The 72089-nt window shown below is 38.7% G+C and overlaps 1 protein-coding gene across 2 annotated transcripts; it reads right to left on the reverse strand.

Annotated features, from left to right (window-relative positions):
• Positions 1-6413: 6413 nt before the first annotated feature.
• pax2b (paired box 2b) lies at positions 6414-39752 on the reverse strand. 2 transcript variants are annotated; one of them, XM_061708454.1, is made up of 10 exons: positions 39227-39752; positions 37370-37535; positions 36773-36970; positions 33675-33754; positions 33442-33561; positions 22449-22624; positions 19230-19344; positions 11981-12082; positions 9682-9768; positions 6414-8268 (listed from the first exon to the last, which is right to left on the reverse strand). In XM_061708454.1, exons 1-10 carry the CDS (start codon positions 39267-39269, stop codon positions 8147-8149), a joined length of 1209 nt encoding a protein of 402 aa, XP_061564438.1. In that variant the 5' UTR covers positions 39270-39752; the 3' UTR covers positions 6414-8146. The 2 variants fall into 2 exon arrangements, with proteins under 2 accessions (XP_061564438.1, XP_061564439.1); XM_061708455.1 differs by having other exon boundaries at positions 6414-8287.
• Between the last annotated feature and the right edge of the window lie 32337 nt (positions 39753-72089).

A 72089-nucleotide genomic window follows, 5' to 3' on the forward strand; every position in this document is an offset into this window, starting at 1 on the left:
CCTAACCAGCTAACAAACACAAACTTTGCTTAACATAACTCCTCAATCAAATAACTTCCCAGAACTTCCTTTTTGTACCGTTTTTTAAATTGATTTATATTTGTACATTGCTTCAACCCATCACCTAACCCATTCCATAGATCCACTCCAACAACTGAGATACACATGCTTTTCCTTTTAGAATGAACACATTGTTTTTTGAAATTCAATTTTCCTCTTAAATTATAACCCCCCTCCCTGTCACAAAACATTTTCTGTAAATTGCCTGGAAGTGAATCAGTTCTCGCTTTGAATATGATTTGTAGAGTTTTTAGTTTGACAATGTCCTAGAATTTCAACACATGCGACTTTAAAAACCTATTATCCTATTAATTTAAGATTTTTTCTCGTGTCCTTCATAAATTGTCTGCACATTTTCTGTCAGACTGACTGACTAGTGTGATTGTTTTGATAATACTATAACAAGTCCTCAAACATAAACTTTTCTCTTATACTTTCTGACACCAGTGTTTTAGAAGAGGGCAGTATGATGAGAGCACAGAGATGATGCTGGTAAAACTTGTAGAGCTGATTTTGTCTTCGGACTTGATTAGATTTCGATAAGGGCTGGAAAAAAGACAAGGGTTCAAAATTTTAACCTTCACACTACTTAACCCATGATGGAAAATTCTGTACTTTAGGTTCATCAGTCCATCAGATTTTGCAGATACTTATTCAATACTAGATGTTTTAATTACACAAACAGATCTTATTCCACAGAGATGTCTCTGTAATTTCTTTTTACCATCAATCATAATAGTCGACCTGTAACAAGCAGAACCAAAGCTTGCTCTCTGACTTAAATGGTCATTTATGTTTTGACTGGTTTATACGTTGAGATGTTGTGAGAGTGAGATGTCGAGGCCAGGAGAGGCCTTTTTTTTCCTCTCTTCCACATTTTCCAAAAGGTATCACACTTCTGAACGACTCGGAATCAACTGAGTGTTTATTTGAATGCAACAGCTGTTGAATCACAAATATTTATCTGCCGTGTGAATAATTAACATTTTCGCCTACTTTGATTGTTTCTAAAAGGAACTGTTTATGGTAAGGAAGTGACAAGAAGTCAAGCTGACAGGCCTGGAGTGAGACAGTTAAATGCCCCTTGCTGCTCTGGATAATTAATAAATAAAGTACCAGGGGAGTCCTGTCATGGCTTCCTCTATGACAGGGGCTGTCTCCAGTGCGCTAAAGCATTAAATGACCAATTCCTGTCAGGCTAACTTCCACTGCACTCCCCTGGCACCCTCTCCCTCATTCTCCCCTTCTCTCTCCTCCTCACGCACACACTGTCTTTCTTTCTTCAGAGGAGAGCTACTTTGCTCTCTTTGCTCCGAGTTTTTCAGCGACTGATGGCTCTAGTTCATTTCTGCTGAATTAATTGGTCCCTGAATGAATTCTGTTGACAGGGCAATTCATCATGTGTTTGGCCTGACAGTGACTGGGGTGTTGGGAGTGGGGTGGTGGTGGTGGTGGTGGAGGTGGAGGGGGGGGATGGGAGGGTGCGAGGGTGAGGGGAGCTGCAGGAGAAGCTGGGGTTACAGGGGGGAAAGGATGGGGGTTGATGACTCTGCCCTCTACTCTACCCGCTTCCATTATCCCCTCTCCTGCTAACACGAAAAGCATGCATCAAATTCGGGCCTCCCCTCCTTACTTTTCTTCTGAATATTTCCCAACTGCACCCACCCCCCACCTGGTTGCAAACAAACACGCCTGCCTGACAGATCCAGCTGATTAGGGAGCTCTTCTGTCTGCTTTTGGAGGCTATCCCCCATTACTGGCCAGTCAGGTAGATCCGTTAGTCCAGGACCACCAGTGCCTGCTACGGTGCCTGACAGGATCACTGAGCAAGGTGCATTGTATTAGGCTTTAATTGCATCATGTATCACACAATAGCCATTAGGGTAATTATTTACTGGTGAAGGGTAAATGAGGTTTGGCATTGGGATTAAGCCAGCCCAGTTTTGGCAGAGGTGTGGCGCTCACCTATACAGATCTAATAGCTGGGGATTTGCTTCACTTGGAAATATGCTGTCATCTGAACCTCAACCCCTTTTTTCACTTTCCCACGTTCACTTTTAGTCATGCAAGGCACTTATTATGTCCAGTCAATCAATGCTCACTCATTAGAACCTCCCCTCAAGTATCCTCTGGATGGCCTCACGCAGCAAGAGTCAAAAAATTACCTCATAATTGCTGCTCGGGCATCATAACAAGCTAGGCTGCCCCTCTGACACGACCATACAAACAGGTCTAACACAGGAATTGATGGATACTGGAGAATCATATTATATATTGCCATATCCAATTAGATACAGCACATAAAGCAGCAGATCCATTCATACCAACCCTCAGATATGAAGACGTGAAATGCATTTTCATATTTTCCACCACAGCCCCCCCCCCCCCTCCCTGCTGTGTTCTTCGGGTGTCACCGCAAATGATAACATCCTGAGGATTTATTGTACATTTGACACACCAGTAACCAAATTATAATTCAGTTGCTGGGGCATATTCATAGACCCGCTGTACAAATCGCACAGAAAGATTGTTCGGTCTGCATGCATTAGTGTGTCGTGGCTCAAAAGGTCAGCAGTTAGATCAAACCCTCTGGTTTGAAGTTCTGCATGATCAGCTTCACTGTTATGAGACCTGAAGGGTTTGTAATTGCTGGCAAAACTATATTTTAACTCACACTACATGTAGAGCTTAATCTGCTTCTTCTCTGTCCGTTTTTTGAACTATTAACTATGAACCAAGTGAGACACGTCCAGGTGAACAGGTCAATCTTTTTAAAAATCTTACTGTACAATCAATTTCCACTTTATTGTACATTTCTTACTTTTTGATAAAATAGGCAACTTTGGTAAGACTTAGGAAGTAAAAGTGCAACTTTTACAATAATGTCCAGATCAGAAAGCCAGACATTCGCTACAGCTTTCTTATTGATTCCTGTATAATTTATCTGACATTTAAATGAAAAAAAAAGAAAGAAAATCCTCTTAAAATGCCAGGAAATGTTAAAAGGATTTCTGAAGTCTTTATCAGAAAATACCATCAGAAGCAAATGTTTTTTCAGGAATATTATGCATAACCATATATAGTCGATAAAGAATAAACCCTCTTCAAAAATAACCAGAATTAAAAATGCTACTGTTTTTTTAAGTGAATTACATTAAGATGTATTACTCTGTATGAGTGAAAAAGAGTTCTAAAAGGTGTTTTTTTTGTCAAATTACATACATTTTCAATTTTTAAAGTAAAACACGATGGTAAAATGTGTAACTAACAGACATCACTGTGAAACCTTACATACTTATTAATTAGATTGATGTATATAGTTATTGCATTACAAGATTTCACAAGATAATCTGATATCAGATCCTTAATTCTTTGATAATTCTGTCACATCAGCTCAAAATAATAATCATCATCACCTTGTATTGTTGTTGTAAAATCCACACAAACTGTACAGTAAACGAATAGCCACAAAAAAAAGTTAAAAATGATATTGCTTTAAATTCAAAGATAAATATTTAAACTTTTAGTCATGATTTGATTTCCTTGTGTTCAAACTGTGGATAGGAGTTTATAAATTACAGTAAAGACTGCTCGTCAAATAACATTATTAATGTCAAAGATAGATAGAGTGAGAGAAAAAAGTTGAGAATAAAAAAATGGTCTTTCTCTTAATGAAATTACATTTTTTTTTGTCCAAATTGAATAATAAAATCAAGATTTCTGCACCTGTGCATTATGCTGATTGCTGGTCTAGTTTTGATCTTAACAAATATCTGACTTTTACATTTTTAAAATTGATTTTAAAGATCAATCCATAGTTTGATGTGTTGCCTTAAACTTGAATTTATTCACATAGAAACAAGTCCTTCCTTTTTCTTTCACAAACGAAATGTTTGATGAGCAAAACCATAGCAGGTGCTGATTACAGCCAATCAGATCACAGCAACATTTTTTTTTTATATACAGCAAGATATATATTTATATATTTATATTCCAAAGGATGCTGTTGTCATCTGGCACGCTGCCATCAATTTGAGCTTGATTGACAGATACATCCAGGTTCACAGTTTATTGCTTTCAGAAGAGAGAGGCAGATATGCCAATTTAGACAGGAAAGTGACAAAAAGTTTCCATCTAAATAGAATTATTCCGCTTCTGGGAATTCTGTGCTGCAAAGAGGAGAGAGTTGAGCCCCCCCTTACCCCCACCCCCCTCAGAAAAGGCCTGTGAATGACAAACATATACGACAGATAGGGACTGACAGAACATCAGCTTTTGACGCTTCACAGGGGAGCTATGAAATAAACAGTAGGCAGAGAAACTGTACGTCAAAAAAACAAAGAGGAAATACAAATGTTTGAGCTACTATATGCAGACCCATCCTAGCTGACTTCTAGCCTCTAATTTCAAATGAACATGCTGCCTTATCACGAACCCGCGCTGACCAAATCCTTTGTAAATCGCACAGCTCCAATCAGGACAGTGTCCACTTTCTTTAAATCAATAATGATATAACTAAGTCATACAAGGCAGCAGTGGCGGAGGGATTATAGAGCGAAGAAAGAAGTCGCAGAAGCTCTAAGAGGGATTTTATGCATAAAGCTCTCACTGCAACTTAGCACAAATTGAATTCAGGCACACGGCTGGAAAAATTAATTCAGCTTTACAAAGCGAGGAGAGGTTAAACACTTTATGTGCTGCTCAGTGATCCAAATCATGAAGAAAACATTCAGAGGCATTCTCACTGTAGTCTCTCTCGTACGTGATTTATACCTGAAAAGTAAATATGTATACATCATAATAGTCTTGTTAGGTATCTTACTTTATTGCAGCATACTGCTTTGTTTTTCTTTAAACTAACAGAAAAAGTAATTTTTCAGCTAAAGCCAAATTAGCACATGCCTTATTTCATCATAACATTTTATGTAGCTTGTACAAACAGTGTATAAACTCTAACTGAGTGATTTATGCACTGTGACGTAGGTTTAAACAATGAAATCATGTTCTGAGGTGCCTTGAGCTGATCAGTGAGGTACTGTATGTGTTTTGTGAAGTGACAGTGGGATCTTTATCACACTGCACTGTATATATACAAACATATTTCCATTAGTGACATCATAAAGGGTTGAATTTCTGCCATGAATCATTTAGTTTAGTTATATGAAAAGTCTTATTCCCAGTGATTTGTATTGGAACGAATGATTAAATAATTTTTTTAAGCCGTGGGAAACAACAAAATGTCTGAATCAACACGTGTAATTACTGCAGAGGATGTCCTTTTTGACCTTTAAAATAATAAAGTTCCTGTTTTTTAATGTGATTTCTTTCACTTTCTTTCTTGGTCTGTTTTTTTTTGTGTATTTTTACCCATTTATTTTACACTATGTATTACACTATTGCCAATTCATGTAAACACGGAAGAAGGTTTAGCTGATTTATTCCCCCAAAACAATTTGACAAAAACAGTTGCTTATATTAAGAATGTTTAGCATTCATACTGAATTGTTGCTTCTTGAACTACAGACGATTTCTTTATTTATTAGGGATAATCTTTTATTACAGTAACATAGTTCATATGCTGTCTGTCAGATGTTGATTATGTCTATGAATAAACGGTTTCTGCCCAGATTAATTGATGTTTATATGCGAGGAGTAAATACATGTTAATTTAAGAAATTATAACCAATGCATTTTTAATAATGTAGTATTAAAATGTTATAATTATTTACTGTTAATTTGAAATCACTACATGCAGTGGGACAGTTGAATCATTTAATTAACTGAACATCCTGTTATGTCCAGTAAAGCTGAAATACTTCAGGGAATCATATGTAAATAACATATATAGAACGGTTTATCCTGGGGACATGAACAAAGCATTATCATTATTTTATATTCATGTATGGGCAGACAAATAGAGCTTGTTTTTTCTGCAATTCATAAGTCAAACATCAAACTTTGACTTTAAAAGACTAAATCATCACTTCATAGGTGCATATTACATAAAAAAGTCCCAGATGTCTCAACATTAAGGTTTATTCAAATATCTCCACTATTTAAAATAACTCTTACATGTATCAGAGTTAAAATGAAATGTCTTTTACACAGAAAATGTGCAGGTTGAGAACTTCCAATCTTCTAATCCTAAAATATTAAGTTACAGTGATATAAAACAGAGTAAAACAGCGAATCTGCATTTCTTTATTTGTAACTTGCGTTTAACAACCCATCATAAATCTTGACGACTTGTTTTCTTCTAATGAGCTAAATGCTTCAGTCAAACACACCAAACAGGCAATGTTGCGTAAAAGATTTCAGACACTTTTATTATTGTACAAGTTATACCAGCATAATGAAAGTGATAATACCCATGAACATTTTTTCCTTATTGTATTTACAGAGAAGTGTCTTCACATCACACACAAAAATGCCTCTACAAAATGAACAATTTGCAAATAACATAACATAACATAACATAACATAACATTAAATAAACTCCACCTACCTTTAGGTTTGCAGCTGAATATGCATATGATGACCATCTCTGCACTGCATAGAATTCAAACATATAGTTTTCCTTGTGAACAATGTGGGCTTTTCCTAATAATAATACTGCTCTGATGACGCATATCAGCAGCCTGTAAATAAACATTAACAAGAACTAAGTCTTTGGCAAATATAAATACATTCACTTGACAGATGAAGAAACCATTATTCCAACTTGATTCAAAGAAAGAATTGGCCCAGAACATGTGAGGGAGCTAAAGTCAGGAGGAGTCATGTTTAAGGCATTTAGCTGAAATTATCGCCCTGCTTTTTGAAATCATCGTAGTCATCAGAATCATCATATCAGAGTGAATCTGGATGCTTAAAAATCAGACAAATGATGACAGAAGTTCGAATTGGAGATGGCTCTTATATCCTTTTCTGTGGATGAATGCCAAAGACTTAATCAACTTAAATCAAAGTATAAGCTGTGGGATCATTCAGTAGTATAGTGCACGTCAAGTCAGTGACATGATGGGCCTTGGATTACAAGATTAACCGCAAAACTGTAAGTGCCTTTTCAGATTGAGACTAATTAGACTTACAGTGAGTTTTTGTGAGACAAAGCATATATGCAAATCCTTTTTTTCTGCATAATAATGCTCCAGTGATGCAAACCACCAAAATAGTGCAAAATTAACAAAGACAAAAAAACAACATAGAAAGGTTTCGTCTGATGAAATCTGGAATCCTGACAAAGAAGAAATAGTAAAACATTAGCCAAGCAGTCTGCAGTTTAGTCATTACGAATTATAAAAATGAAATAAAAAAATTATTTTAAGAATATATTTACTAGTTTATTGAAACCTTGCAAATAGTAGGCCATGGTGCTATACAGTCACGGCTCCCTCTATTCTCAAACTGATGTTTCTTTATTTACTTCATTTTCATTTTTACATCTTGATTGTGTATCACAGGGAATATGTCCTAATCTTCTCATGGCATCAAAAGAGAACATTTTATTCATGCTGGATGTTTGGTCGAGGACTGTTCAAATGGGTAAAAACAGCTGTCACAGCCTGCACGTGTTGCTGCTAATCTCCCGTGATCTCTCTGCGTTGCCGTTTGAATCAAGTGGGAAACAAATCGAAAAAAAAGGAGAAAAAAAAGAAGGAAAAAAGGGCTGTTGCTACATTTCAAGCTTGGGACAATGTCCCTGCTGAGAGCCATCAAAGAAAGGAATGTGAAGTATTGATCCACGATGGGTTAACAGTGTAGCACAGCAGGAGGAGAAAAAAAAAATCCAGATACTTTTGTCTCGGCTCTTTTTTTTCATACTTTTTTTAAACCTGCAAAATTAGCCACAACTTTCAAAATGAGTGTGAAATGTCTTTCAGTGTCAGTGATGATGTCTTGCGGATTTTTTATTTATTTAATTTCATTTTATCTTGGCATTGTGTGTCCAAAAAAGAAGAAGAAAAAAAAAAGCTGCAATGAGATAGGACAACAGTCGCCTTGAATCCCCCCAAAAAAAGTTTCTTTTTGTATGAGCCGGGAACATATTATGTGCAGCTGCTCAGTGTCCAATGGACCGTGCTGTTCACACCGGGGCAATGTGGAGGCTGAGGCCATGGTCCTGCAGGTTGATTTGGTTTCCATGGTAACTAGTGACGGTCATAGGCAGTGGCAGCAGTGGGAGGGGCGGAGCCTCTCGATGCGGCACTATAATAATAAGGGGAACCTGAAAGTTAACAGAAGAATGAACCATTTGAAACAACAAAATTACAGCTTTTACTGCAGTTTACAAAAAATGCTACGTCATTATTGTGAGATGATGTTTTGATCAGTGCTTAACAACACTTCTGATCATTTGTTTGACAGTCTGTCCCATCCCTCTTTGTGAATGTTCCTCCCTCTCAATGTATGGTGGTCCCAGTGGCGTCAATTCAGTGGAAGTTAAGGTATGGCAAGGTTACAAGTCACAGAACTTAACTAGAGTATCAATCAACACGTCCAGCAAATACTCATCACAGAAATCTATGTAGCTTATCTGTGTGGTCAAGAAAATTGAAACTTTTTCAAATGCAGTCTCACTCACTGCAAAAACTCAACATCTTATCAGGAATATTTGTCTTATTTCTAGTTAAAATGTCTCATGTTTTGTCATTTTTAGTCTCATTACACTTAAAACAAGAGTCATCGCCAGAAAAATAACTTATTTGACCATTTTCACCTGTTTCAAGTAAATTTTCAATTGAAATAAGTAGAAAAATCTGCCAGTGGGACAAGATTTATCTTCTCATTACAAGCAAAAAAAATGTTCTTCTTATTTTAAGTGAAAATCTACTCGAAACAGGTGAAAATTGTTGTTTTTTGAGTTTTTGAGTCTTTTCTTAAATGTAATGAGATTTTTTTTACTAAAAATTTGACATTTTACTAGAAATAAGACAAATATTCTTGTTAAGATTTTGAGTTTTTGCAGTGTAATACCTTGTGAAATCGATCATGTTGTTCTGATTTGCATTTGTAGTTATTTTATATGTATTAAATAATAGAATAATCAATACAAATAGACAGAGTAATTCCATAAATGTATTTAAAAAACAAACATTTACATTTTCCCTTGAAGCCAAGGTGTGGCGGCTGCCATACCTTGCCATACCCAATTGACGCCCCTGGGTGGTCCATAGTTTACCATTACAGTTTTTTTCTGATTCAGTCACAAAAAAACAAAAAAAAACTAACATATTACTTGTGTGTGACTGAAAGCTGTCTAAAGCTATAGTATTTGTTAAACAGAGACTTTTACCTATAATCTTTACTGTTGTATTTTAGGTGTTGACGTCATGTACAAGAAATGCTTAAAGTATGAGTAATTGACCGGCAACAGGAGCTGTACACATTCGTGAAGCCACTATTTTAAATTTAGGACAGCATCTTAAAGTCAACAGTGTTGTCAAACGACCCTAAAGGAGAAACTTGTGGTGAAAGTATATTGGAACAGCTAATTATAAACCTGACATGTCTGGTGCAGGTGGCATGACTGCAGCTGGAAAAATTCTTTTTCTGTGAGGGATTTTTTTTTAGATGTCAACTCATTGTTCACATCAGGTTTCTAAATATACATCTACTCACTTAGTAATGCTGGGTTGCTGAATCGCCAGGCTTCATTGTAGGTTGTGTACTGTGGATGACTATAGGGGTTCCCCGAAAACTCACTCCCTGCAAACAAAACAACAAATCAATTAGCATTTCAATGCATCAAGCCATTACCGCTTCACATGCAGTCATCTCTCGTCATTCAAAACAGGATGCAATTTGAAGCTGGAAAAGATAATCATCGATGTGCGTCCAGTCAAGCAAGTAATTTATTTCTTTTTCATTTCACTTAAGTTATGCAACACTGAACAATACAGGATGTGACACTGAAGGCGGCTTTCCCTGTCCCATTTATGGATATCTACCCCTTCTTCTTCCTCCACCACATTCCAAGCCAGCCCAATAAATACGGAGTGGTAATAAACGGTTTCATGCATGCATTTTTCGATTTGCTGCTATAAATCCTGCAACCTTTCTTAGGGGACATTTTAGCATCAATTTGAAACCCCTCTCGTCTGAACTGTTGCACTTTTTTCTTTGCAACTGAATTTCATTGCAGGGGAAGTAACTTGGAGCATGTCAGTGAGCACTGCTGTTGGTTCAACATGTTTCTTCCTTTTTTACGAGACAATAAAGGCTGGATTTTATACGAGGCTGGTGAGAAACGACTTTGCTTTAACAGTGTTTTGTTCCTGTCACTAAATCTTAGAGGTTGTGTGTAGAATGGTTCTCACCTTTTGCTTTGTGCTGCATAACAACACATGGGAAATAAAATACATGTTTGACTTTTTTCCCTTTTCTATGCATGTGGTTTTATTCCCAATGATCTAAATGAAAGTGCAGACTGCACCTCCACTGGGTGCTCCCATGTCTCCCACTGTAAGATGTTAAATTAATTCACCTGTTTTCAGAAATGTGTAAGAAAATACAAAGGAAATCTTAATGCATTCAAAGGAGTAAAACTAATATATGGTTGTAATTTTAGCAGTTAACCTGTGTTTGCTTTACAATAAACACAGTTTGAACCGGAGTCAAGACAGTACAGCACCTGATGAGAACGTTTAAATTACCGTATTTTCTGGACTATAAGCCGCTACTTTTTTCATAGGTTTTCAACCATGCGGCTTATACAAAGGTTATTCTATTCTGTGGATTTTTCTTCCACCACTCGGCGTGCTCTAACCGGAATTAGAATCTAAACTAAGACAAAATAAATGCAAATAAGAATACGCTACTTCTTCTTTAGCAGATAGAAGTAGAAGCAGATTTCAAACAGATAAACAGATAAATAAATACCGGTTATTTTCTCTTGGTTCTGTCCTGTTTTAATCAGCAAAGTTGCTGCCGTGTTAAAAGACACTGTTAGGAAAGATCTATTTAGGTACAAACATGTACATCATTTACAGTTCAAAATCGTTCTGTACATGTAGTAAATATCTAATCTAACAACAGAAATATCTGCGGCTTGCATATCTTTTTTTTTTTTTAAATAGAGCGGATGCGGCTTATATACAGGTGCGGCTTGTATATTTTTTTAAATTATTTTTTAAAAAATAAAGCAGATGCGGCTTATATACAGGTGCGGCTTATAGTCCAGAAAATACGGTGATCAGTTTTAAATGACAAATTGTATCACTAAGTTTTGATGAAATCTGTCACTTTAATATTTACTGCTGAACACCAGACACAAAAATGCAAACAAAAAATGTGCAATCTGTGCCTGTGACGTTACTGAAAGTAGCCATGGCAGCCCTTTGTAATGAAGAAAAAAGGCCAGTGTCTGTGATGGGCTGCGTGACTTGTAAATGATATGCTAACCCAGCACACACTTCGCTGGTTTCCTCATCCATGAGGCTTAATCACATCAAAGCAAAGGACAGGCTGTGGTTTACTGAAACCGTGATGCTGGAGTTGAAGCGGTGTATCAAACCCAGCACCAAAACCGAATGTTTGCCCTGTTAACGGGAGGTGAAACACAGGTCTGGGCTCCTCAAGAGAGGCAACAATTTGAATATCCACCAGGCTCCCAGGCCTATGCCTCTTGACCTTTTAACTGTTCGCTGTGAACCTGAACTGCAGGTTAAGTAGAGGAGGGGAAAGGGCTATGCTCCGGAGAGCAGAAGCTGCTGTTTCCAAAGGCCATCGAGCACATCCAAGCAAATAGGAAGGCACAATGGGAATCAGGAGGGAAGTGTATGTCTCTGATTACTTATTCAGCTATTCTAATCCAATCATACACATGCAGCTAACACCGAGAATGCCTCTTAATCTGAAGGTCAACGTTAAACTGATCCCGATGACAATGTGAAACAGTGACATTCTTTTTGTGACTCACCAGGAACCATTCCAGCGAGTGTGGAGGTGGGATAGCTGCCTTGGCCTGTGGGGGGAACGTGAGGGGGATACCCAGGTAGGGTGGTGTTGGCCATATCCCGACCTGCAGACACAAAGCAAAACACACCAAAAGACCTGTCAGGGGTGGCGTTAAAGTTTAAGTTGTGACCTGGTAAAAGTGAACAATTCATCTCATTGTATGTAAAATTAAAGCGTGCTTTTGTTTTTATCATAAACTAGAAACTGCATCAGGTAACAACAACTTGAAGTGAATATCCGTATGGGTGGAAGTTCCATCTTGAACTTAAGTGAAAAAAGCTCTTTTTAAGTTACAGTTTCTCTCTGTAAAAGGAAAGAATACCTATAGAAAACAAACCAAAAGATGTATTATCATCATTTTATTTATTTTTATCATGACCTTGTAGGGCTGTGCGATTAATCGATTTTAAATCTAAATCGGATTTATTAATCACAATCGATGTTAAAAAAAGGAAAATCGGAAAATTGATTTTTTTTTGCAGCTGGCTGCATTACAGACAGAGCTCGTCTAGTCATCTTTGTTTGGTCAAGAAAATAGTAAATGTTGTCACTTTACTAAACTCAAGGAGGATTTACAGTATCTTTCAATTGCACTTCATTCCCAATAGGGAAATTTGTTTGCTATTTTTCTTTAAAAATAAAGATAAAATATTTTAAACAATTTATTCCATTGTCATTGTCGAAATTGAAAATCGGGTTTTCAGAGAAAAAAAATCGGGATTTTATTTTTGTCCAAAATCGCCCAGCCCTATGACCTTGTGACATTATGTGGCTGGTAAAAATACTTGAAACACAAGTTTTAGAAAAAAAAAAAAAATTATAGTAGCAGCTACAGAAGATGCAAACCTGACCCACTTTTAAATTACTACTGGTATTGTGATGAAAATATCATAATTCAACACAACCACCTCAAGTTACTCAGCACAAAAAAGGTTTCAAAGAACTTTCAGAAAATGCGGCGTTACACAAATGTGTTACTAAAAACCAAAGGAAGCATCAGTCCGGCTTTTTAACAGCTCAACTAAACAAACCCACAGCTGCTGCTTTGGGTCAACTCGATTTGTGTTTGCATGAATATGTCTCCTCATTAAGCAGTTCAGCCTTGTCTACGTATGGCAGCATTTACTGTATCCCATAAGGCTCCCCTCGTCTCTGTAGCTGCTGTAAAGGCAGAGCACACAGGCCCCTCTGCACAGCGTCACCAGTCTGGCTGCAGATATTCAGCCCTGTAATTGAGAGTGACGGTTGGGCTGTCCTCGCTGGCCACAGGGCCATTTGGACCACAGCACGGAACCCCAATCTACACAGCGGCTGGGGAAAGAGAGGCCCCTGCTATATTGTCAGCTGCGAGGACCACTTGGACTCAAAGGGAAACTCATCTCCCAATGGAGCTTAATGAGGAACTCATAGCTGAAATGCACCATAACGCCACAAGACAACAGTTATCTGTGCTGTTAGCTTTAGGCTCTTACATCACATAAAAAAGCAATAACAACCACTAAGTTAACCATGCCTTGGAAGAAAATGTTCAATATTCATCAATGCAAATTTCTTTTTTGCAAATTACGCAAGGCCACATTGCTGAGTTTAAGTGTTTGTCAATACATGGGGTCCTAAGGTCCTAAGTACAATACTAAGTACAACACTGCAACGCAGGCAACGTCTTACCTGAAAAGTGCAAAACAGATATTATTCAAAAAAGAAACTCTAAACACAGCTAATAGCAACATAAAACTGATTTAAAAAATGGCGTGTATATGCACAGCCGTGGAAGATTAAGGGAGAGTTCCCTTTTTTCCTGTTGTAAGGTAAGGATGGACATCTAAAGGCCATCTTTCTTTAAAATCACGACAGACGGGTAAATCTGCGTACACATGAAAGAATAACTATTTCACAGCTGATTATTTGTGGGTTTTGTATGATTTCTTTTAGTTTTTAATACAAAAATAGCAGAAGTGACAAAAGTACTTTAATTTCACTCATTCTTTACATAAAATCCATGCATCTTTCAGCTGTACTTACTGTGCAGTTTCCAGTTTAGCAAACAAAACTAGCGTGTGATTTTTTAGTGAAATATGTTGCACAGCTATACAATCAGCAAGTAGAGTTTTCAATAATTGCTGCACCCTGACCTGTTGACCTGCTTCATGGCTACACCGTGAATAGCACCTTATACTGACGATGCAGATACGTTAAATAATTTCCCCAGGATCTTTAAATTATGCTTTTGTTTTAAAGTCCCATCCTAATCAGAAAAAATCATCACATCTTCATAAAGTAGCATATTTTTGTTACAGAGTCCTAAGAGCTGTCACAGATGTGCCAAGTTGTTGTCAAAGCTGCTAAAATGTGGACAGAAGAGTAAAAGATTAGTATATGTATGTATTAATATATTAATATATGTATCCGGAAGTGAATACTGTACAGTAAAATACAAACCTAAAAAAGAAAGAAAAGAGGTACATTTCCATTTGTAATTGTGAATCGTCTGCTGATGAAACGGTTCCATCTCATGTTGAACAACTGTTCTCTTTTGTCAGCGTTGATGGCTGCATTGTATGAGCGCCTGGTGAAATGTGTCTTTTGGTTAAAGCGCAGTGACTCGCGGGCTGTGAGTTAAAGAGCTTTACAGAGAAGAGTGAGGTCACGCTGGACCTTTCATTTATAATAAGAATTAGTTAGCCACAAGCCAGTGCACATAAGTCAAAGGGAGCCGTGGGAGTACTGTAGTGGGGGGTCCGGCAGGGGCGAAGCCATTGTGAGCGTGTGTGTGTGTGTGTGTGTGTATGTGTGTGTGTGTGTGGACACTGGTCACTATTGTCTAACTGTCTCTGCAAACACTGACCCTATCTTTTCTTTGTCATTATGGCAGTAGCCACAGCTGTGTTGCATGTTGAGTAAAAGTAAATACTTTTATCTCTGCGTTAACCTCTGAAGCACATAATGACCAAAGGGTGCTCTTTAATTGTGCACCCTCAAGGCAACATATAATTGAATTCCTTAAAATATAGCTGAACTATGAGGAAATAAATTTACTCTACAGACAGTACCCACTAGTTCTGGGACATATTTTTCAGATTTTTTCCCCCTGTATATTTCTCTTATAGGATTGACAGTCTTGAGTCCATAAACAGGCTTAGCTTGTAAACTAAAGAGTGATGCTCCCACAAAAATTGATAGCATCAGTGAATGACTAGGAAACTGTGGTTAATTTGGGCTGGTCACTTCATCAATATTAGCCTTGATACGGATCCAGCGAATCAGATACGGGGATCAATACTTTCAACTTAACCCTCATTGCAAACTTCAGCCTTCATTCTGACCTTAAGTAGCATCAATAAGAGACACACTTTGCTTTGCTATGTTCAATACTCAGCGTTGTAGATTGGTAAAAGCAGATGCCACCGAGCACTACGGAGAACAGTTAACAAATGCATTCATAAGTGTGCATGCTGAGTGTTGCCACTATAACAGCCGGTGCCGAGTCCTGTTTTTGTACATTCACTTGGCAGTGACTGCCAGCAGCTCTGTGACTGTTGCTTTATGTCCCCTTTAAAGCCCTCTTTCAAAAGAGGGGCAGACTCGGAGAACTCTCTGTACAGCAATGATAGCCTCATTAGCTGCTTCCAAGCCTTTGTTGTTTTTTACAACAGAGATGTGTGTCCAGATTCTCATTAAAAGATGGGATTCTTTATATTGTCTCCTTTTCCTGTGACAGTCCCCTTAGATTGAACGCCAGCAAATCAAGCTATTTATTTTCCTCTGCCCCCTTTTTCTCTCCCCTGCGAGAATCAATTCAAAGATTTTTTTTTTTTTTTTTTTTTGTTGTTTGCTGTTCCAAACGCCTGTTGATTTCTGTCTTAATTTGAGAGGGGGCTCGCTGCAGTCACTGCTGAGCTGGGAATGCTATTTTTCTTGCAGCTGGTGTGAGTTGAAATATCTGACCGCAAACAGGACTCTTAGAGGTTCGAATGGGACACGATTATTTGAATGAGAACCAATGAAGTAAGGCATCTTAAAATGATTTACTTCTTGAAGAAGAAAAAAAAATGATATGACGAGATACACGCACAGTTCAGTTTCTTCAAACACCAGCAGAAAAAACCAGGGTGACCTTCTTTTTATTTGGCACACGAACAAAGTCATTTGTGAATGACTCTTTTGCTTGCAAGAGTATTAAATTTAGCATGACAGGGACACCTTCATGTATGCTACAACAACAACCGAAAATCTTTGACCTCCATTTTCTGGGCTATGTGCAGAATGTGGCAATTTATCACCAGCTAAAAAATCTCAGCACCCTAATTAATTACAACTAAGTAAAGAATGTTTGGAGAGCCAAATTGCTTTAATTCCCCAAACGCGGGCTGAAAGTCATTCATTATCAAATGTGTGCTCAAAGGTTAGTTTGCTTTTGTGAAGACGAAATGAGCATTAATTTCTGAGCCTGCGTTTCTCCCTGTGGGGAGACGGGTGGGTGGGGGTGGGGGGTGGGAGTCACAGGGCCGCACAACACGGCCGGGCAGGTTCGCTGTCTGCTCGCTGCTCACTGGACAAAGGTGGGTCTTGATACTTTTTTGTCTAGTTCATCCTGAGAGCTCTCAGCTCTCACCTTAACTGGATGTTTAATGTGCGAGACGAAGTTTTGTTTTTAATTATAACGAGAAAAAGATAAAGAAGAGAAGAGAAGCTGCTTCTTGAGGGAGAGAGAGGTGTCACTGACACAGGGACTTCAAGCCTTTCCGAGGCCTCGATTAACAAGCCCAGCAGGGAACGTGTTTAAATAGTAATCAGTTTGCCGAGTGAAGATGTGCTAAACTCCCACTGAAAGCTCAAGGGGATCTGCTCGCCACCTGAAGATGGCTCTTTAGTCTGATGCACTATCAAGAAAACAGGAGGGGTTTCTGACCACTTTCATGAAATGCAAAGAGTCTCTTCCGAAAATAGTGGACCACTGGCCACACTGAAGCCATCTCTCCATTTACGTCTCAAAATGCACACACAAACACAAAAAAAAAGCTCCTTCTTCCGCAATTCACAGATCAACCCGCAGCCCACACTATTAGAATTTAAAGCGGTTTGAATGAACAAGAATAAGAAGCTCTCGAGATGGAATCCATCTCATGAAGGGAATTCATCAAAGAAATTACTTCCCATATCAACAATAGAAATTACCTCACAATATGCAATTGTCCTTTCCACATATTCATGGAACCCTTTGGTGTTTTTATGGGGTAAGAGGGACTATTTAGCAGGTAATTCAGCTTTAATGTGAAGGATAGAGAAAAAAAAAACAGTTTTAATGGAAGTAGCTTCTTGCCTCTGAATTTCGATGATGGGCACAATGCTCTTAAATCCCTTTCTTATTTGAGCCTGCTCTGCAGGTACTTTTGAACCTTAATAGGATAAGCAAAGGACACAAAAGATTTCTATCTCTCACATCTTTCAGTTCACTGAGAATCCTGATCTATGGCAATGAGCACTTCATGAATAATTCATTTTAATAGATTATGCTAATTCCAGGGCATAAAATCAACAAGATCAATAGCTACAGCAGTTTTAATTGGCATTTCGAGAAAATATTCTAAGGATGAACGTAATCTCCGGTTCTTTTCCCCCCCGTAAAGACACAATTAATTTGAAATTGGATCTCAGCCTAAATGCTGCAGATAACATACTACTACTTTTTGCATGGCTTAAAATTCCTCTGGTAAGCTTATCGCTGGCAAGTAAACTGTAATACTCAGCCATTAGAGAGACCACACAGCTGAATATCGCCTATTATCCACACAAGCAGTCACTGAGGGAAAACCAAGCAGAGGAGCCACTAACCAAATAGTAATTACCAAGTGGAAGTCTGAATGGTGTTTGTTCCATTAATTTGACCTCCATTCACTTTATTTCTCTGCCTCCTGTGAGATCTAGAAAAAGGGCATGGAATAAACTTATTTGCTAATACAAAAGCAGGTCATGTGCTTCCCATATGCAAACACACTGACACACACACACTGACACACACACACGCACAGACTGACACACAAGGGGAAGACACTGAGCCCATCGTTCTGCCTCTACATGTCTCTTTGCACCTGTGAAGCAGTAAGGAGAGCTTTTTTTCTGCAGGGACCATCTAAAATATCCCAGGTGCAAACAAAGCTGCCTGCACAACCAGGCCTGCTTTCTACGTGGGGCCATCAGTGCACAAAGGACAAACACACACCTTTCTTCTCTGGAGGCCCTGCCTTTACAGGGGAAATCTACCTCCCACATATTAATGAGAAAAGAGCTCTTTCTTTTCTCATAAGACTGCTCAGCTATCATTTAAGAAGGAGGGCTGCTGCAATTTTCAATCACCCTGTCCTCCCCCCCACGCAGGACTCGTTGCCTTTGAAGGCCGCTACATAATTATATGAATTTTAATAAAAGCTCGGTATATTAATCTCCCGGCACCCGACAGTCATCGTAAACTTTCAGTAAACTTAACCTTCTTCTTGGTAATAACACTGCAACAACGGAACAATATTTCAATTAGCCAGGCAGTCATTAACTGTGACAAGGAGAGGAGACGGCAGAGGAGGGGGTGGGGGTGTAGGGGGGGGTTGGCAAAGAGAGGGAGCGCTAGCAGGGCGAAATAAATGATCATGGTGTTAGAGTTAGGCAGCAGAAATGCCAGACCGTATTTACCAAGGCACATTACTCGTGCTTTGAGACATACAAACTGTCTCCTGGCGGACAAATCGCAGGAGCAGTGCAGCAGCAGCAGCCAGCGAGCAGCCAGTCCTGCGCGGTGGTCTTTTTTTTTTCTTTCTTTTTTTTTTCCCCCCCCTCCCAAAGACCTTGCTCTAATGTACGTTCACATTTCTGATGTGCTGCCTGACACCCAAAGGTCCATGTCCAGAGGTGGCTGAAACAGCTCCCAATCTCTCTTATTGCCCTGCTTGCTCAGCAAAAACACAGACAGAAGAGAGCTGCTAAAGCTTTTATCACGTCATCGTACCACCTTTTCAGCTCAGAGTGCAATGGGATTAAAAAAAGTCTTCACACTTAACAATTTTTTTTTTTTTTTAAGTTTATTGTCATACATTTCATTTCTGTCTTAAGCAGGTTTAGCACAGACTTTGGTATTTGTTCATGGACATTGCTTAAACCCCCCCTCAGCTGAAGCTGTGGCTCGGCAGCATAAAGGCGTACTGTATGGCACTTGATCTTACCTACAGGGTAGCTTTGCGACACGCTGGGGCCCAGGTCTGGGTTGGCGCTAGAGGATAAACTGGGCTTGACTTCGTCCAGGCTGGAATTCAGGGCAGGGAGCGTGTACTCATTAGCCTGGGAAAAGGACAGTTGAATCATTACACAACCAAACAATACCTAGATGGAAATCCTCCTTTCTCCTCCTCCATTAAGCTCTTCACACAGTTTCTGTGTGAGCATAAATTTGTATGAGAGCATTGTGTGTGTGCTCATGCTGCAGGGTGGCAGTTCAACCATATCATGAATGTATTTTGGTATTGTCTGAAAGGAAGTGGGATTTTGAGATGAGTGAAAAGCCAAGGCGTCAGCTGGCCCTTTGTGCTTGACTGCAGTCCTACCCCTGATCAGCCAAGGGAGAAAAGCAGTTCTGCTTTGTTACAGACACACCATGAGGTCCTGTTTGGGAAACACCATTCCCTTTTTTTTTTTTCTTAACTTTTATTTTGGAGACCAAAGCACCTTTAATTTTCATCACCTCTCATATCTGAATACACTCACTTGTAAGTCACGCTTTTTTCTTCTTCTTTAACTTAGACCTGTTTAAGGGTTTTCCTCTGGTTAGGATTCAGATCAGATACTGACTTAAAGGGCCAGTACCCCTTAAATCCCAATAAAACAAAAACAAACAGAGAGTGAATGGAGAGTGATTGGTGCATGTGCTGTGTTTTTTTTTTTACTTTTTGGGCAAAAACAGAACCAAAATACCTTTTATTTCCATTTATATGATCACTTTTTAGTCTTGAAAAATGAATGCATGTAATAAAACACTATGATATATCCATTGATGCAATAATATCAATAACTTTTTCTGTAATGAACCAAATTAATAGTTTACAGGATTTGGTCCTGTATTGAAAAGTACTTAAATAATGTAACAGTTTCTGGAAATATCTAAATACTATAGTATAATAAGCAAAATGTGTCTTTTTGTGGTAGGAATAATGTGAACCTTTATTTTTTTTTTAAATATCACAGGATAAAAAAAACATTAATTCCAAACTTCCTCTTTGATGGTCATATTTTTTTTTTTTGGTACTATTCACAAAGAAGCTGATGGCAGATGTTAGCAGTTTTTTTTTAATGAGATGAGACTTCCGGAGTCTGAGTGTTGACAATGTTTGTCCATAACTCAGTGTGAGTGGCTCAGTGGGCTGCGCTCTCACAGGGGGACGCCTGTGACCCCGCTCTTGTCTGCTACTATCACAGATAAACTCTAATTGTCTGCTACAACTGTTCACTGGCACAATGTCGGATGTTTTCCTCTATTCTCGCGGGCTTCAGACGCCAAACAGACGTTTTATCATGCAGATAAAGGGCAGGAGGGGGAAAACTGAAAAGATAGGTCTGAAAAGGATGACCAAATGGCTAGCAGAAGTGTGGGAGGGGTGAATCCATTGGGTTTTGCATCTCCAGAATGGGTTTTTAATGCCCCGCAACAGAACCCAGACACTGGCTAATAAGGCCACATTTTCCAGGAGAAAAAAAAACCCCAAAACAAAAAAAAAAAAAAAAAAAAAAAACCCATGAGGGACCTATGAACGAGAAAGTGCTCTGATTAATATTGCAGTAAATTAAAGCTGATTTTTCTGGACCGTTTCTGGCCTCCTTTCTTTTTTCCTCACTTACTCTCCCCCTTTTCCAGTCTAACCCTTTTCCCCCTGCCTTTTAATACTCTCCTTGACGGTCTTTGTGATTGCAAGTCATTTCCAATTCGTTTTGGTATTGATCTTCCAGTAGAAATCAGTTTTGTAATTAGCTGCAAATTAGGCCCTCTTCTGGAGGTGAGGCCTGTCCCACTGATTTATCACCTGCGTAATTTGCCCCGATTGGAGAGAAATTAAAATGAACTCAATTAGGTGACTGCTTTTGCTTTATGGGTCTGGCTTGTAGTTTGGTGGGAGAAATTAATAGTCTCTTGTTGTTTAATAGTATAATGAAAGTAAATAAAGGTTATCCATTGTAATAAGCCCAGAGGTTTTAATAAGCAGTGGTTTCTGGCTGTCGTTCTGGTTTGGGGGGGGGGTTAGCTGTTTTCCCAAATGCCTCTTAATTTTTGAAATGAGGATGGATGGCAACTGTGGTGGCAATATCAAAACCTGGAATAAATGGAGGTCATTGTATACATTTATGTCATTACACTAAATGCTACTCTCAAGACGGAGCGAGTCTTCAAAGTGACGCGGATGAAAGTAGAACATAAAAAAGATCAGAAGCAGCAGTTGAATAACAGCAAAAGAATGAAGAAAAATCTGGATATTGATTAATTTCATGTTGCTTTACTGTTATCCTCAATTACAGTGGGTGCAAGGAATGTGTTTTTCATCACAAAATCAATAGTGTGTGGGAGTTTTCCTTGTGATGGCTGCAGCATTCTACACGGTTGGACTGTAATCCAGTCTTTAGTCATCTCAGACATTTGTTTATTTAGCTTTTGTTTATGGGTTTAGCTTGGGAATATTTTTGATAGATGTGTTTGTGTGTGTCTGAATATTTCACACTAGGGGTGTGCAAACAAGGGTACCTCACGATTCGATTCGATTTCGATTATTGGAGCTTCGATTCTTCGATTCTTCGATTATAACGATTGTCGATTCGATTCGATTATTGGTGCCACGATTCTTCGATTATTGTGATTTTTAATGCTTTTTCCATACAAGATTGATTTTGTCTTCATCTGTGGCTACATTTGTAAATAAATAGCCAATCAATTAACTCAGTTCCTCTAACAACACTCATTAAGTAAATAACAAGGTTTTTTGAACATTTGACATGTATTTTTCAAAGACACAAAATAATTTATTTTATGACTATGTAAACATTTGTTCTTTGACTTACTTAACTTTGACCAGGGAAAGCTGCACTTGCATGAGAGCCCCCTCTATTGAGCCTGCCATATTTCAAGTGAACAATAAGAAATTTGCATTCTTGAAAATGAAATGATTCAGCAGCTTATTCAGTCTGGAATCTGGATAGGATAACTTTAATTTGGAATCGATTAATTAAAAAAAAAATGTTTTTTTTTTTTAATTAATCGATTCCAAATCGTCACGTGATGCATAGCGATGCATCGACACATCGATGAATTGCACCCACATCTATTTCACACACATAAAAAAACCCTAGATGTTAAAAAAAAAAAGTGAAATAAAACCAGAGGTAACAGTTGTGGTGCTACTAACCTGTTCTGGTTTAATATGCTCCGGTGTGGGGAAGACATCAGGGTACGAGGGGCGTTCAAAGACCCGGTCCAACGCTTCCAGCTGCTGCTGGGTGAAGGCATCTGCCCTCAGGTGTTTCCGTAAACTCTCCACACTACCTTGAGAATCACTGTTTGGGCCAGAACCATCTGAACCATCTATAAGAAGAGAGAGCAACATTCGAGACACTGACCGCGGGAAGCTGGCCTTCACTTCAAGCTACAGTATGCACTTTATATTCTCCTCATGTATATTGTGTAGCACCTCTGTGGGGGGTTCTGAGGACAGAAAAGGATGGAGTGCAGGTTTTTCTTCACCTTAATGGATATGTGAGCCTCTGGCTACTGTGCTAATCCCCTCACAGAATTAACAGCATCATGATCTGAAAGCCCTCTGGTAATTGATGGATTACACTTGCTTGCAAAGATATATATTTGTAGCAAGTATGCGTACTGATGAAAACAGCAGCTCACCCATTATAGTATTTTTCTATTTTGTAAAAGCAAGAGTCTTTTTTAAAAAAAATCTTCTTTTATTCTATACAAAAAGATCAATGTTCACTGAAATCAAATGTTGTTTCTTAAAAGCAGAGTTTTCTCTTTCACAATTCGATGCTGCTTTCACCCTCTCTGAGCATGTGGTTCCATTTGGAAGCAGCAGCGGCTGCTGAATAAAATTGTACAGTCTAGTTCAATCATCCGGCTCTCCAAGAACAGGAATTTTCTCCTGACTCCTGACCTGATTGCTGGATTGTTGGGAGGAGGATGTCTTCGCGTTCCCTGTTTTGTGTAAACCGTTGAAACCTTCCCAAACCGTCCCTACACCCCCCTCCTCCCTCCTTCCTTCCACAGTCCCTCTCTGCCAGCCCCATCTTCCTCTCTTTGCTGCAGTGACTGTGTCTGTAGGTCTCCTCCCTGGACCCCAGAAAGCTTCAGCTCCCTTACAAATCTGTCATTCTAAATTTGCAGCAGATTATGTTCTCCCTTCACTGGGAGAGAAGTGATATATGATATGCAAGGCCCGCTATTGATTGCCTGATCTGGTGGCAAGAGGGAGCCGAAATGAACTTGAAATGAACATCATGCCTCAACTCATTGTGCGTATAATACTCTACTTAATCCCACATTTTTCTCTGCCATGGAATTCAATTGATCAATCATGTCTGTGTGATAGTACCATTTGGGAGGGTTATTGCCATTCTATTCTGCTGCTTGACCTTTTTTCACAGACTAAGGCCAGAGGATGAACCCGACTCTCTATAGCTGAAGAAGCTATAAAAGAGAATGTGAGGAGTGTGTGTGTGTGCGTATATGTGTGTGAGAGAGCAAGTGCAAGTATGTATGACCTGATATTGTGCTGAGGGCTGCAGAATAAGGAAGGTCTGCTGACATATGTAACTATTACTTATTTTAACTGCAGAGATACAGGTAGGATGTACACATCCACGTGAGCTCATAAAGGTGGATTTTGATTTTGTGAACAATATCAGCTTTTTCCATCAATTATATTAATTTTGAAGCAGAGTTAACAAAAAATCGTTCCACAAGGCTACCTCACAGTGAGAGAAAGTATGAGGTTGCACTTGAGCACCATTTATCTGGCAGTGTCATGCAAAATGTTGAAAATGTCCACAGTAGAAGAGCGAGCACATCACAATTTCAGTAAGTGCCCTACAATGCTATTCATTTAAATTCCAGACAAATCTGTCTGACAGCAAGAGTACAGGAGGAAACCGGGTGATGTATTGCATCATGAAACAACAAAGTCTGCAGGTCAATTCACTAAAGTAAAACCTGGTTCTTTGTTTTTTTAAATATCTCATTGTTATTCACAATATCTCTCTCATGCTGCCATTTCCTGTGCTTTTATATCAGGAGAAGATACTGTATAACTAAACATTTCTAAAATTGTTTTTTAATTCTCTAGAAATCACCAATACCTGCATACATGTGCTCTTACATAAAATAGCCCTGATAAACATTTATAACAATCAGCAGCTGAAAAAATCAGTTTCAAACTATCTCAATGTTGCAGAGTTTTTTTTTAAATTTATAGTATATTATATTTTTTATAAATCACAAATGCATGTGATATAAAATTTTGTCAGCTTCTTTCACTTTTCTTACAACAACAGAAATGTGCAATCTCAAGATTTTGCATGGTATTGTTTTAAATTTGTATTTCATTATTTGCTTTTCTCTAATTTTCTGTGTAAGGCAACTTTGCAGGACAAGGTGATAATGCTCTATTGGCTAGAAAACAATCCTGAGTATAGTTTATACGTGCATGTGATGACAGCGTTTTACATAGGAAATGGACTCGCTCTAAAGAGGAAGAAGACTGAAGTGAAGTTCATTTTTCCAACAGTCTGTGTTGTTACCATAGACTGTATAATGACTGGGAAACCCCTCAGTAACATCTCCCATAGGTTTTCTGGAGAGTGGTTTTGTGGCACCATGTTGTAAATGGGCAGAAGGCTGCTGAATGCTGCTGAGCTAAGCTCTGCAGCATGACAAGGAATGATGAGGAAGTGACGATTCCTAATTATACCTACATATTAAAAGTATTGCTTTATATTATTTTACCTGATATGGTGTGGAAGAAAAAAATAAATAAAAATCACTCCCCATTCAGTTATCATGGATGTGAAATCTAGCTATACAGACCAAAATCATTTTTTGAAACAGGCCATGAATATGTTTGGACATGGGAGTAAGTGGAGATTGACTCACTTTTGCAGTCAGTCCCCAGTGGTCAGTTGATGAACTACAACTTTTCTTATTTCCACATTGGCATCAATCCAGAAGTTAAATTGTTGGCCCTTTGTTGATGAGGCCTCATTTCAGCTTCTTTCAGCGCAAAAATGTTATGCAGAAATCAATTCATTGCTTAGTGAACTTACGAAATCTCATAAAATATAGAACATGTATCTCATTTGTTTCCCTTTCTATTGATATTTGATCTTCTTAAGAATTAGGGATGTCCCGATACCATTTTTTTCACACCGAGTACGAGTACGAGTATTTTAATTTGTGTACTCGCCGATACCGAGTACCGATCCGATACTTCTACCACAAAATAACTAGGCTAAAAATGCAATGAAAAATGCAATGAATTGGAAGACAGGTTTTATTTGCAACAGAAATTCAATTTTAAACAAAACTCGGCCAGCTAGGCTACATTGAGCTGTTACTTTTCTTTTATCCCTTTTATCCACGTACGCGTCAATCTCATGACATCACTGAGTGATTCTTTGGGAAAAATGTTTGTTTTTGCATGTTTTGTCCCATTTACACAGACTCAAACACACACAGTTTCTAATGGCCCTTTTGCACTAGTACCACCTCAGCTCGGTTCTACCCGTTGCGCTTTTGCATTAGGGCTGAGACGGGTAGAGCCGCTCCAAGCCGATACATTTTTCTGTAACCATTCGAGCGAGGTTCTATGCGGGCTGAGCCGGGACTATTTCTGGCGTCACCACCCTCCACGCCTCTGATTGGTCGGGGGGCGGGGCCGTCAAACGTTTGAATCAGGAAGCGGGAGTCAGCGCGAGGCGACTCGCGGCGATTTTATTATACAGCAAAATCGTCTGTTTGGTTATCCAACTCTGAGGTGCAGATGTTCATAAACCGTCGAGAAAATTAATAAAGGGATGTAGACGGGCTGTTTTTTTCTCAGCCGCTCCCGGCTCCAGCTGATTTCTCATCTGCGCCGACACAAACAAAGGTGCTGCGCAATCGAGTACGTCACAGCAGCTTCACCCCAACCCCCCCACTTCCCCCCTGCCTGTGCAAAAACACACGGGTGGAGCCGCGTCGAGCCGCGCCGGGCTGAAGCGAGACTAGTGGAAAAGTGCCATATGAGTTCATGGGCTTGTTCTAGTTCTGCCTGATTAAAAAATAAAAGTACAAAGGCTTGAAATTTTGTGCTACTTGTGCTTAATTTTTTTTTTATTCTGTTATTATTTTATTATTTATTAAAGTACTTGAATTTACTTTAAGATTAATTTAATTTAATTTAGCTATTCTTTATTTTTTATTTATTTTATTTATTTTATTTGCTTGAAGAGGATTATTTTGTACTTCAGACGTTACTCAACAGTTACTCAGTACTTGAGTAGTTTTTTCACCAAGTACTTTTTACTTTTACTCAAGTAATTATTTGGATGACTACTTTTTACTTCTACTTGAGTCATATTATTCTGAAGTAACAGTACTTTTACTTGAGTACAATTTTTGGCTACTCTACCCACCTCTGGAAACAACATAAACAATCAAATAGAATTTAAAAAACAGGCTAAATGAAATGATGTTACACACTCTTGTACAGTAGGTGGCGGTATGCACCTTAAAGCTGGTTGCGATCCGCCAATAAAACAGAGAAGAAGAAGACCATAAACAATCCCATTCTTACAGTCCGGTTATATAGAGTGCCGTTTCAGGCAAGATAGTGACAATTAATGTAAGTAGGACGTCAGCAGGGTGGACATATTTCAAAATAAGGGACGAGGACAGAAGCAAGACAGACTGCAGCGCGGCTAACACGGCTAATGCGGCTAATCGGCTAACCGGCTAACGCGGCTAATCGGCTAACGCAGGAAGCCGCTGCGCATGCTCAGCAGGCTCATTCATATGCAAATACAGTCATGAACTATTTTGCATTGCCCGTTTATGGTATGAAGTGGGCGTGTAGAGGGCGGGATATGAGGCAAATTCAGCTGCGCAAACTTCCAGCTGGACTGTGATTTATAAAGCGAACATTGCGTGCAAGTGTGCGTGCACAGGGTTTTATAAATCCGGATTTTTTTTGCGCCCGCCATTTTCGGCTTTTGGGTTTAAGTGCACTTTTAGTATGGATCCTACACACTTTTATAAATGAGGCCCCTGTACATACTTGTTCTGGACGCCAGGTGGCACGTTCGGTACTTCATACAGATTGACACAGGACAAGTGAGTGCATGCGAACTAAGTGGAGAAAAAAAAAAAAGCACCTCTGCACGCTAAATCTAAAAAACACAGCTAGCAGACAGTTAGGTTTAGCTTAGCAGAGCAAAACTCACGTAATCTGTCAAACAGCCGACATACAGACAATTTAAGACGGACAAACTGTGATGAAGCGATGTATTTTTAGCTAATTGTTTAATTATTCTTATAAGAGCATAACACAGCTGCTAAACAACAGCTTTGACTTTTCTTATGGTGACAGTTTAACGCAGTCAAATAAGTATTCAACATGTTTTCTGCGCAGCCACACGAATACTCCTCACCTTCTCCTGCTGTCCCTGTGTGTCACTTTATCAAACTCAATTGTTCTCTTTGCTACTTAAGCAGATAGAGTCATTAATTACCCTCCATCAGCTAGCCTCTGCCACAACATTTGATCGATACCCACCCACACCATATTTGTCATTCACCACAGTGGAATACACTTCCCACACACAAGTCAAACCATCCTGGGTCAACCCACGCACTCTTCCTCCCTCAAGCTGAGGACAGTCCCATATGCCCTCCTCGCTGCTGACAAATAAGCAGCACTTCAAGATTAATCTGGCATCATTTAGAGAATTTATGAAGCTGTGTGCTTACGATTCCTCAAGCATGCATCAAGTTTATTCCTTCTTAAACAGTTTCAAGACTGGCCTTGTAATAAGTACAACAGCATCATTGTTTTCATAAAATACATTTTTTTTTTAAATGTTTGAGTCACAAAGGCTACTTGTGAGTGTAAAGAAACATGATTCTTGTACATCAGAATGTCAGACTTAAACATCTGGCACAAGTTCTTGATTCTTCCTGTTTCATATCAGCTGTCAAAGTCAATATTTTTGAACCATAGCCACAGTTGTTTTGCCACGGTTAACATGAGCCGATTACTAAAAAAAAGTTTGAACTCAAGGGCTCGAGTAGGACTAGAAGGATGCCCGCTTGTGGTCAAGACTGAAAGAATAATTAGGATATGAATTACTTTCACTAACATTGAATCATTATTAGATAATACGCAGAAAAGCTGAGTTTTCGAATCTCAGCTATTGCAGCATTCACTAACATTTCTGATTATGATGTCACAAGTATTTCATGTTACAAATAAATATATAAATCTGATGGCTTTTTCAAGTGGTGTTCTGTGTACAAGAAGTATCTATAAGCATGTAACATCCCTACAGAAAAAACAAAAACATTATTTGGACAGTCCAAAATCAGCCCATCATCGAGCCGCGATAACCGTCTTTGACCACAATGGCTTTGCTGGTGTGTGTGTTACACGCTTGTCCCGCTCTGTGGTCATTTATTGATCATCGCTGGCACTGAGTGTATTCATCTTGACATCAGTCTGTATTAACACTCTGGTAACGAGGGAGCAGGATCTATCAGATCAGATAACCAGCTCTGTAAAGCAGACTCCTCTCTGCGGGATTGGCACCTACAGGTCACGACCCCCAGCAAGAGGCTTCAGCCAACACAACTCTGACGACTGCAAAGAGCCAGAGGGACTGCCCTCCAAACGAAAACAGAACAATAATCACAAATGAGGAGCAGACTGAGTAGCGCTTTTCTCTGAAAGCCTGTCTCAAATAGAGGAAGGGAGACATTTCAGAATAAAAGTTGAAAGTCTGTCATGCAGTGAAAATTGAGGTTCTTAGTTTTTGTCCGAGGTGCGGGGAGTTGAGCTGGCACCTTAAGGTCATGAAAGTCTCCCTCGGGAAAACACACTTTCTCTCTCTCCCTCCTCTGCCTTCATTCCCACTCGTTCTAGTTTTTCTTTAAATCATTTATCCTCATACAATATGGAGTAAATACCTGTTCCCTTAACATACTGCAATATATTTCACAATAATTCACCTCTATAATTTCCTGCCTGATTCAATTCGTGGCTAAATGGAATCAAATTAAAACTCATTTGCATCAATTTGGATGAACTCAGCTGTATTTTGGTTTTCTAATTGAATGTTTTGATTATGTAAACATTAATGTAATTTTGTCTCTGGAATGGATAATGTTTGTTCTGCCTCACCAAAGATCTGCTCGCGTTCATCAGGACTGGGCAATAAATTGTTCAGTAGATTGGGAGGAAATTAGTTGAAAACTATTCTTAAATCATCAATAAATTTAAAAAAATGTAATCTTTTATTCTCTTTTCTATACATATCCGATATAAATGAATCCTTGCCCCATGCTTGGGCTATAAGTGCCTAAAACCTACAAACTTGGTTATTACTTCAAAGACTGACCGAGTTTGGACAGCAGTGCTGTTAGTCTTTAATTTGCGCTGGCTTTAATATATTTATTAATTTAATCTGGATTGCTGCATTCTGATGCTGACATTTTGCTGTGCTCTGAGTTCTTGTGTTGTTTCCCCCTCTACACCCAAAGCAGATGCTGATGCACAGAGCAGGGTGTTGCGACGGCCCGCTCCATCACTCATCTCCATCCACACGCATCGCTTAAGTCCTCATGACGCACAGAGATGAGAAATAATTAATTCAACAACTACCGAAGCACAGAATCACATCCATTTCGACTGCCACTGGCTATTGTTGTTGGCTTTTGAAATATACGATGATCATCTTATCATGACACTTCTCTCCTGCCGTTACTGTCATAAATCATAAAGGAAAGCTCCAAAAAAATGCAAGGATAAGCCCAGAATGTGATGAATTATCTCCTGATCTGATTGTGCATTTTGTGAAACAACTTTTGAAGGACCACATCTTCATGTCCTCAAAATACCTATTTGCTTTCACACCTCAATTAATACAGAATGTGGTACCTTTTAACTTAAATATTCAAATGATGTTTTTATTTTCTTCTGAAAAAAGGAGCTTAAGCGCACTTTTCATCTTCTCTGAAGCGCACGGTGTTAAAAGTAGTGGGGGTGGTGGGTTGCAGCAGGGGTGAAGTGGGTCGCTGGCTTCTTGGATGTTAATACGTGAGGTAATAGCTTTTCTCTACAGGACTGCAAATTCTAATATATGTCAATTTGTAAGACGCACAGACAGCCGTGGTCACCGAAGACACCATCTCCAGAGGTCTCGCCCGTGCTTCCGGACTCTTGCCTGTCTGCAACAATGGCTGCCAAGTGTAACATGCTACTTTTAATTTGCAATAACATGTGACAATAGCAGATTAATGGCTCTTATGACACCTGTGTCCCTGAAACTCCTCTTTCCCAGACCCAGTGTACATAACGTGTGTCACACTACATTATCTCTACATCCCTCCTGTAATGGGGGGACTCTTTTTTTTAAGGGCATTGCTGACTTGGAAACTCAGGAGCCCTGACTGCTTGGCAGAGGGCCACGGCCAAAAACAAATACTCTGGGCCGCACAGCCAGTCCATTTCACCGGGACTTGTGTTGCAGTCAGCCTCCCCTCCTGAATTCTTCCCCTCTCTCTCCTTGCCTCATTTTTGTTCATGTTTCCAGCCCTAGATAATGACTGCTTGTGCCATAATAATCATGAGGCTTACCAACTTAAATAGGGCTCAGGAAAGCTACTGTGCTGTGAGGGAATTTAATCCAGGCATTAACCGACTATAGACTCTAGCCTACTGAGTGAAGCAAAACATGTCTGAATAGCAAACAAGGCATCACTGAAACAACACAACACTGTCACAGCAGCACCATTTTTTCTCTCTCCCAAATGTAACAATCTTAGATGAATAGATGAATTGCTTTGCTTAGATATAATGTTTAAAAGGAAAAAAAAGCAGTTATAGCATGTTTTAAGTGCTACTACAGCTCTTGGCGTTTTAACTGAAAATATTACATAAACGATCCGATTTGACACAAAGGAAAGATGTTTTTAAGAAATTATTTCCGTGCTGTGGGGATTTTTACAAAAAAAATAAGACATGGAAATATTGGCTCCATACGCCACAACTAACGACTGACTGGAGCTACAAACTTAACTCCGACATTAAACTAGTAATTGTTTTTGCGATACTTCAAATTAGGGCTGGGCGATTTTGGACAAAAATAAAATCCAGATTTTTTTCTCTGAAAACCCGATTTTCGATTTCGATTTTTTTGGTAAAACTACAAAAGACAATGGAATAATTAAAAAAAATATTTTATCTTTATTTTATATGTAAGAAAAATAGCAAACAAATTTCCCTATTGGGAATGAAGTGCAATTGAAAGATACTGTAAATCCTCCTTGAGTTTAGTAAAGTGACAACATTTACAATTTTCTTGACCAAACAAAGATGACTAGAAGAGCTCTGTCTGTAATGCAGCCAGCTGCAAAAGAGGAAAATCGATTTTCCGATTTTCCTTTTTTTAACATCGTCTTGATTAATAAATCCGATTTAGATTTAAAATCGATTAATCGCACAGCCCTACTTCAAATATACAAAAATCACGCTTAACGACTGCAGTACACCTCCTGAAAATGCGGTGTCACTGGAACGTTCAACTTCATCAGCAGCGAAATAATTAAATTCAGCTTTTTTGTTTGGTAAGAGAAGACAGCAACAGGAAAATGGTTTCTACAGGGTAACAGCCGAAGCAATATAGTATTCTTACAAACTGTAGCTCAAGGCAAGACATCGTTTCAGCAGCTGTGTGTGCGTTTGTGTGTGGCCGAGACCCGAGGTTTATGTTTGGGAAAGATAAAGTATCCGTGACCCTGTGGTTCCAGGTAGGCATCAGCAGGTAGAGAGTATATAAGAACCAAAGCTCCCCTGTCACTCTCAGTACAAGCCCTACTCTGACGCAAACACACCCCAGTGCACACACACTTACACACAGCTTTCTTCTCTTTCATCGTAATGCTGGCCGAGCACCTAAATCACAAGGATGGCAGCACATCAGGGGAATCATTTGAGACTGAATAGCCATAGAAACATGGCGCTGTCACCTAGAAGACCTCCACAAAACGGGGCCAGCTCTCCTTCTCACGCACACATACCTTATTCCTCTCCATAACCTTTAATACCTCTATGCCCTTCAGTAGCAATCTGCATAGAAATGTGTGCATTTTATCATTCAGTGACTAGACATTACACCCTGGTTAATATGAGAGGGTCCTAGAACGACGGAAAATGAACCCTGGAAAATACCAGACGTTTGCATTATGCCCCCACGATTGCATCTCTTACAGGGAAAGACTTGATTATGTCATTTGCCATGTCCACGTCATGCTGGTTTTTATATCTTTGCCAGGAAATCTACCTCTGACAGGTCATTAGTCATCCCTCCCTCCCCGCACGCACATAAAACATCAATTCCACTCAATATCCCACAAACCCCTGTGCTTCCCCAACGAACACCAGAACAAAGAAGACGCTATGTAAACTGCTGCCGTGTCCTGATTAGCTCTCATTCTGGAGAACTGCAGAAATAAGGCACTCATTCCCCACCCTGTTTGAGATAACTGCTCCTTTTCAGCAGCCACTCCATCCCTCCGTACCCATTCGCGCCGCGTAACACGAGTGCATCTGTTTAGCTATTCTCATCAGCTTCTTATGTAGTGACATTAAGGAAGCGTATTGCTTACAGAACCAATAATCTATATCGCCTCAGGCCTCCTTATATCCACTAACAGCAGCAGAAGTGGAGCCACTTTTGATAGGGAGGGAGAGGGAAAAAAAAAAGCTTTTCCACAGAGCTATAGCCTCTTTCTTGACTGACCTGGGTGGTTGGCTACATCATCTTGACATGTAATTATCTAAAGCCCTTTAATCACTTCCATAAAGATTAATTGCAGGAGACAACAGCGGAGGTCGTGTCTTCAAATCAAAAGACTCGTTGACAGGTTGACACAGCAGTGTAACAGAGTTCAGACTAAGGTGTTTTATAAGGGTCATCTAGTGGAACTGAAGCAGGTTTAATGCTGTAATTGCAAGTTCAGCAAAAAATGGGATAAAATAAATAAATAAAGCATAAAGAAGCTACTTCCTTTTAGTCTTTTAGATTTTACGCCATGTTTTTTTTTCCTTTAAAAAAAAAAAAAACAAAAAAAAACCCCTCTCTTACCGTCATCTCTTTTCCTCTTTTCACCATTGGATCGTGGAATACCCAGAATCCCATTGATGGAGTAGGATCCTGCAGGGTCGTTGGAAGCGCTGGTTACAGGTGGAGATGCTGTGCTTGGTACTGAGAGAAAAACAGAAGAAAAAACAAAGGAAATCAACCACCATCTCATATTTTACAATCAATGTAATCATTCATATCCGGTGAGTCTGTGATGTTCTGCCCTTGAGTTTTACCGATTGTATGGCCGGGTGCTGACAGTGATGACCCATCAGGAGACGGGTGGAAAGGCTGCTGGACTTTTGTTCTGATAATCCTGAGGAACAAAGGAAAAGCGGCCGTCACCATCGCTTCTCTGAGATCAGTTCCACTTCTTGAAGATCTCCACGCTACTCCACCAAATTTGAATATCACAACAAGGAACCGTGCAGATACTGCGGGATTAAGATATCAAATCCGACTCATATACACAAGAAAGGATGTGGTCAGTGGTTCCACGGTAAAAGGTGAGGTCGGGGAGAAAAGTCTTCACTGCACTTTTGGTCTGAGTGATCTTGCAAACAAAGCATGAAATCACATCAATTCACCTCAATGATCAGCTTCACTGGCTCTACCTGGCCCACACTAATCAGCAGCACCCCCTCCCTCCCTCCCTCCCCCCGCACACTGTAGAGGGGGTCTGGCCGGGCCCCGACCGCAGCCCTGTAGCAGCCCTTTGCTTCCCGGATCAAAAGGACCCAGTAGTCCCCATGTGCCAATGTGGATGAGGTTGTATTGATCCCGGCTCAGGGAGAAAAAGTTGGGGATTAGTCACACGGGCAAACAGATGCAAATAGAAAGCTATAAATTATATGTGACAGGAAAGCAATAGTTCCTTATTGCCTTGCACAAGCTTACGCCAGCATTAGATTCCTTTAATCTGAATGACACCTGGGGGGGAAAGGGAGCTGTCACAATAATTTGTAAACTTTAAAACTATTCATCGTGCATGCCACGGGAGCTACTTAAGAGAGATCTGCTGAGGACCACGAACCTTTAGCTTCAGATTTTTTCTCTTTTGTCCTCCATATTTCAGGATGTGGAGATTCTATTATCCAGAAGCACGTTAGGGGTTTTCTTTCTTTTAGATATTGATGTTACTGTGGGAGCCAGAAGGCACCAATGAAATAAATCTGACAATGTCACAAATAAAAAAGCAAACAAAACTCCCTTCGGCAAAGCCACCTAACAACATGCCTTCTCAGAGAGCACATATTGATGTTTTAATTTTTTTCACTTTCCCCCATAACAGTTATTCGACCCCTTGACTTGTGTGTGCAACATAAATTCAAAGAGTTTATTTGGTATCCATGTTCTTCATATTGAATAAGCAATTTGGGTGAATGAATTAATGACCTGGCTGTTTCTGAAAATCCCCTGAAGAGATATTAAAATTGCTTTACTTCTGAATCAATAATATTGAGCACCATCGAGGACCTTTTTTTTTCTTTTTTTTTTATATATATACACATCTTGTAGCAAGTGTTGGTTGTGGTGGCCTGGTGTGCGGTACAACACTATCTCTGTAGCATTTAATAATACATGCAGGGGGAGAGGTGTTTAAATCAAGCATCCTCTTTTATCAACAGTCCTGAGGTCAGACTGTCTGCCACAGAAACCCACAACTGGCCCCAGTCAGAAGCATCCAAGTGGAAAAGACTTCGGCTCCATGTTGTGTGTGTGTGTGTGTGTGTGTGTGTGTGTGTGTGTGTGTGTGTGTGTGTGTGTGTGTGTGTGTGTGTGTGTGTGTGTGTGTGTGTGTGTGTGTGTTTGTTTTTCTTCTATGTTCAGCCTTGTTTAAGCACCTGGACTGAACACCTCTGTTGCTATTGATTTATGTTTTTATTCTTTAATTCTAGGAGAACTTAATCATTATAGTGCACTGATTTTCAAACCATGAGGATGTTTTCATGTAATGGTTCTCAAATCCGTTAGAAATGCAAAAACAAACTACATTAAAAAAAATTTGCTTGAGGTAAATCAAAACAAATGCTTGTATCTTCTTTTTTTCTGAATGGTTCAATAAGTGTGTGTGTGTGTGTGTGTGTGTGTGTGTGTGTGAGAGAGAGAGAGTATGTGTGTAATGTGTATTTGTCTGGGACTGGATTACAGAGCAAGACAATGAAATCTTTCATTTCATTCACTAAAAAGGGGAAGATATTCAGCTTTAAACCATAATAGAAACTCAAAGCTCTCATATTTGACTGATAGAATTACAGCTCTTTGTGTTCACAATTCAATTTCCCACATAAACAAAGACACATAAGGCCAACCCCCCCGACCTTCCTCCACAAAATAGCCAGCTTTAATTGGAATTGAAAAACTTTATAGGGCTCTTTTAATGATATTAATGTACATTTTGAATTTATCACATACATGTGTCTGAGCCTCCTTAAATGGGGCTTTTTAAGCAGCCACGAAGCATGAAATGAATTTTCTTCAGCCTTTTCTCTATTTAAAAGATGTCTTGTGTGGAGCTGTCCACGCTCTCCCATCAGCTCATTAAAATGTAATGCTGATGCTGGCTCTATGGAACAGTGCCTCTTAACCAAAGTTCATCACCAGGGATCTCTGGTGGTGCTGCTGCTGCTGGTGGGATGAGGGGGTGAGTGGGAGAAGGGATCTGTCAGTGTTTGCTTTTTCTTTTTAAAGAAAAGTAAATATTTCTGATTTAAAATAAGATGTAATCTGAAATTAAATAATATATAAATAAAGATATATATATAAAAAAATATACAATTCATTTAAAAAATACCCACTACATCATAAATGCATATTGCATACACAGAAATATCAGTTGGAATTTTCATGGAATTGTGTCATAATCCATCACATAATTTACGACCTTATTCCAGTTTTAGGATAAGCAACATCTTATAGTGGTTAAAACAGTCAGCATTGCTGTGTCTGTGCAGCAACTCCAGCAGATTAAATGTGCTAAAGAAAATTGGCCTGCTTTATAGCGCCACGGGATCTGGTCACCGAATATTGATCGGTTTTCTTCTCGACAGATTCACTCAGTCTGGATGTACTGCTGATTGTTGAGGGAGTTCGCTGTGAAAGATTGAATTGCACCTCTGAGACCGCAGGCTGCAGCCGCGGCGCGCCGGCCCGCGCAAAGTTGCTCCAACAATATTCTGCTGCATGTGGGTGGCTGCGCGCAGGGCGCAGATATGGCTGCGGAGTTCAACCACTTTCCATTTGCGCTCGTCATTACAGCGTTCTAATAACATTACACGTACAAAAACAGTAAGCACGCCGTAATATACATGGTCTATCTTTAAATGCCCCTTACCTGTTAATGGACGAGACGCTAGGGACAGTGTCGTTGTCACACACGCCCTCAGCCAGCAGCCTGTCTCTGATCTCCCAGGCAAACATTGTGGGATTTTGTCTCTTGTAGTCTGCGATTTTGTCCACCACTTTTGGGGTGGCCACTTTAGGTTTAGACCCCCCAATCACACCTGGTTTGATGCTACCAGTCTCGTAGTATCTGCAAAAAAATACACTCTCAAATTTTATTTACAAATATCGGCCTTAAAAACCCGCACAAGTTGAAGAACCACTTTTTCTTTTCAAATATCTGTGTCGCATCCGCACAAACAATACAGCCCACAATATTACAGTGAAATGCAGAAAAAATGCGTGGATGAAGACTACTCCTTAGTTAATTATGTTAGTGCGCAATTGCGCACACAGGAAACGGGACTAAAGTCCTCTAGCGTGTCTGTTTTGTCAAAGTAACGCACATGAATATTTTAGGATGACAAATATATCATTAACCATGTAAAAAAAATCAAGCAAAAGCAAATCTGCTAATTCCCCGCTCTAGTTAATGGCTCTGTGTTTTCTGTTTTGCAGAGTCTACCTTGGCCGGAGAGTCTGGACCCACCTTCCCAGGATCTTGCTGACGCAGCCGTGGCTGACCCGCAGTTGTCGGGAAATATCGCAGGGCCGGACGCCCTGGTGGGCCAGCTCCACGATCCGCTGCCTCACCACGTCCGGGAGGGGTCTGCCGTTCACAAACACCCCGCCGAGCTGGTTCACACCTCCGTGCCCTACGTGGGACACAACAGCAGAAAACGCGCACACGTAACATTACATAAAGTCGTAAGAGAGGACGTTGCAGGTGGGTTTCTTTATGAGTTGTAAAACGGAGAAGGGGAGGGGGACGTCATAGAAAATAAATAACAGCGCTCACTTCCATACCTGTCTCCCTTAAACAGGTGGATTCATATGCATTTGTATTGAAGAGGGCTCGTGTACATGAAATGCTCCTTTTAAACTAATTTATCTCAGTAAAATATATATGAAATCCTATATATTAAAACAAGTTTTCAGTTCCATCAAGGTTCTGTATTTCATATAAAAAACACAATAACCAAATACAAATGTTTAGTGAAGCATCAGTTTTCATCTTTCATAATTTTTCCATAATTTCTTTTTTTTAAACAATTATGGAATCCATCTAGACCAGAAATGTTGTGATTGAGGAGTGTGATTGAAGTCATACACGATGTAATTAAAAAAGACACACACGCACAGACAAACCATTTACATAGATGAGTATCCAAGCATGGAAATGAGGTCTTTTGACAAACATTTAAAAAAATGTATGGGAATTAGTCTTACTAACTGGTCATATGCACAGTACTGCTTTTGTACTCACTTATTTTAAAATATAGAAATTATTCCTCAAAATTAGCCTATTATATAGAAATCATCTACTAAAATTAGATTATCATGAAGTTTAAAAGAATAATTGCCTTATTCACAGTCACAATTCAGAAATATTGTTGTATGTATGTATATATATATATATATATATATATATATATATATATATATATATATATATATATATATATATATATATATATATATATATGCATTTTATTATATATTTAAGTTTATACACATTAACTTGTGCTCCAATTTTCCCATGAAGTCCTAGACCAATGCAGGAGTGTGGCAGAAATGTATTTCCTGAAATATTCTCAACAAATGTGACTTAATAAGACAATTGAGCACCTTTGGGTTTTTTTTTCCTCACATGTCTAAGCCTGTATTATCTTAGCAGCTCCACGGTTCAAGTTGGCTATTAAATTACCAGCTCCTTCATTTTCCCTGTGTTTTAAATAATTTATTGGACTTTGATTCCTTATATTACGTATTATTCAGTAAACGAAAAGGGAATCAATTATTGATACACATTTACCGGAGAAAAAAGTAAAGCACACTGTATGGGACTTTTGTTTGTCTGCTGTTGGTAGATAATTTGAATAATGGATGTGTAACTAATGTGTCTTGACTTATTAGGCCTAAACACACATAAGGACACACGTGTACACGCACACAAGCGTACACACTGCGCGGGAAGCTTCAGGGTGATGCACGTGTAAATTGGAGGGCACCTGCTAAAGCATGGTCTTTGTTTACAAGTTTAATTTCTGCACGCCGGCAATGTGTTATGTTATTTCACGTTATGTTATCTATGAGTATTTCACAAAGTAGAATTTTATACCTACAATGATTTTATGAAATATTAAATTTTTTAACTATTAGGTCACTATCAGTCCACATTTCTCTGTTTACTATGCTTGTAATGGACATTTCCATTCAAAAATTGCTCATCTCTGCAGAGAGCCGTGCTGAAATGTGCAGTAATAAAATATTTTCTCCTTATTTTTTTTCATCCGCATGCACGCAAAAGCTGCAGTGGCCAAGAAACTCGGGTTGTGCTACTTACGGTGCATCGCTGTGAAGGGGTCTGCTTTGCAGTGAATATCCATTGGATAGCAAAGGAAAGACAGATAATCAACTGAAGTCGCCGTTTCGCCTTCCTGTCAAGGGGTGAAATTGTGAAGAAAAAAAGGTGCTTCTACTCGATGGAGGGACTTAGTTTGCCCCCTCCACCCCCCGCTTCAGCAGCCGATTTGATGGCAACTTCTTCCCCCTCCAAAGTTGCCCCGCTGTTTCGTTCAGCAGTCCGGTCCGTGCGCGCAGGGCTGGCAGGTGCGCAGCATGACCGGAGCACCGCACCAGTTTATCGGTATGTTTTCAAAAACCCGCGGAGGTGACCAGAGATAATTCTCACAAGATGCCAGCGTTGGGGGAGAAAAAAATAAATAAATACAAATAAAAGAATATGAATGTTCCAGCTTGCAGAGCCCGGTACTATCTCCTCAGTCCTGGTTGGCCTTGATTCACGCGTCAAACCGGCGGGGAGAGAGAGAGACACACGCGGCGGGTTTTCTTGGATGCGTCGGGCTGGATCTTTGGAGCTGGGAATGAAGCCTCTGTCTGTGTCTGTGGTTCTAAAAGCTGCAACCCTCCCCTCCTCCCCCCTCTCCTCCCCTCTGCAGACCCCCCTTTTGCTTAGGCTATATGGATGAGTTGTCAGACAAAGGCAATAGATGCCAACACTTTGTGATTCGCCTTCGCGAAAAAAAAAAGAGAAAAAGAAAACATGGGGGTCCAAATAAGGAGGTCTCTGGGTCTGACACGCCAGGGGCAAGAAAGGGAGGAAGATAAATAAGGAATACAGTCTGAGTTAACAATATGAGTTTATCACACATTATAACAGCTTTGAATTCTATTTTTATATTATGGATGAAAAAACATTTAGTTTTTTTTTTGTTTGTTTCTGAAATTTGAATGGGCTCACATATGGGACATGAGAACACCTGTGTCTTTTAATGCCCACTTTTAAATCTAGATTCTTTAAATTTCGTCTTTTAATTCAGTCATTTTTTTAATTATATTTTTTTCTAATAATTCATCTCAATCTCGGCCTTCGAGCGCAAAGTATAGGCCAAATATATTTAGTCCCAGATATTATTTCTTGGTGTAATTTGATGAAGAAAACGCTGAGAACGGTTATGTAGGTTAAATGCAGATGTATTGACCTTTATTACAGGCAGCTGATGCTGCGATGATTGCGCTGGAGCAAACTGGGAGCTCAGCGGTGGACGGTGGGAGGTGAAGGCGCACTTCACCGCCGCGCGCTCTCTGTAGATGGCGCTCTATAGTTTCTCAAATGAGAAAGCGGCTCTAAAAGTGTTTTTTTTTTTTAAGTAAAAGTTTGGACGCACTTGAAAACTCAGGGGTAGAAATGTTTTTGAAGGAAAATTATTTCGGGGTAGAAAGATTGGTGATGTCTTTCACCTGCAGGAGTTGGTATAAAGGCTGTATGAGTTTCAGTTTTAAACTTCTTTAGTTTGCAGACGTTTGTGACATAAACTCTTTTTGATTCAGCAAAGTTTCAATAAATATTTACAGAATCTCTTTTATATAAAAGAAATATAGCAATTAACTCAACAATGTCAATACATGAGACCGAGTGTTTGAAAGGAAACTAAAGGATGAGGAAAAATAACAAATAATAAAATGCGAAAACTGCATCTACACTTAAATAAATAAATAGATAATAACAATTATAATAAAGAGCTCGGAAGTTGTTTGGCCATATTTCGGGTCGGTTGTGGGTATGGCGGGTTGGATTGGGGAGGGGATCTCCTCGGGGCAGTCGGCAGCATCTCGCGCGCTGCCTCCTGGTCAGGTTAGGGGATGATTTCTCTTTTTTGTTACCGTTTTTGGAGAGAGCTTCTGGTACAATATGTAGCACTATAGGCTGTAATTTCACACCCGGCTGCACATTTCCCTTAAAGCTACACCCCACCCCCTCCCCCCTCCTTCGCCTCCTCCTATAAGACCCCCCCACCACCACCACCACCACCAGCACCAGCACCATCACCTTGGTCGCCCACTCCCCCAGTTTCCTACCCCCCCCCCCCCCCCCCCCCCCCCCCCATTCCCTCCCTCTCCCCCCTCTATCCCTCTCTGCGCCCCAACGTTTGACCCTCCACCCATCCCCAACGCGAATGCAAAAATTAAGCAGAAGGAGAAAGAGGGAGACATTTTTTTTTCTTTCTGGATCACAAATGAATGGCCTGTGTTTGCGTGCCTACTTTGTTTGGCTTATGTCGGAGCAGCACGTGTGCGCTGGCGCGGCGCTCTCTCTGGAGCAAGAGGGCCGCTTTCATTCAAGAGCCGCACCACGGGGTTAGAGAGCTCCTCAAAGGCCTTTCAGAATGAAGCTAGACAACAGGACAAATTAATGAATTACCCCCCCACGTTTTACCTTACATACATGGCCAATGAAGTTATATATGCTGCACTGCAGTTTCAGGAAGAAAAATAAAAGTTATAAGCAATGAATGCCACATCCCCAGACTCACAGATGCAGCGTTCGTGACGATGCCGCTGTGTCAAGAGTTTGCAAAAATGTTTTTGGAGCCTGTGTGCACCCATTAAGAGAGGTGTAATGTATTGACAGAGAGCAATTTATCTTTTGCCCCGCTTCCTAATGGCCTGTGCAGAGGAGAGGAGAGAGGTGGCATGGAGGAGGAGGAGAAGGAGGAGGAGAGGGAAGAAGGAACACCGATGGTCCAGCAGCTCCACCCGCCGAACATCAGCGCGCACTTTCAGGGAGCCGTGCTGGAGGACGATCACGGCGTCTGAAAGGTGCTGGAGAAGTTTTTTTTTTTCTTTGTCACATCAGCCTCCTCTCTTCTTGCTTTTCCTGCGCAGGCTGCTAGTTGATTGTGTCGCGTTAGTCCGACGTCACCAATCGATGCGCGCTTCCCCGCAGAGGAGAGAGTTCAATATCAATCCCATAGCGGATTTAGAGGAGAAGCCTGTCAGGAAATGTAAGGTGATTTAGATACATTCCGGAGTCTTTACACATTCTCTCAGCTTGACATTTGTTTGAAAAAAAAAAAAAAACTAAGATTATTTTCTGCATGTTTAAACAAATGATTAAATAAAACTTAGTGGCCGATAGTGTGTTCATATACAAGTGTCGACTTAATTGTGGCAAATACGTGTGGTATTTGTCCAGGAAACATGCATAAATTAGTGATAGTAATAATAGCATTATGATTTGACAAACAGAAGAAGATTTCAGAAGTTCCGCCTCAGCCTCCTCACATTTTTCCTCCTTCATGATAAAGGTCCCTCCAACCCGAACTGGATGTTGGATTACTTCACCGTGTCCCGCGGGCTCCTGCGGGCGCACTAAACTCCGGGCTGGGTGTTGCTGAACAGATGGAGCATCAGTTCAGTTCCCTCCTAGATACCGTGAAAGATTGATTTTGCACTTGCTTTTAATTGTGTCCATAATTAATTGGATCATTACAACTATTTTGCATTGATTCAGCCGTTTGGACGTAAAAATAGGGCTTGCTGCATACTGTTGTCATCCATTACATTTAGTTTAATTTTATTGCACTTTATTCTATTGAAGAACACCGCGCAGTAACATTAATAACATCATCATTATCATTGTTGTTATTGTCTCTCTCTCTCACACACACACACACACACACACACACACACACACACACACACACACACACACACACACACACACACACACACACACACACACACACACACACACACACACACACACACACACACACACACATATTTGGTAGATTGTCTGTATGTATGAACGTCTCCACTCAAACCAGCGGTGCAGACAATAAATATTTCAGATTTATAAACTCATTATAACCCCATAATGGTTCCAACTGATTCCCCCCAACACACATTTGTTGGTCTCCTGCTTCTCTTAACGAAAAATTACGAATTTTCGTACAATTTTAACAATGACCCGTGTTCAATATTAAAAATATCGAATGAAATCTCGTAATCTTCCAGATTTACGCACATGCTAATTCAGTATTTAATATTGCATATAGGTCGGGACTGATAATCTTCCATCAATGCAAACAAACAACTTTCAAAATCAAATAAATACATACAGTATAACGCATATTTGAACTAGTCTTTAACTCTACAAATAGAAAAACTGCAGCACTTTCAAAAGATTGGAACAATATTAAAACGTCATCGTGTTCGACTTCCAGAATTAAGAGAGCGAATTTAACTGTTTGATAAATACTTCGACTGTTCTTTTTGTGTCTGCAGGCTGTAAAATGAATATTTAATGTCAACCTGTGGCTTATATTTCCAGGCATATTGCAGCTTTGCATGAATATGTCAGCTCGGATCAACCTCTGATGGCAAATCGTCAAAAATTAAGAACAGACGTAAAAGTCAATGCGAAAGTTTACAGCTGCCAGGTCGTATTTCAGATGATAAAACCCACACAGGGAGAACTTTCTGCTGCTCTCAGACTGTCTGCATTGGAACTGTAAAAACTCCTCACGGGCATCCGCGTTTATGTCTGTGTTTCTCTAATGACACTCCTTTGTTTTCTGCAGGTTCAGCTGATGCTCTTGTCCTTCATTGCGCAACACTTAACACAAAATTACGCGCACACAGTGGTTGAGGTGATTTTGTGTTGGATTAAAGATCAAAATGCAATGGAAATCAGGTTACATTGCCCTGATTAGAAAAACACTTTGTTAAATTACTTTTCATACCCTGAGCACAAAAGCAGCCAGACACCTGATCTTGTGAGGTTTCCCATGCCTCAGGTAGAGCAAATCATTAAGAGAAATTAACATCACATTTGCATTTAAACATGAAAGAAAGACCTCATTCTATTAAAAAAACTTTATTATTCATATAATTGTTATTATTATTCATTTAAAATCTGCTGCTGCAAAAAAAAAATCACATTAATTTCTACAGTTTCACTTTGTCCTCACATCTCCCAGCATGCATAGAGTCACTAAATTTGGGAATAAAGTTCCAGCTCTTCATTCATTATGCAGATTTGCATAGCTGTTAAATGTGCCCTGCAGTGCCGGATTAAAAATAGGACTGTATCTTGTCATTTTCAAAAGTATTCTCTATGTTGTATTCACTACTGGGAACAAGGACTAAATCCCTTCCCTTCCTCGTCAAACTTTCCACATGACTAGTTAAATGTGCGCCCCTCTGGTTGTAACTTAAAAGTGTGGATAGGAAAAGCAGGAGTTGAGGTCACGAATACATTTGTTAATTGTATTTATTCATATTTTTCATATTTGTATTTTCCCAGAAATGTTTAATTGTCACTCATATTCAGTTGTGGCTTTCTCACAGTCTCTTCCCCTTTTATATTTGACAAAAAAAAATATACAACACTCTCCCTGCTATCTGCAACAACCAAGAGAGCTGCACAGAAGCCCGTCTGTCAGTGGATAAAGGCAGCACACATGGGCCAACCCTCCCATAAGGCCCTGGGTTCATTTCTGTGGAAGACGCAGGATCCTTCAGTGGAGCAGTGTGTGTGTGAGTGTGTGTGCAGCAGAGATCAGCCCGAGGCTACTCCGAGGTGTCCCGCCAGCTGCCTTCACCCCAACCAGACACCCAACAGCTTCCACACACACGTCAGCAATATGGGAAACAGAGCTTCTGTCCAGTGGGCTGCTGACATGTGTTAGCCTATGACGTGTGAATGCATAATGTAGCAGACGCCCCTGCTTTCAGGGTTTCAAATCAAAAAATGGTTGATTTATCATGATTATTATTATTATTTTCACCCATGTTTTTGTGTCTTTGTCCTTGCCAGATATCCTCAATGCAATGATCTTGTGATTATATGAGGAACGACGGCTGCACGGTGTGATTTGCTGATTGGTTTATGTGTCTGTGGGTGTGTGTGGGGCTGTGTATACACATATATTCCTCTCCCTAGAAATCTACGGATGAGCAGCTCCCACATAAGCTGCTGATCACTTCTGTAAATGCTTCCTGTCACCTTCAGTGGTGTAATGATCATGAAAATTGTGACCTTGATCTATGGAAAGCCATAATGTGACTGAATGGCCTCCTCCCACGTACTTTCTCTTTGGCTCCGAGCTTGGAGGTGCGCTAAAGGACGGCTCTGAGGAAGATTGTTAGGCCGTAATAAAAAGCCAGCAGTTTGGCTTGTAATGGTGCGGGCATTCCTCCTCTTCACAGCCATTTTGCTAAATCTTCAGCGATGAAGACCTCTGTGAATGTAGATGAGAGACTGGGAGACGCTTGTCCTCAGGCACAGAGGGGATTTTTATTATCCGGTGGTCCAACATGATCAAGCACATAACTGTGTTTATAGGATAGAGGAGTGAAACACTAAGGTTATGCCCTTTACTTGTCATTTGAGGGTAGAATTTAAAAATCCATCTTGCATCCTATATTATGCACATTATTGAATTTGGTTCTAAAAGAGGAGAGTTGTGACTATGGTCATAAAATATTTGTTTATATATTTATTTGTTGTTTTTTTTTTACAGTCTCCTTGTCTGTTTACATGAATTGTAATGAGTCACAGTCGTATGTCTGGCACAAGAGCAACTTTTCCCACATTTGTCTTTCAGTTTTGCTTTGCTCCAAGTGAAGACAGGACTAAAAAAAAAATTGGCATGATGCTCCTCGAATTCTCATTTAGTCTGGGAAATCTGGTTTGCGCAACATTGTTTATGATCACACCCTTGCCAGCTTTTCATATTTAAACGAGCAAAGGTTTAATTACCAAATGATGACAGTGTCATATGGTGCCATGATGGCACAGGGTGTCTAATGAATGCAGAGAAGCGAGGGATGCGCATGCGACACTGAGTGACAGTGGGATGCACAGATCAAAACAAGAAAAAAAGAAGGGGGGAGAGACAGTAAAACATCTGTAATTTGCAATTCACTAATGTTCAACGGTTGCTCATGGATTAAGAATTTTAAACTATTGTCTGCCAGATGGAAGAAAAGAGGGAGGGCGGGAAGCAGGAGGAGGAGGGTGCTTCAAAGCAGCATATTTATATCTGTATATCAACCGTAGATTTAGCAGGAAAAACCAACTGCCTCCAAAAACACTCTCGGGGCGTTGCATCTATTACCTATTTTCCAGAAGCGCAAACATTAGAGAACGATTCTGCCATTTTTTCTTCAGATGTGTATTTAAATCTGCCAGGACAGCTTGTAGACTGTGGGGAGTTTTCTTGCGTAACTTGCTCTATCTATCTCGATATAATCACGAGACAGCTTAGAGCGCCGGACCCCGGTCTACTCACACATCAGAGTTAATTTCAGCGAGATGTTGATGTTCTCTGAAATATTGCACTGAAGTAGTATCAGTTAGTGGGCCGCCAAAAGATGCACCTGTTTAACCAGGCGTGAAACCTTGCTGAATTACACTGTATTTATACTTATCTCACATCAGCAGTTTTGTCATTAAAAATTTGGTCTGGTTACCTGTCTCTCTTATGGATCTGTTTATTGATGGACTGTGCATATACAGTAGTTATACAACACATGGATGCACTATAGGCACATTTTACTCAAGAGATAATCTCAGCAATGTTCAAATTTCAGTCCTCACTGTTTATGATGTTTTTTTTCCAGCATGTCCTTACAGTAAAAGTCACACAGCTTATACATTATTAGAGATGGAAATATAATTAGTTCTTTCACATTTATTCTTAATTAAAAAATAAAAAAATCTTGTAAGGATGAATCTGTACTGATAATATGTGTATTTTACATTTTGCTTTATCTTATATTATCTCAATATTTGTATATTACTAGATAGTGATTTTATTTGTACATCTTTATATGTTTTGAGTTTAATTTACATCATCCGCAATCATAGGCTATATTGTTATTTGATTTAGTGAAGTGGAAACTATAGTGTTTGAGGCTTAAATGAAGACATTAAAAGCGTTATTTTCTTAACAGATTTCAGCTGGAGGTATTTTGGTTCTTGATTCAGCCTCCAAGCAGGCAGGCGTTGGTTTCCACTGCATTATATCAGACATGACAGAGTTCACAGTGATTGATTACATGATTTAAGCAACTTTTGATGGTCTGGCAATTGATATTCATGCCATATGGAAATAGATGAAAACCAATGGCTGCCTTCAGTGACAGCTACCAAACACACGAGGATGGATCGATGACGGAAACAAACCTTTGTTGCAAAAATATCATACACACACACACACACAAATATATATAATATATATATTATATATATATATATATATATATATATATATATATATATATATATATATATATATACATACATATACATAAACACGTTCCTGGAGCACACTTCAATTAAAATTAATTCACATCAAGTTTTGCGTTCATATTGAAAAAACAAAAACAATTCTTTGGCTTTATGAAATTAAAATGTTTGCTGAAAACAGCATATTAGCACAAACACATCATTGTACATGTCAAGCATGGTGGTGGAGCGGTGATGATTTGGGTTCATTTTACAACAACAGGACCTGCTCACCTTGCACTCATCAAGTCAAGCGTGAACTAGTCTGTATACTAAAGTACTGTATAGAGTCAGATGTCTGACAGCTAAAGCCTGGCTATAATTACACAAAGCAACAGGACAATGACTCCAAGCACATCTATAAATCTACAACAGAGTGGCCTAAGACAGAGAAGAATCAGTGTTGCAATGCTCTGGTCAAACTCCAGACATCCACCTGGAAGAAAAGATGTGACTGAAAAGAGCTTTATATCAATATATTCTTGCCAATTTTGATGAACTGAAGGTTGTGTATACGTATGGGCCATAATTCCTCCAAAATGACACAAGAGACATCATACGGAAAGACAATTACTACAAGTTATTTCTGCTAATGGTGGTATATACTGCTAAATCATGGGATACAATGAAATATGTATTTTTGTTCATCTAAAGTTTTATCTATCTAATTTATGTAGCTAATTTAAAGACCTGTATGGGCCAGATTATGTTTTTTTTTTTTTTTTTAAATCTTTTCATCATGTCCTAATATGGAAAATCTCTAAGGTAAAAGAAAGTGTACTTTTTTAACATGACTCTTAAATCAACGATGATTTAGAGTCAGTGAGACACTTAACATCCCAGAAAACAAATCAAATCTTCTGGATGTTGTTTTCTTTTCCTTTTTCCTTTTCAAAGTTTATTTGTCATACTGTGAAGTAATGAGTTCAGGCTGTGATACTGAAAGACCCTTCCAATGTATATTCATTTCATCACACAGAGGGACTCTCTCTTGTCATTTTTCATGTTGTTTTGGGGGAAAAAAAGAGAAAAAAAGCTGAGTCCATGTTTCCAGTGCGCGCTGCATTTACACTGAGGTAGACACATGTTGTAGCAGTTGTTGCCATCAATATATCCAGGCCCTCTGACTGTACAGGTCTCCCATGGCTCTCTCCCCACGACTGTGAAAAACATCTGTCACAGCGGCTGCCATTTTCCTCTGTGGTCAGAGCGTCAGGTGAAGGTGCTGCCTGCTAGGCTCATGACATGGTACACATGGGTACCTCCAGCAACAGTGCTCATTAACAGGCAAATGGAGCAGGAGCCCTGGCAAATTGAGCAGCGTTTCGCCAGCGTTGGCCCTGCCAGATCGCTCAAATAGCCAAAGTGACATCACCAAGTGCCAGCCTCCTTTGCCCCCATCCCCCCTCCAAAAAATTAACATCCCTAATCATGTGCCAGACTAAACATTATTCTTCATGATTCAGATCAGCCATGCTTGCCCTGCACTCACTAGTATCTCTCCTCTCTCTGGGCCAAAGGCAGCCAGCCTTGGACTGATTGCTCAGCCTTTTGTGCCCTTCGTTTGTGAGAATGGCAAATCAATTCAAAAATCATCACCCATGAGCAGCTCTCATGCAGAGCTGTGTGTGTGAAGGGTGCAGATATGAAATGGAAATCTGGAAAAACAAAAAGCGGTGCCCTGTTTATGAAACAAGTCCAAGTTAGAAATGAATTGATAAATAGCAGTGATTAAAAATACAATGTACATGTACAGAAAGATTTTACAATGTATTTCAGTTTTTATGTTGGTTGCAGATGTAGCAGGATTTAATGTCTGGTGCCTTTGAACACGAGCCTGAAAGTTGTGCAGTTGTTTAAACCTAGCCAAGTGGCATCGTTGCCTCAAGCAAGCAGGCAGTGTAAGCAAAGCAGAGCACGAAGCCACATAAAATCTAAAGGTGACAAACTCTGCAGTCCATGAAAACACTGCATATTTGATTAATGAATTAATTTATTCTTTCAACATAAATTACGTCAAGCCCTAGAACATAAATCACTATTTCAAATTTCAATTCGATTCTTAATGAACTTCCAAGAAACTATATTGACAAGTTATGGGTTATTTATGTTTTTAGATGCTTTTTCATATCACAATTATGAAATAATAAAATAATATAATAATGATAATAATAATACATCAAAAATACAATTATTAAAGAAAATAAAGAATAGTTTTTTGGGTTAATGCAGCCTACATCATGGGCGTGGCGTGGCTAGTGTAGCTAACTCTTTATTTCATTTATTCCCACAAACCTGTTGGTTAAATTGTTAATTTTCAAAATACATATACAGTATATGTCTCCAAGACAGAGATATAAATTATTCTTAAAGGTTCACAAACCGTCATGACCCACTCTGAAGAGGAGTCCATCAACCCTCACAACTCCACTATGACATTCTCAGCAGCCCCCCATCCTGAGATCAACCCTTGAAAAGCAACAACAGCATGAAAGATCAGCCTGAATAGAGGGGAATCTTGGCATATTTAATTAATTACCACATATTAGACCGTTTGTTTACAGAAATTAAGTGCTACAAGAGGTCTGATGTTAATTAATTTAAACTGTACTTCCCCCCTCTCTGCCTGCATTGTGCTGATGACTGCTGGTTGAGGTACTTTCATGGCAGGTAAACCTGTGTCTCGCTGGATTTTCATCAATGGCTCAGAGGTGTGTATGGAACAATAGCATGCCATACAGATTAGGGAGAGTGTTGACATGATTGCTGATTAATAACGTTAATTAGAAATCATAGCAAGGCAACAAAGAAGAGCCGATCCAATAATGACAAGCAAAAGAAAACACACAACTCACCAACTGGACTTTGGACTTTCTTAGCCTATTTTTCCAAGTCCAGTTGGAAGTAGACAAACGTCAAAAATGTTTCATTTGGGAAAACACTATCGGCCAAAAAGGCAGCACTTATTTGTCCCCTGCAGTATTTTTAGATTTTGCAGAGTAGTGAAAGGAGTAAAGTGCTTATCCATGTGTTCTGTTGACTTTTTCTTTTTTTTTTTTTGTTGCCACTTCGTCAGTGTGTCTGGGAGTGAAGTGCAGTACTGCACACACAATATAACCGGAGTCTCGGGAGGTCCCTCTCTGGACAATGATGTATTTAAGCCCCTACAGAGGTCAGATGGACTCTGTCCAGAACATCACCTGCAATCAATAGTGTTGGTAAACCAGGCACAGCTGAGCAGACATGGAGGGTCCTCTTCTAAACACACTGTGAGGGAGCCGCATGGGCCATTGCACTGCTAAAACTGGGAGAGGAATGGCTCAGTGCGCAGGGAGTTGGGAAGTTCTCATTTATGTTCACATACATATTTATTCATTTCTCATTTATGTTCACATCCACATTCAAACTGTGTCACATTTGCCTGAAATTGCTGAAACTTTCACTTTGACCAAAAATAAACAACATAATGGGTTTAATTAAGATACATTTCCCTATGTGGTCTAAAATGATCTAACCTCTCAATAAATATAATCAAATAAGATAATAAAATTAAACACAAAATTTAAAATTTGTTGTGCACACAAACACCACTTCCACATCATAATACTTACACAACGATGCTTCGGGATTAATAATCCAGTATTATATAGTTACATGTAATATCATATCTGTAAAACAGACTGAACAACTTCTACATTAGTGCTTTCACCACATTTTTTCTGTCAGTATTTGTGTGATTTGGGTTTGTATGTGTATATTTATGTATGTGTATGCATATGTATGTGTATATATATGTATATATATTAAATATAGTAATAATGCACATATATATACCTTTGGTTTCTACCTTCATGGTATCAATCATTAATATGTGTGCAGACAAGGTAAAAAAAAAAAAGTATTTGTGTGATTTGACTTTGTTTAAATGTTTTTAATGCAAGATGTCTACTTGTATTGTATTGCTTTTACATGGGTTTATCTGTACTTTTGATAAAGTAAAGGATCTGGATACATCCATGTAAAAACTTGGGTTGCTTTCAGTACATGTATTCATCAGCAGGCCTTTTGGTTCATGTGTCCATTTGATTTTTTTTTCTTTTTGTGGTTCAGGAACAACTGCATCTCCATAAATAAGAAATGGATGCGTTAAAGGATAAATATTGATGGGCCAACAACCAGATGAATCGGAAAGAAAGACGTGACAAAAAGTTAAATGTCTGTAGTTGATCTAAAATGATCCACTATAGTGCAATTATTATTGTGTGCTTTATTAAGTATTTTTATCCCATTCCTCCAGGTCCACATTAGAAATGAAGCCCGAATATTAATATTTCACATGTTTATTGCTCTTAGCTGTTTTCCACTTCACTAAATTTAATTTTACTCCCTGTTCAGTGATTTTTTTTTTATAGTTCCCATATCTTATATGTCCTATGTTAGGGTTCAGTTGAATTACAAATGTGACTGCCAACTGTCTAAACCTTTTATTGTGACAAAAGCCTTTCAGAAGTGGTGGTGGGTTCAGTCATGTGTCTGTGAACTTGAGCTCTGAAAACAATGAATTCAGAGCCACCGAGTGTCAACTGTAAGTGGGTTTTGAAGAATTGGCATAGTCATTTAGGCAGCACCTCATATCCTTCACAAACAAATGAAGCCCCCATTGCTTCAAAGTGAGATTGATCTCCTTCTGAGACCCGGCACAGAACACTGGGATTCTGAATACTGAGAAAGGTGCCTCTCTCCATGGAAACCCAGATCCCACCACGCATCCCCCCATCCCATCCTCCACTGGAGTGATGTAGAAAAACCAGGACCCGGTGGAGTTTTTCAACTTCATCAATATTCACTCATTCATCGTGAATCCTGGCACGAAATTCTTGACTGTATTACTGGCTGGATGCTCTCCTTTGTCACAGTGAGGAGTGTCTGGGATGGAATCTTAAATTAGAATGGAACAATTCCCAATTTTCATGGACTTTAGTCACACATATATATATATATATATATATATAAATGTATATATATAAATGTGTGTATGTGTGCACATATTTTACAGTAACCAAAAAGTCCAGAGTAATATAATATAAATCAGCTGTTAATAAAGAGCCAACTTAATAGCCAACTTGAACCGTGGAGCTGCTAAGATAATACAGGCTTAGACGTGAGGAAAAAAAAAAACAGGTGCTCAATTGTCTTATTAAGTCACATTTGTTGAGAATATTTCAGGAAATACATTTCTGCCACACTCCTGCATTGGTCTAGGACTTGATGGGAAAATTGGAGCACAAGTTGCCTGATTTTTAATGTGTATAAACTTAAATATATAATAAAATGCATATATATATATATATATATATATATATATATATATATATATATATATATATATATATATATATATATATATATATATATATATATATATATATATAAATGTGTGTATGTGTGCACATATTTTACAGTAACCAAAAAGTCCAGAGTAATATAATATAAATCAGCTGTTAATAAAGAGGTTTAAAAGTCAGTGAACCCAGTAAGTGAACAGATTATGGCTGGTCACTGGCGCTTTCACTGACCCATGTGAGCATGGGTCACAACATCTGCAAAAGCCTGTGACAGAGAAGCAGCGAAACTCTTTTCATGATTTGCTGTCAATACATGCTGAAATTTGGTTATTGCATTCTTAGCATGACAAACGTCCTACAGTGGAATTAGATTAGGGAGGCCACGCTCTAACTATGTTGTTTGGAAATGTCAACATAAAAAAGAGAAAGAGAGAAAAAAAAAATCTGTTACTGGTTTAGTTGCTATCATGTGAATTTGGATACATATAAGTAAATCTGAAGAAAAATACTAACTAAAAGTAAGGCTGTTACATCTGTAAAATCTTGGCATTTTTTCATTGTTCTAATTTAAACCTTTGTATCCGGATAAAATGTTCTTTTAATTAGCTTGAAACCTGAATTAATTACAATCCACTACAAAAAGGGTATTTTGCCATAAAAATGTTAATTACCACGGGGTTCTGACCTCCCTTTTGGCGTTGTGTATCCCCAGCTGAGGACAGGGCGTTTGTCCACTGTTGCCACTTAATGATGGTAATATTAAACACTCACAGAATGTTGTCATGCTTTTGTCTTCATTCATATCAAAATGAAGTTCTTGGAGGCCCACATTTATCAATCACGGCAGGGCTCCAGCTGTTCGCAAGTCTTTGGCCTGGCTTCAACAGCCGGGCTTACAAATTGTCTCTGAATAGCGTCGAGCAAGGCCCCTTCAACCCCCCTTTTGTCACTGTCTCCTGACAAATGCTCCTCGGCTGCCTCTCCCAGACACATGCCTCCTCCGTACCTTCTGCTCGCTGCTATCAGATGGCCTGCTTTGCATTATCGCATGGCTCACTATGAGCTGTTTTATCTGCAGGGCTGCTGCGAGCCCAGTATTTCGACAGGGTTGTATCAAAGTCACAGCTATGGTCTATGCCCAAACAGTTCTATTTTTTCCCTGGGGATTTGCATTGCTACGCAAAGTCTTTCCACTGTTTTATTAGTCAAGATTTTGTCTTATACTGTATAGACATCATCACAGACAGTATAGCCTTCACCATGAAATATCTCTTGTAGTTTGAGCAAATGTACCTGTGCAGCTTTCATAAAGGGCTTTCACATAAAAGCGTATAGAAGCCTCAGCCCCCAGCTGACAAATAGGCAACGCGGCTCAACCTAGATACTGAGGCTTCTGTCAGATGTAAAAAACCCCTACTGATGAAGATCAACTGAAACTGACAAGCCACAAGTGCCTCCAACTGCTTTTCACCAGCGCTCTGAAGCTGACAACAGTTTCAGCCTTGATTGATTCAATGTTGAGCGGCAGGCAGAGCCACGAACGCTGTCGTCCCATTGCAGCTGAAGCCGGACACCTCAGTCACTTCCACTGCAGAAAGCTTGACTGTAGAAGACTTAAGACAGAAAATACCATTGCTATACTTTTATTTTCCACATTTACCACAAAATAATAGTGTCAGAAAAAAAGGCTCGTAAATGTAGAGATAGTAGTAGTGTTTTATTTGACGGTTTTTACATGACGTAATGGCAAATCCCAAGTTAATATTTTTGATTTCAAAACCTTAACCAAGTTCCTTAATTTTCTCTAAAGGTAATTTATCACTTTTATATGAGTAGTTTATTCAGTTTTTAATGCCTAATCCTAAACAAGAATTTGTAACATGTAACCCTAATTGTTAAAAACCAAATCATTGTGGACAGAAAAGAAAAAAAGTGACAGAACGTTACACAGTATAAGATTGATTTTTACCTCAGGCCTTTATTGTGAAAGTCTCCTCTTCAACACCCCAATAAGTTATTTTTTTTGTATTAAACCAAAATTGCAATTATAAATTCAGGGATAGTTTCATGTAAATGACAAATTAGCCATTTCCAGCTTTTAAAAGTCAACGCCGGCAACAGTTTTGAAACCTTGGAATTGTATTAATTTTGCTATTTTGTATCCTTTATTGTGAAACTACTAGGTTTTTAGGAAACTAACAGATGCACTCCACCCTCCTCCCAGAAGTATGATTTTTTTTTCCTGACACTGCAACAGCAAAGGCTTTTTTCATTGAAAACTGCAAAAAAGAGATTTTTCAGCTACATTCACGTGATTGAATGCAGTTTTTAAAATTATTTTTATTCGTATTGATTGCTGAAAACTGGTACTCTTTCTTAAGTACTAAAGAAACGACCAAAGCCGATTTGTCCATTTTTTTTTCATCATTTCTGGACTTCTAGATGCTGGCCTTGAGATCCGTGCTCAACAAACTGCTTAGTCTTCATTGTTGTCATGCTTGTTGACCAATTCACAGAATGTGTGACCTTACAAAAAAAAAAGAGAGAAAAAAATGGAACTGTCATCTGAGAGTGAATGAAATGTACAGGTTGTCTTCTGTATTCATTTTAGAGCTAAGAATTAAGACGGATGGATAGATGAATTAGCCATCCTCCAAGGTCAAGTGTTGATTACCTTATTACTCTATTATTTCACCCTGCTGGAACTACCACGGATACCATTTCATGATATTTTGTACATCTACACCAGAAGAGAGGGTGAGAGAGATAAAAATTGATTGTTTGGTGGTCAGATCAGTCATAGTCATGTTTGGCGGATGGATTAATGGGTTTGATGGCTGCTGCAGGTTGAAGTAGAGAGACTGGCTACATGGAGACAAAGAAAGATTGGTCTGAACCCCACAGCGCTGAATGGGTGTGCGACTTGCATGTAAGGTTGCTTGGTTTTGTTTTAGGTGGAGAAATCATGAAAAATGCATATTGCACAGTCTGGTGGAGCTTTTCTTTCTTTTTTTTTTGTCACTGGGCAGGCTTTGGCTGCCATCATGTTAGAGTTAGATGTTAGAGTGGATTTTAACATTTTAATTATTACTTTTAGGGCTCGTATGGGGCTAGCTCCTGATTACATAGCTGACCTCCTGACCCCATACGAGCCTGAACGCACCCTGAGATCCTCCGGTGGGTCATTCCTGGCCATTCCTTGGTCTAACTTAAAGACCAAGGGTGACCGGGCCTTTTCCGTTTTAGCCCCTCGCTGATGGAATGACCTGCCGGAGGAGATCAGGGGAGCTAACACATTGTCTTCTTTTAAGTCACTTTTAAAAACTCACTATTTTAGACTTGAGTTTAACTGACTGTATTATTTGTCTGTTTTATTATCTCTCATCCGTCTTATCTTAATATTGTACTAATTGTTTGTTTCTTGTTTTTAATTGCATGTAAAGCACTTTGTGACTTGTTTTTGAAAAGCGCTTTATAAATAAAAGGTATTATTATTATTATTATGTTCTCAGTTTCTCAGTACAGTATGGGTCAACTGTTATTCTCACTCCCACACTTAATGCGTCAACTTTAATACATCACTGTAGTTTGACACTTAAAACTTATACATTCCAAACATGATGATGGAAATATACATGAGGCTGGATAAACTTCAAACCAATATTGAAATGACCAAAATGAAACTTCTAAAGTGTCATTCAGCTTCGGAAACCACTTGTTTAAAATAAATAAATTGTGGATTGTTTAATTTATTATATCATTCACTATTTATTAGATGGCTAAGATGTACTCATGAACCTTTATACCAAGATATTTTTCTAAAATCAGCAGCAAAAGGAAATTCACTTAATTTGGTTAAGTAATTTTGATTTGTTTTGTTTTCTTTTGATACTAAATTTGAATCAACAGAAACCATTTTCTTTATCTTTACAGTTCCCCTGTTAAATACTGTCATTTTACTTTTCTAGAAACAACAACTTATTAACATTTATCAGCTTTTACAACATGTTCGCCCACATATTTATTCACTAAAACAGCTTGGTTAAGTCTAGGCCTCAAAATGAATGGAGTACATTTAGGAAACTACTCAAGACAAAACTTAAATATGTTAGGTAACTGACACTACGCAATATAAAATAAATTAGTTCGACTTTTTTTTCTTTTTTTGGAAAGTGCTCTGTCTTTGAGCTAAATCTGATTGTTGATTTTTATATTGTGAACACTCCTACAGTCTTTCAAGGTCAAATATATGCTGAACTTCAGCACCATAAATACAGTTTTTACTTACAGGTGTATCACACTATGCTTAAAAATCTGCACTTCTTCATTTATCATTTCTTTTTGTGTATTTTCTCTACTAAAGGCAGACATTCATAGTGTAATCCTACTGACTTCCTATATGTCTTCTGAAATTAATCAATTCCAACTTGTAACTCCAAATATTTGTTGCAAGCACTTGAATGGGGTCAACGCCTCAATACTGTATCAGGGGAATAAGAACTCCCTTAATGATTTATTATGGGCCCAGCTGCACATTTTATTATGAAATGAGTTTATTAGTTTGAAAACCAGCAGTAATGTGCTTTTGCTTTAGGGGAGCAGGCATGGGTGACGAGAACTTGCATTAACCACTTGATGTTGAGGTTTCCTTAATTTGGTTTAGTATAGTAGCATCATGTACAGGGCAAAGCAATTCAGCTTTGGTACAAGAGTCTGTGAGACGTAATGGAAGATGATTACAAGTCTTACAGTACATGTTTTCTTGTCAAGATTTGAAAATGTTTTGATGTTTTTATTTTGTTATATACATTTTCGTGGACAAATTGCTCAATATCTTTATCTACAGGCAGCTAAAATTTCCCAGGTCTATCATGAGATGTGAAAGTTTTTCAATAGAAAAGTGCAGCATGTGGCCCCTCACTTCTTGTTTTCATAGTCACAGGAGAATAATAACTAAACAAGAACGTTGTTACTCTGTAATGGGAGTGAGACAAAATGGTTTCTCCCACCATTATCAACTCCATTTCTTCCTTCCATTCGTTTTGATGATCAATTAGATCTTAATGGATAGCCTGCTGTGCTGTGAGATGATGACCAACATGTTTTGTGTTGAACTAAGTAAATGACAGAACCACACAAAGCAACACAGAACTGAACCTCCCATTTAAATCGGTGTCTGCGTGTTTCAGTCATTGATTACATCATTTTGAAAGCATTGTCATTGGTCCTGCCCTGGTATTTTCAAATAATTTATTTCCATTGCTTGTGTTTAAAATGAACATTAAGTTCTGGAGCGATAATGAAAGTTTGAATTCCAGTAAATCCTTCATGGCTTTAGGGATGCTATCTGCTGAGCTGTTGCTTCATAGATTAACTCATATTATTAATTACTTAATGATGTTTGGCCCCCTGTCTTCAATTTTGTGGTTTCATTTCCAAGAAGGAGTAACTAACGCTTTAGAAGATAGAAAGTAAAACCTTGCAAGCCCCTAGGTGAGTGTTTTTCCAAGGTAACAGTTGGCTTTCTTCGCTAAAGGATTTCATACTATGGTGAAATTTGATAAAAAAAGAAGGTTTTCTTTGGCAAGTTGAATTTAGATGTTCAGGACAACTACTTCCTAATATTTGGACATTTCTTTGCATTCACCTTCAAATTACATTCAGATCAAATTTTATTCCCCAAATCTATTTTCAGTTTGTGCCTAAAATGATTTGAATGTTAGTATTTCATTACGCCAAGTACAATATTACAAAGAAAAGTCTTTTTTAACACGCACAAAAAAAGAAACGGAAAAAAAAGGTAGGCTTACCTTTTCAGTCCAAATTGGACACGTAAGTAAATGTTAACATCTGTCTTCATAATAGAGTGCAATAATATACATGGTGTTTCATTCTCATACTCCTTTCAGCACAAATGGCAACTCCCCTATTTCAAATGACAGCACCATTAGTAGGATAAATATTCCAAGTGAAAGCAGTTAAAATCACCAATATTCACCTGGTAACCCAACACACATAAACAGTCCTGCTCCTCTCACACTGCAATGTCCTGCAACACAAAAGCCTGATCAACATCCAAGGCTGCCGCTTGTCAGCTGAGGAATATATAAAGATAAATGATATTATGTTAAATTCCACTTAATGACAAATTTTTAATTTTCTGAACATGGTCATTTTCTGGCTAGTGAATCAAGTGTAAGAAGCTAATTACGTGAGGATCTGAGCAAAAATAACTCCTCATTTTCAGGGATAATGGAAGAGAAATGTTGCAGATTAATGGCACTATTTATCTTTTTTAAATTTCGATCTTTCTCTGGTGATGGCTGTGCTCCCCAAGGAAAATATTCATAAAACGAAATTGAAGTCGTAACTTAATAGGTTATTAAAATTTTTGAGTGCATATCACTTCTCTTTGCGTAGCGCTGTAAATTTAAATTGAAGTTAGGTGGCATTCAGAGTCACTACTGGAGTATTTTTTTTTCTTCTTCTTCTTTTTTATGATGGCACAATGGAGGAGGGACATGCATCTTTGTCAAGAGGTATTTGCTATTCTAATTTTATGGCAGGCCAGATTATCAAAAAGGAATGTCACAGTGTTGGCTGCTGACAACGCCTCAGCCTTCAGCCATGTGTTTCCATTAGGAGCCCTGGGCTATCCGGGGGTTTGTTCCTTATATTATTTTCCATTTCAGTCTTTTATCTTGATTTAAAGTGAAGCTTTCTGAATATTCTCCCCCCGCCATTCCATTCTCCTTTTAGGAAGTGAGAAAGGCTATACCATGTGAGATTTCACAGGAGGGACTTGTGCTCTCGGGGGAGGTGATGGAGATCGGTTCAAGGTGGAATCACTATCTTTAGCCGTACCGTGTGTTTAGAAAGGCAGAAAGGAGGGACGGAGTTGCCTACCTGGAAGGAACAGAGACGTGCAGCAGAGTACGTCTTTCAAGGTCATAGGGCAGACCCTCTCCTCTCAGCCGTATTTATGATACATGCTTTACTGACTGCACTGTATTTATCACAAGGGTGACCACACTCCTATAAATTTCTCTTGATCTTGGTCAACAGCAATGAAACTATTTTATTTAGGCTTGCAAAGGCAAAGTTCAGTCTTTTATTTTGTCATTACAGGGGTGGAGAAGGGATTTTAGAAGTGTGGGGGGTAGAGGGTTGTGACCTGAGTACAATACAATACAATAAGCATCATCTCCTGTTCCACGCCAAGTCCTGCTCTTATGGTGACTTTCTTTTCCTCTCTTTTAATTTGTTGCTCTTCTTTAAGTTTTCCACAGTGTCCTGGTGTCCTCCTGACACCTGGATCCGGTTTTCTCATCCACATCCTTCATATACTCACCGGCCACTTTATTAGGTATTGTAAGTGTGCCTAATAAAGTGGTTGGTTAGTGTATAAAAGGGAAGAAACACTTGTATCACTAGTTTTACAAGAACAGATTTCAAGGGTTTTGCCATTATTCAAAAAAGGCAATATTCCAACGAAATTGTTTATATGGCGCAAGCCTGCAAGCAGCGATGAACGGGCCCTCAAAACTAAGTCCGATGACACCACCCATGACTCTTTATGTCAAACCATTCAAAAGTTATTGCAGAAAATAGGAACTATCACATATCGACCAATCAGATGAAGCGGGGGGGGGGCGCTTTTTGGCGTCTAGCGTCACCACGGTAACGCTTTTGACTGAGAAAAGTAATGTGCATCGTCGCAGGATGGAGACGCACATTTTGATGTATAACAAACCTGTTAATTCAAAATGGCCGACTTCCTGTTCGGTTTCGGCCATGGCGCCAAGAGACTTTTCTTTAAGTTGCGACATGATACAGGTGTGTGTTGATTTTCGTGCATGTATGTCAAACTGTATTGTGGGGCTTGAGGCACAAAGTTTTCTAGGGGGCACTGTTGATCCATTAGGACTTTTTGTGAAGTCAAAGGCTTTTTAAAGGACAAGAAGTAAAGCTTATTATATTATTTGATTTCTTCAAGACAAACTGGAGCAGGTGTGCTCCAAAACACCTGCACAAAAAGGCAGGCCGAAGTGCCAGTGTCAATCAGCTTCTGCAGGAGAGTCGTATTACTTACAGTCTGAGAAATTGTGATATGGACGTCTCCACTTGGTTTGAAATTAATAACATTTTGTTCCCTTGTTTCAAAAATGGACAGCGTGCAAATTTATCATTTCCTGGCCAAGGAGGCTCTGTAGCATCCCCTTGAGGATCCTTTCTTTTCTCCTTTTCTTTTTTTTTTTCCTTTTTCTCAGTTTCTATTTAGAAATTCTGCAAGCTCAAAACCTCACACATAGGAATGCTCATACAATCCTGACCTGTTTATGCGGTATAAAGTTGATAGGTTGTCAAGCCCCCAGCGAAAAGACCCAGAATGAAGCGAGCTATTCTTTAAATTGCCGGGGTGATATTTGCAGATAATAAAAGAGATAAATCAGACAATGTGGCTGAATATTTCATTTGTTATCCATATTCCTTATGGGCAAAAATGGTACAGAAATGTAAAAACAGCAATTCCACTTTGCCCCCTCTGGAATTGTAACACTTGAGATGCTGTTTTCATGTCTGAAGACAAAGTGTGTGCTTTCCCTCAGCCTGCAAGAGATAAATCTAAAAGGCAGCCAGAATTACTGGTTGTAATGTTGTGTAGTCTTAACCCAGTCTGCTCTTTCACTATTTTTATTGTATGTCAATCTCTCAAACTAATGGAAACTGCAGAAATAGCTGGGGAATGCTTTCTATTTATAGGTTTATAGAGTTTAGTACAAGGCCAAAAAGAGGTTAAAGGAATTATACAAAACCCCTTCTCCTTTTTCTTTTAAGAGTCAGCAATGAAGATGGGTGTGCATATTTTACTCTTTAGATTCTCCAAAATGAAAGTGCTAAATGGGTTGATTCAATATTATGTTAATATTATCAGGAAGCTCTGTATTTTTGCTTAAATGTCTTAATATAAGCAATCGTACAATAAATCTAGAACTACATGAGTAAGCCAGTTTAATTCAAAGCCATCAATAAACTAATAAGAAGTTTTTCATCTCCTGAGTCCTGCTGAGAAACATGATGTCCTGCTCCAGCCATGTGATTGGTCTTTTGCAACTCAAGGCCCAGAGCATATCGCTCATCACCAAAGCTGCTGTACATTATGTTTCCAAGACCTCACACCTCCCACAGCCCCTGGGTGAGATTTCCTCCCCTCTGCAGTGGCATTTTAATCTTTATTTCTTCATGTCCGTCCTCCCCGGACCTATAATATACTGTCTCATTTCTTTTTTTGCCCATTTTCTGCTAATTCACCACCATCTGCCTCAGCATCTGTTTGAGGGGAGAAGAAGGGGGAAAAGTCTGTTCTTTCTACTTCCTCTTCTTCTTTTCCCAACTTTCTCTCTTGCTCATTGTGTCTTCTACTGTCTTTGTCAGAACTGGAGCGCTCCACTGTTCCTGGGCTTCCTCTTTTCGCATAAGCCTCCTCAAACCCCCTTTTTAAGGCTAATGCTAAATGTAAACCTCAAACCTGCTTCCTCTCTTGTTCATAGAGGCTCCCAAAGATGGAGAAAAAAAAAGGGAGTGAGGGAGGATGAAGGTGGGGGTCATATCCTTTCCATGTCCAACCGCTTAGTCAATAACCACTGTCAACAGGACTGGACAAAAGATCAGAAAAGTGCAATTGTAATTTTCGCACAATGGCAGGGAGCTCTCATAAGGCAAGGCTGAGAAAAGGACATCACCTCCCCAGTGCCGCGCTGCCGCCCCCTCCTCTCTCCCCTCTTTGAGCGTTGCTGACAATAGGGAAGCCTACTGCATCGCCAGGGAGAGCCACGGGATCACCTCAGTCAGTCTGCGGATTACAGACATTCTTTGGCAGGGCCAGTGTTGCTGCGGAGAGCCCGGTTTCCTCGTGGGCCCTCACAGGCTGCAGCGACTGCCTCGGGCCCCCACCATCCCCACCATCCCCACCTCCCATCCTTTTCTTGTATTGTGTTCACATGTTTGACAGACACAGAGCCCATAATAATCTCTTTCCCTTAGGGACCTGCACCATTTGTTTGGCAGACCCTACAAACAGTTTCAATCCCTTTTCTCCCTGCGCTTGTCTTCACTGTTGTAGCCCATCGCCGTCATCTAATTAATGCAGCCTCCCTTTTCATCTCCACTTCCTGTTCATTGTTTGATCCTTCCCCCCCCCCTCCACCCTTAAATCCCAGATTTGAAGGTCTCTGCCCCCACTGGTTATCATACCATATTTGAGTGGCCGGGGATTAACGGTGTCTTCTGTGGATAATGACTTTCTTACATATTCATTGTTTCACCATTACTTTTGTTAATATCTTCAGAACTGCAGTTAAACAGGTCAGATTTTTCACTGAGTAAAAGGGATTAAGTTGTTCATGCTTGCTTGTTATTTGAAGCCGCTCTGTGTGATTTAGTTTGCAGCTAATTGTGTACTTTAATATTGTTCTTGACATTGCAGCATTTAAATCAGGATATCCCATGAGATATAGTTATGTTTGGAGACTATGTGCCTTCAAGAGGCTTTATAACAGTTACATGATTAATATTTGAAGTGACTACTACAACGAGCTTCTACAACTTCTATAGAAACAAATGAATGTTAACCAAAGGGAATGTCATAATTAGAAGATAGATATGTTACGAGTCTACATTGTTCAAGTTTATTTTCCTTTTGTAACCCTCTTTGATGGAGCATTTTCAAAAGCTGTTCTGGAGAAAATTTAATTTGTCAGCTCTACTTGAATTGCAAAGTTAAAGATATGCACTGAATGGTCTGAGGTGTGTAAAACCTGCATTGTGCAGGATGATGCATACATTGATGTCATAGTGATCCATCTAAAAGCAAAATATACTGCTATAAGGAGGAAGAGGAAGAATTACAGTAGATTCAATTTGTAAAGTAATGATTGAGGAAAAATGTTATGTCCCTTCCATTAACCACGCTGCTCATTAATATTACGAAATAGTACATTTTATTCCAAACAATAATCTTTTTCCTTAACTTAGCCGAACAGTTTTGGTGCTTCAATCTAATGGGTAAACATGTTACCTATGGCTAAGTAACTAGTTGTGGTACCAGGGCCTTTGATGGATTTTTACAGAGAGAGAGTTGTTATGCTACCAAAAGTCAGGAATTACAGAAAGGCAATATATTAAAAGAATAAAACAAAAACAGAAAACAAACACCAGGACAACATCAACAGGGTTTTACAGCCGTCTGAAGAAATGTAGATATGTAGAGGTCTGTTCATATCCCAGATGTTGTGTGAAGGCCATAGCAACACTTATTGGGAGGAATGTTGATATCCTGTCAATTCCTTCAAGATGTAAACACTTCATCAAAGATAAAGGTGACACTGGCATCATTTTGCTGTAAACCTTAGCTACATAAAATTATTTAAAAAAACAGCCTGTCATTTTTTTATTTTTTGAAACTGGAGGAATTTTGATTAAAAAATGAATTGTGCAAACAAAAGAAAAAATAATTTCCTTTTCTCTAGCCTTGATCAGAGACAGCTTTGATTTCTTTGGGCTTTGAAGCCTCTGGACTAAATGATGGTAAATTAGAAACCTGTTTTAGTGTTTCAGATCTTTCTTGGCAGAAATGGGTGCCCTATTTTCTGGACAGAGTCATTTTAACTTTTGTGACGGCAACATTAATGCAGAAAAATATGTTTAGATGCATCTGTTACCAGAAGATCCATTCATTTCCATTCGATTGCTGAAGGAATACTCAACTAGCTCAGTGTGTTGTCATTTTAACGGCACTAGATCATCATCATTTCAAGGAAAAAAAAAAAAAAGGATAATTTTTTTTTCTTTCTTATGTTTCTTTTCAAAAGTTCTTAAGGGATAATTTCAAACTCTTAGCCTTTTTCTATACTCCTCTAATGTATAGCACACACCCTCAGTTTAAGGATGGCTGGTACCTTTAATGATGCACATAGAAAAGAGCCTCCATATGGAGAGATATACAGCGAGTGTACACAACTATAGCCATCTATTTATGACCTCTCCCTCTGAGAAAGAGAGATTTGAGGGTCTATAATTGGTTCTCCTCACATGTACTCTCCCCAGTGTGCGCCCTGCGCTCTCCACAGGGAGCACTTTGATGATAACTTGCTGCATTACACGCTAACTTTTCGACAATGGCTACACGCTCTGTCTTTATTGCCCTGACTCCTAATGGCTATCTTGAAGTGCTGCCTCTGGCAATCCAGTCGCAAATAAATAGAAGCTGACACAGTAATTTACTCAAATCTTCTCTACAGTTTTGCCCCCATTCTCCCTCCAGAGATTACTCCTGTAACAACAATTATTTCAAATGTCATTGATTCTTGCCTGCAGGGGAGAGACAAAATGAACAACACATCTTTTCACATGGTCAAAATTAAAATATTTAGGGGCTCCAAGAACATGAAAGGATATCATGAAATGCACAACATTTGCTTGGTTGTGTTTCGCTTCAGGATCAGACATAAAATCAGCTGTTTTCTTCACCAAATGACTATTAACCTTCGTCTAATAGGGGCAATGGCTTTCATTTAGTGAGAAGACCCACAGGAGGACATATAATTCCCTTTCAGTGATGTCTTGTCAGTTGAGTGCTCTAAACAAGATGAACACATGGCCAAAGCACTGCTGTAAGTTGAACAATATTAACCCTCCTAAACAGATGAAACCATATTTCCTCTTATCTGGTCAAAACATGCCATTTACTACGAAAGCTGATACCCAAGTGTAGATGATGACATTGTGTTTACCGTTGTTGTATCCTTGTCTGTAATCTGTTATTTGTACATGTGTGAAAATGTTTGAGTGGCTGGAGGGTTAAGAAAAAAAAAATGTTTGCGGCTCATTTCCTTGTTTCATGTTGTTGTGCAAGGCACAGTTCAGTGGAGGGGATCTTAACACGTCACAGTGTCATGCCGGTGTCTCTGCCTGGTTCTACATGACCTCTCTCACCCGCTGCTCTCCTCTCTGAGGACTTTGCTTGGCCAGACACACCAGATAACGTAATAAAGATATTTCTGCCCCAATAGGAAATAAAGAAGGTGTCCTTGTGTGACCAACTGGTATTGAACTGTGCTTTTCTTTGGAGCTGAGCTGACCGGTTGAGCATGAGTCTGTGAGGTTGTGGTTCAAGCAAAGCACAAGATAATAAGGTAGATGTAGTTAGATGGTCATAAAGGAAATAAAAAGTTTCACAAAACCCATGCAGTATCTCGTGTTACTGCACAAGACTGCAAAGGAATATTATTTTGGTCAAAACAAATGTTTTTAAATGCTTTCAGAAAATGAATCAAATTCAGATAACAATCATAGCGATCAAGTTTGTCTAGAAATATAGAATTTTCAAAATAAATAATAATGTAAAAATATGATCAACTGGTTTCAAGGTTGTATGCAGGAGTGATAAAGTCATTTCAAAAGCAGTACAGAAAACTGCAAATATAAATTGTGCTGTGGCCCCACCTGTCATTAATGTCTTTCATGTGATTGCTTTTCATCTTTATTAAACTTGTTGGTTTGGGAGATAAAAAATAATATAAGACAATATTTAGGAACATATGAAAAAATTAAAAAATTAAAAAAATGAAAGAGAAAATGTGAATTATTATTAAAAGATCACACATTTCAAACACAGAACACACCCAGAATTTCTATAAACACGAGAAACTAAAATAAAAAACGAAGAACAACAGTTTATAAAATGCACTTCAAAAAAAAACTTTAAAAAAAAACCAAAAGCATAAAAAGATGCAATGTGGGCCAGTTCATAAACGCCTATGTTTATAGGGATCTGCAGCTTTCAGGACTAACAGTTCAGCTGTTCATTAGTTGCCGTTTCCAAATTGAAAGGCAATTGGAAAAAGTAAAAAAGGAAGTCATATTTTGAATGCATTGTTTATTCACCAGGATCACTACAGTGCAGAAACCCAAACACAGACAATCCAGGCCAGATATGATTGGCCATGATGGCTTGACAAAATGCATTCAGGGACATTGGTACCATTAATTCCAGCGGTGCTCTTAAAGTTCCCAACAGGACTTCATGGATGAGGGTCTATGGATGCTATTTAGTTTCTTGTCTTGTGTACATAACTTAAAGTGCCCTTGAAGTTTGATCGCATGCCAGTAATGACAACTCAAACACAGGCCAGACTCAGCACTTCATTAGATTGTCAACATAAAACCATCACATCATCTCAATTTAAACAATTTAACACAATTCAGTAGATATCTTTTGAATTACAGTAAATAAAAATAATTTCTTGTCGGATGGGAAATCTGTTTTGTGTGCCAAACAACGATTTAATGTACATTTTTAATGTACAGACTTTGAAGTATAAATCTTAAAATCATAATGTATTCTGATTATCAAACACTTTAACTGTGAATCTAAATCATAAGTTAAATCTTCAATACTATGAGCATGTGAATTAAAATGAGTCAAGAATATGATAATTTTGCAGTAAAAATGCATACAAAGGTTTTCTCCTATCTTCAGCATCATGATGAATTTCGCTGGATTGTCTATTTAACTGTGTTTATGGGGGGAAATGTCCTGTTTTATAGCATGATCAGCTGTAGATGAAGCTCTCTAACAACCTCTCTATGATCACTCTGCTATATAGCTATTGTCTATCAGATGTTACATTTCTACATTTGGCTGTGATGGGCCCCAAAAGCACACCCACAACTGCCCCAGATTGCTTAATATTCTGCTTCTGGCCCAGTTTGTTGATTAGTTAGTCTCTTTCACATAAATACTCACTCACACAGACAGACACACAAATGAGAATTGCACCCATGGGACACAATGAGTCTATCATACTTTAGCTAAACATAGACTGGGAATTAGTTGACTGGATAATCAATTTGACAGAGTGCCTCAGCAATAAGTGAGTGACTTGCACAGACACTGCTTGTTTGACAAGCCTGTGTAAGTCTAAAATTTGTCACACAGATCACGCCTCTAATTTGCATGGAGGAAGAGCCTGGGAAGTTCTGCTTACCCAACACCCACCCCAAACGCCTTTTCTAAACCTTACCAAATCTATACTGGTAAAAAAACGAGCCTATTTCCCCAAAAACCTGACATGTCCACATGAGTTGCTTCCACTATCTTGCGTTTTACTGTGATATTGTCAATATGAAAACATGTTTTCTATCAATCCCAATAAAATTCTCAGAGAAAGCAGTGGTTGTTAGAACTATGGCACATTTAGTAACAGACAATTTTTGCCAGTTAATGGTCAAAGAAAATGTGTGGGCATCATGTCAACATTTTAACAGCAAATCAGATAAGACCTAAACATCTGTAAAGCTAAATGACTTCTGAATGATTACTGTCTATAACATCTACTCTCAAGGGGGCAATTAAGTGAACCCAGATGGCCACCAAAATAGGATTTAGGTGCCAAATTGACAACATTACTCACACAGGGATTATCAATTACCTACATATCAATTGTAGTGCTGCACAGGAAAAATGCATCTTGTATGTCACAGACAACATGACTCCCTGACATTTCTTTGATGATTATCCATCAAGAGAAGCTAGATATGTTTCTGTTCTGACATTCAAGCATTCAGACGAGCAATAGTGCAAAAGTGAGATTGTGATAAGAATTTGTCTTTAAGTAGAGGGTCGTTGTAATTGTATGTTAGTGTTTGTCAAAAAAGAAGTAAATCTCAGTAGACGTTAGAGTCCAAAGTTATTGCAATTAGTGGAAATCCTGGTTTTCTAGTGTGTACTACTGAATTTTTTAAGATTAAATATAAAAGTGTAGGTTTACACACTATATATTTCTTTGAGTCAGCTGAAGTTACAAACATTTACGGAGAAAAAGCCAAACATATTGCAGATAGTGAAACTACAGAAATGACATTTTAGCCAGTGCTAGAAAATCTCATGTGGCTTACAAATGTTGTCAATAGAAAAAGATAAGGTCAACAGCACAATGCTAGAGCGAGTTTAAGCTGCTCAAAAAAGTTCTCTTTACTCTCCTATAATGGAGTTGTTTTGTGACTAATTTAATATTTCATGACAAAGTATTTTCAGTAAGATTATTATTTTTCTGGTTACATGATCATAGATAATAGTAACATTCTACATCCCAATAGAGCCTATATGAACAAGGTAAATCAAAAATGCATTTTCCTTTTAGATTTTAAAAGACAACCTCAATGTTATTGCTGGGATTAGGGCTGGGCGATATATCGAGATTTTAATATATATCGATATATTTTCAAACGCGTTATGGTACGAGACAATATCGTTTATATTGATTATTAAAAAAAAAAATAAAAAAAAAAATAGGATTTTGATATAGCTTATTTTGTGACTTATTTTTATTTAAAAGACAACCTCAATGTTACTGCTGGGATTAGGGCTGGGCGATATATCGAGATTTTAATATATATCGATATATTTTCAAACGCGTTATGGTACGAGACAATATCGTTTATATTGATTATTAAAAAAAAAAATAAAAAAAAAAAATAGGATTTTGATATAGCTTATTTTGTGACAAATTGACTTGAATGTTTTATTTGAGATTTGCACAAATGTTTTGTTATTTGCACAACTGTCAACCTCAGTGGAAAAGTCTGCCTGTTACTGTCTACATTGTATTAATTGCACAGTGTATTTTAATTTAATTGTTATGCAGGAAAGGGATATTTGTTTTATTTTATTCAAGAAGCATTTTTATTCTATATATGCAGGCAGTTTATTTTTATTTCATTTGTTTTATACATTTTGATATTGTGCAGACCTCTGTTAATAAAGGTACCTGTGTGACATTTGGCACGAGGCTTTGTATTAAAACTGACTGTTTTTTTAAGGGTTTGCCTCAGAAAAAAATGAAGCTAACAGGGATATTATGCTATAATGCTTTGGGGGAAACCCCAATTATAGCACAGAAAAAATATTGATATATATCGAGTATCGCCATTCAGCTAGAAAATATCGAGATATGACTTTTGGTCCATATCGCCCTGCCCTAGCTGGGATGTTGAAGGACTTTTGTCCTTCAAATCCAAACTTAGAGCAGAGGCACAACACAAGTATCACAAGAAGGGCCTTGACTGAATTTTAGAAAAGAATCAGGTAAGAAGATGAGGAACACTTATAATCTGAATATAAACAGTGAAAGAAACCTCTGGGTCTAAGCAGTGAAGCCAATATGCTAATACCTGTACAGGGAAACCCTGCAAGAATAACTGAAATGAAACATACGAAACAGTGAACATGCTTCTTTTTTTTTACCAAGTTTTAATTGCTTTTTAAAGCAGGGTAAAAATATATTATAAATGATATAATGACTGCCGCTCAAATAAGAAGCCATAAGCATTCACCGCCTCAGTTGCTACCTCAATTTCAATTTAGGCACAACAATCACATTAATCCTGCTTCTGTGATGCCTAAAACATCTGCAGTAATATTTGGAAGAAACATTTAGACAATTTCCATGCTTGTGGTCATGAGCAAAGCAGTGCAACATTTTCAAACATTAATATTAATACATCTCACCATTTAGCCTATATTCAATTTATTTATCCAATGAGTGCAGACACTGGAAACTGCACACGTACCCTGACCAATGACCCAACTATTTCCTATAAGTCAGGTATTTAATTGCAGAGAAGCCATAGATGTGTCGTTGAGATCCATTTAGGCCTCTAAGATCTTTAATCTTTTTATTCACTTTTCATAGTTTTCCAATAAAACCTTTCACCTAACACATTATTTATTTTACATCAAATCTGTAGAGTTTGGGTGCATCTAATCCAGGAGTCAGCCAATGCAAATGATACATTTCAGTAAGTTTTTATGACAGTGATTTATACCACATACATCATCTTCAGTTTTTTTTTTTACTTGCTAATTAATCAGCTTTATTTATTCAGGAAAAAAAAGCTAACTTTGTAATTAGTAACGGGCTTGATGTGGTGTAGCAAGCTCAACAAGAATTAGGAAGTTTGAATTTGATCTGGAAGTCTAAATAAGTCATTAGCATTATAATTTAGTAAATGTTACATGAAGTCAATGCTGCTAATGCTTGACATGTGCATAATTACATTAGCTAGTAGATGAACATACACGCACGCATATACAGAATATGGGAATGTGTAATGTGGTGTATGTAAATGTGGGCTGCTCGTTTTAGTGAGATGATATCTTGTCTAAAAATGAACCTGTATTGGCAATCTTTTTTAGTATTGTCTGACTGGATGAAAAGAACACCCCAATGCACAAATATGGAGCAAAACCATGTTCTGATGATGCTCAAACCCTGAGACGTTCGTAGCTTTGAAGCTGGCACGGAGCTCTGCAGCAGGCAGTGAGTGAGCACATTAATCTAATGCATCAGCAGGCCCACATTTGTTTTAATGCAAACTGAAGAAAAGGAATGCACGGCATCTCAAGGGAGAAGAATCTTAAAGTTTCAGTCTAATGATAATAGATGATAATGTTAATGAGTTGTCCAAACATAACAAATGGAATGAATTACTGCCTTGCAACGAAGTCTGTTTCATTAAAATACAATAAAAAGGAAAGATTAGTTTTATATGGGAAATAACTTCCCTTTTTTGGGTTATTGATGAGCATAAGGGGAACATATCAAGGTTTGTTTGTGTCTTTGGTCAGTGTTGATGAATTATTACTGTATATTTTAGCCATTTTCTCTTGGATGATCACGTAACCAGCTTCGTTAGGTAAAAATCAGAAAAAATATTATTTGAATGAAAGTTGCCTTAGTATCAAAAGTGAGAACCTATGTCTATTTCAGTGTCCTCACAAGAGGAAAATGAAATATTGTCGAGTCTTCTTTGCCAAAGCCATAGACTTCCATTTGTCTTGATGATCTTATTCCCCAAAGATTGTTCTTTCATCTTAATCAATTTTGTGGCCTGTCTGTGTTTGTAGTAGTCAGGAACCCTGGGATTATGTGCTGAGGCTACTCTCTCTCTGAGACGACCTTGTCTGTGTAACAGTACTGTTAGCCCTCGGCCTCGGGCAGTCAAACACATACTCAATCACCCTTGTAACCCTTGCAGTCAACAGCAAACTGTCGCAGCACGTTGCTACAATCTCAATTTGTATTTTGTTTCAGACTGTGATGACTTGACAGAGAAAAATAGAAGAGGATTTGTCTCGATCTTCAACTCTCCCCTTGAAGAAACAAAGTCTTCACCTTGATGTTTAAAAACTGCATGGCGAC

Source organism: Cololabis saira, chromosome 19, assembly GCF_033807715.1.
Source record: "Cololabis saira isolate AMF1-May2022 chromosome 19, fColSai1.1, whole genome shotgun sequence".
Classification (NCBI taxonomy): domain Eukaryota; kingdom Metazoa; phylum Chordata; class Actinopteri; order Beloniformes; family Belonidae; genus Cololabis; species Cololabis saira.

Excerpts from the sequence above, each read along its gene's own strand:
- pax2b (XM_061708454.1), bottom strand. The coding sequence starts at position 39,269 with ATGGATATTCACTGCAAAGCAGACCCCTTCACAGCGATGCACC. Across the intron at positions 36,971-37,369 it reads GTCAGCAAGATCCTGGGAAG|ATACTACGAGACTGGTAGCA; the intron begins GTGGGTCCAGAC and ends ATTTTTTTGCAG. Across the intron at positions 8,269-9,681 it reads CAGCAACCCAGCATTACTAA|TGCCGCATCGAGAGGCTCCG; the intron begins GTGAGTAGATGT and ends TTATTATTATAG.